This window comes from Anser brachyrhynchus (assembly GCF_964034855.1).
Source record: "Anser brachyrhynchus genome assembly, chromosome: 19".
Classification (NCBI taxonomy): domain Eukaryota; kingdom Metazoa; phylum Chordata; class Aves; order Anseriformes; family Anatidae; genus Anser; species Anser brachyrhynchus.
In genome coordinates this window covers 7,756,955-7,811,923 of record NC_137712.1, presented here as the reverse complement: position 1 = coordinate 7,811,923, position 54,969 = coordinate 7,756,955, and the positions used below count along the sequence as shown (strand labels likewise).

Sequence of the window (54,969 nt, the reverse complement as noted above, 5' to 3'; positions counted from 1 at the left end):
CTCCTACCCAGGAGTCTTCCATTTCATTAAAAGAATATTTCACTCTTCCATTTCAGTGTTTTCCAGTCATTCTGATTCCACCTGGAATCAGATGCAAATGTCCTGAAACACCAGCAAAGATACTTCTGACAGTATTCCTGAAGCTTAAGCAAGCAGAAAATGACAAAAGTGCCAGGAGTAAAAGCTGCTCTCCTGATATTGTCCATCCATTTTGGCAGATAAATAGGGGCTGGTAGTTTGAGAAAGCTTCAGGTACACACAGAAAGAGCTGAGTCCTGACCACAGCCTTTGTGTCAGTTTGATCCCAGTTTGCAAACATCACCTTGCAGTAGATCCTGAACTGTGTTTTGCCTTCATACTTGGGGATATCTGTGCAACGAAAAGCTAACATCCACATTGACAGACCACTCTAGAAGTTTGGAGGAGAAGATCCAATACTCCAATATTATTATTGGATCCAGTACTCCAATATTATAACAAATCATCCAATACTATTTGTTCAAAGAAAAAAATGTAAAGATAACATTTCCCTTTTGCCCCAGATAAGCTGCCTAAACCTGTCTAATTGATAGTTCTGTTGTTTTGAGCTTTTGCCACCTAATATATCTCTGGGTTTCGCCCTTCAGACTGATTTCCCTCAGGAAGGAGATGGATGAAGTCCCGGAGATGGTTGGCAGGGTTTTCACAAGTACATACCCAAGTTAGATGGACAAGGAAACAAATGGGCCCAAAGTGTTGCATTTCTCTAAGCACCCTTGTGAATCCTCCTAGGCTTTATTTGTTTTGCCACAATATTTTTGTAGAACTGACTCACTGTGCCATGACCTGGGTAACATCTGTAGCACACAGCAGTTCAGAATTAAACCCCAAGATACTCAGATCATCAAAAATATATCCTAAAATGCTTTCTACTGATATTTTTCCTGGTAACAACAAAGATACCAGACAAGGTTTTCACTGGATGGAAACTAGCTAGGATCAATCTTTCTGCTAGCAGTAGCAAACTCAGAAATCTCCCCCAAAAGCTAATGACAGGGGCAGCTTTCCTGTCTTTTTGGCAGGATTATTTCACGCTCTTCCACAGCCTTGACTGGTGGCATGTGTCCCCAGCATGGGAGTTAATTTTGACATTTCTGATTCTTGTCATGCTGTCTCCCGTACATAGCTTATCAGACAGATAAACCAATATTCCTTTCCAGTCATAAAGGCAGCCTGGGGAATCTTCATGTATTTCTCTCTATAAAGATCCCTGATATTTATATTTTTGTAGACTTTTGATAGATAGATATATGACTATGTACGTGTCTATATTAACATGCATGCAGAAGTACGTATACACTGATGGTGGTCTGTGTACATACTTCTTTGCAGAGGTGTGCTTTCCCACGTATGATGTCAGGGAATCTGCCCTGCTCCTTGATGAGGGATGCTCTGTGTGCTGCTGCAGCCTTATTGCACTCACAGACGCTCTGCAACATGGACGTGGCAGCACCTGGCTGTGGTGCTCGTGAGGAGAGCTGCTGAACTGGGTTTACAGCATTACCAGATGAAATAAAATGGCCCTTCTTCAGGCTTCTTCCCCTCAGGGGTTCCAGTTACAGAACGAGTGTGGAGACCTGGCAACTGTTTCCACAACAGAAAAGGAAGAAGGAGAAAGAAGGAACTTGATGACACTAAAATTTCCCCCAAGGCCATCATAAACTGCTCAGCTGATTTGATGAATGGGATAAGCCATGTTCCAGATGGGCGAGACTGGTGCTGAGCAGGGTGTTCGGGCTGCAGATCTTTGGATAGCAGAACATTTGGTGGTATTGAGATGGAACCTCTTCCACTCCTGAGCTACCAGTCACAGTGACCATAAGTCACTTAGAAATCATCAGGGATGAGTTCTCTTTTCTTCTTTTGATTTATTATTATTTCTTTTTAAGACAACATAGCATTTTAAGTCATGCTTAGGTTTCGTTGCTCATACATAGTGTTGAATATTGTTCTTCTATCTTGCAACACAGACCTGAAAAAACACTCAGGAAGCCACCATTGCCTGTCTGATTTGGAAAATTCAGAGCCCGAATGCAGCGCTGTTTCTTATGTCCTATACGATTTCTGCTTCGTGCTATCATTGTATGGGATTAACATAATGATAAAAAATGTCTTCCATTTCTGGAGTTTTGCTGTGATCTTACATTAAACATTTAGGTAATAGAGAGACTTGGTATTTAAGATGAGATAAGACCAAAACTCAGGATGTTCTTGGTGGAAAAACACTCCAAATCAGAGCTTAACTTTCACCAGTCTATCCAGATGAGGAAAAAATTACCCTGGAAATCTCACTCTATTCAGGCAAAATTTCTTTATGGGTTTTCCATATTTCTAGCTGTCAAATATATTTAAAACACGACATCAGACAGCCTCATCTCATAATACTCTGCCTCTTCTTTCTCTCAGTGGTGGAAGAATGAAAGAAGTTAGGGAAAAGCATTAATTGTAAATCAAAAATTACTAGTAGTAGTAATAATATTCCTGTTAATTATTGCAATATAACTCCATTTAGGAACCCTGCCAGGGACTTTGGTTTAGGTCCTGTTCAAGGTGAGGCAGCAGGTGGCAAAATCATTTTCTGTCTCAACAAATTTCCCCATTCCCTGCTTGTAGCACACATCAACCTGGCCCTTTGATCTGTTACATGATGCTCTTCTTCCCAGGAGAATTTGGGGCCAGATGCTCTAACACAAAGTAGCTCCATTAAATCTCTATTGCTTTCCACAGGGTATCACAAATTTAAATTGGCCAAAGACTTTGCTCCTGAGAGCCATTGGAGTGGACCGGGGAAAAGATACAAGTTTTATCAGCTTTTACAAAAAACTGTCAAAAGAGGAGCAGAAATAGCAATGGGTTTTCCCAGGAATGGAGACAGCCCTTCAGGCAGCCAGAAAAAAAAATGCTGAAGTTTGTGAGCAAACTCACAAAAGTTTAAATGTTTGGGAAAATGATTTCTATCAACAGGGTAATTAAAATGTCTGTTCTTGTCCTAAAGTGTGTCTTAAAATGAAAGCCAGGGATCGAGGCTTTCTACCTCACACTTAATGCTGCAGGACTGAAGATCCACTGTACCAGCATCTCCCCGAGATGCCACAGAGACTCCAAGGGAGAAAGGACAAAAGATTTCCCCTTTTGGGGTGTGAGGGACACTCCCCAGTGCCTACCATCCCCATACCCACTGGACCAGACAGGTGCACACTGGCAGCTGTGACTTGCTGCTGAGCATCTCAAGGCAGGGCATGGTATCTCAGACCGCTCCTCTTCTGTGATCTGCCACCCTCTCCTCTCCAGCCATATTCTGTCTTCATTTTTTCCTTAGTCCTGATCTCCCTAGATAGTGTTTGCAAAGGTCCATTTGACTTGGTTTGCCTGTGGCCTTGTGTATGATGTGTCCACACATGGAGCACATCTCTGTTAATGGAGACAGGTTCTGCACTCAGGCATGCAAAAGTCTTTCTGTACATCCTCACTGGGGCATCCACAAAGGACTGAGGATCTCTGCATGCTTCTGTGCGTAGGTACATGCCAGTATTCTGGGTTTTATACAGGTATTTGGGTAGCCTATATCCACGGGTTTGTGTGGCTCACTTCAATCTACATATCATAAATACATGCTCACCTTGGTTCTGTGTTCATGGGGATAGGTCTTCTCTTACATTGCATCAGCATACATTTGCATAGAAGCTTTGTTTCATAAGCCATTCTACTGAGGAGGAGATAATCTAACCTGGCTGGCTGGACAGACAGGCAGCACAGCATGTATTTGGGCACATATATATAATTTCATACAGCCTGTGTTTGACTGCTTACATATACATACTGTTACTGAGTGCGCCTGACTGCATTGCCATGGCTGCTCATGTTTAAAACCCATCTGTATGGATTACATCTGTGCATATAGCAGTTTGCGAAGTGCAGACAGGGCTGAAATGGCTTGGGGCCAGACGCTCCATATTCCTCCACCAATTCAAGCACAGCTCCACAGTGAGCGTGTGGCTGAATCCTTTCCCTGCAGAGCTCCAGTTTCACCCCTGTATGTTTATCCACCGAGGAGCAATTTGCCTACAGTGCCCGTGCAAGCGTGTTGATAGCGGCAAGGGATGGGCAGCCCATTGCCCTGCCCAGCTACCAGCAGCATTTTGGCAAAGACATCATGGTGGGTGGCCAGAGGCACCGGCAGCCTCTCTGTTGGGTCCAGCGCGGTCCTGGTGTGGGCAGGGAGCGGAGAGAGGCACTGCATGTGCATGGCTGTACGCTCACCCGTGTGCGTGTGAATGCACTTCCCTCTAGTGGGCAAAAGCACGGCAGAGCTTGGGATTTTCTTGCAGCTGCAGAATATTTTCTCTAGCTCGGGCAACAGAGCCTGGCGTTCCTAGTGCTGAAGGTCACAGGCTAGATCCCGGCTGAGGACAGCAGAGACTTTGCGGTGGATGTCTGGCGGCTGACTCGGCTTCATCGGCGTAAAGGCACATGTGAGGCTTCAGCACAAGCACTCAGTCGTGTCTCTGTGTGCAAGCCCGTGGTGCCACATCAGAGACAGCACTGGGGATGCTGTTGGGTGAGCTCTGCCTTCCCACCGCAACCCGCCGGGCTGGCAGCATCCGCATGGCTCACTGCTGGAGCCTTGACAAAGCAGAAATCTCCTTCCCTCCAATCAGCCCGGGAAGTGAATTCTCAGAGAAGGGTTTGGAGGGAGAATTCCAAGATATTTTTTTTTGATCGAGGAAGATCAAAACAAGCTTGTTGAAAAATTCCGTTTGATGATGTCAAAATGTTTCATTTTGAGAATGTCAAAACACTGCAAACTAAATGTTTAATCAAATGACACGTATGTGGGGATATATTGTTATTATTTCAATTATTTTTTTTCTAATATTTCCCTGAAACTGAAGCAAAATCAAATAAGAGGGCAAAAACAGTCAAATCAAAAGATTTTCTTTTGACTGCTAATTGTTTCAGTATTTTTCTACTGTAAGTGGCTCTATGCTTGAAAATATTTTCAAACACTATTTAATCAAACTAGCCTTTCAAAAGAAATTTTTATATCGTGTTACTGTACAGCTGTGCTCCTCTGTTCTTCTCAGCTGGTTCTTTGGGTTGTGCCTTTTTATCCGCGTTGAATTAAAAATCTCATGTTTCGCGGCTCACAAATTACTGGGCTTGATAGGCCATCATGTTTGGAAGATTTAATCAGAAGGCTGAGAGTCCTCCTTCACCCAGTTCCTCTGCCGCTTCTGATGGAGGGAGGTGGGAGTAATGAATGCTGATTGAACCTCGCGCTAGGAATGAGTGAAGAAAAAAAAAAAAAAGACCCATCACTCTTGTGTGATTCAATTACCTCCGAGAACTTTTATTCTCTTGGGGATTTATTCATACGTTCATGATGAATTCAATTTGTGAGGGATGTAAGGGACAGTGACGGTGCCTGCGCGATGCTGCCGTGACGTGAGGACACCGCGGTGGAAGGAAGCCAGGCAGCTGGAGGGAGTGGGAGAAAGCTCTTCTTGTCAAGGTGACACGAGGGACAGGAGTGGAGGGAAGGGACCGAAGATGCTCCTGGGCACAAGGAGGGAGAAGGCGGTGGAGAGCAGGGAGGTGCTGGGCTGTGGGAGGAGCAGGGAAGGAGAGAAGCTGGGGACTGCACCGCAACAGGCACTGCCATTCTCAGGTGCTCACTCTAATCTCCAGCACGCAAAGCCTGGTCAAAATATTGTCAGATTTGTGTCAAATTTTATTACAAATCAAAACATAATCCTGGCCTAGGGAAGAGGAGATGAGCAGAGAGACAGTTTCTAATACATTAATTTAACAAACAACATGGAGTTATTTAAAGGGAAAAATAGTATTTTTAAGAAAGCTGAGTTGTGGATGTTATGGATGTGAAGCTCTGCGCCTGCTATTCATTCAAATTTAAACAAAAAGAAATGGCTGAAAAAAATTTGTTGTTTCTTTTTTTTCTCTCAAAAGAGTTTTTTTTTTTTTTTCCTAAATAAAATTATTTAGGATTTCTAAAGCGTTTTTGTTTGTGTTAATATTTAATTATTTAATATCACAAATGAAAACTGCCAACCTTCTTTAGTTATAGCAAAATTTTTCCTCTTTTGCTAGACGGGTTGCAGAAGTGCTTCTCATCACAACTGCTGTCCAAACACAATCACTGAGTAATCCTTCATTCCCCTTGGTCAGAACAGATATAGCTAATTCCATGAAATTTTAACATTTGTTTTTGTTATACATCAAAATGCAAATGCAAAATTACCCTCAGCTCAAAAATGTCAAAATATTATTGGGAAGCATCATGATGCTTGATTTTTATGAACATCTTCTACTCCAACAATTTCAAGCTATTATAATGAAAAGCGAACATAACAGGAAACATCAAATAATATTTGTTCATTGTTTCAATATAAGCCATGTGTTTAAAGAGCATTGCTTCAACAGTGTCATCAGAATGAACATTTTAACTACAGCCAAAAGAAAAAGTCCCACTTCAACAAAATGAAAAAGAAACTGTGCTTATGTTTTCTTCTGCTGAAAATGTGATGGAAATTGAAGCATTACTGCGACATGCTTTTGTTTCAATACAGTTAGGCTTTTGTTACAGCAGAACAATGAAAAAAAAAGTAATTCTTTTTAATTACAGATCTATTCTCCCAAACCTCAAATAATTGTGCTGGAGATTATGCACAGGGGAAAGGGGAGGTGCGGGGGACCAGCAGCAGACAGCAGAGATCAGGTTGAACTCTGTGCTCAGCTTGTTCTTTATTCTCTGGAAACTTGAATGACTCCAATAGATGCTTAAAGACAGAAATGATAATATGGTGTCTAATCAGTTTTGCAGATCCTGCTCTTTTGAGTAATGGAACTCTAAAGGGGTCTACAAATGGGATGGAGAGGCTCCAGCAGCTGGCAAAGGCAGCTCTGGTGACAGCATTTGCTTGTTGTTCCCTAACTTGTCATCAAATTCAATCAACACAAAGGCTGACTTACAAAGATGGACAATAAAATATTTATAGGTTCCTCCTCTGGGAAACTGGCTGTCCCTGGGAACAGAGACCAAGGTGAGGAGCAGAACGGAAAAGAGAGTGAGGTGAGGACCACGATGAAACTGGCTTAATTTTCACATGAAAAATGAAAGAGAACAAAATTGACCTTAAAGTGACTCGTTTAAAAACATGATGCTTAGGCAGAGAAGAAGTAGGGCTTTAAGGATGGGGCAGGTATCAAAATGAAGGAACCACATTTGAGGGAGCAGAAGTTTTGTCCTCTCAAGGTGGCATAGAGAGATCTTAAGAGGCCGGTGGGGGATTTCTCGGTGATTGTGTTTGGACAGCAGTTGTGATGAGAAGCACTTGCACAGCCCATCTAGTAAAGGAGGACATTTTTTACTATAATTAAAGAGGGTTGGCAGTTTCCATTTGTGATATTAAAAAATTAATTATTAACCAAAATAAGCAGGTAGATTAGTTCTGCAAAGTCCATCTAGATTTTTTAACTTGACGTAGGGCCAAATGGCATGAAAATAACAAGTGTTTGCAAATTTGCCACAGAGGAAAAATATTAAAAATAATAATAATAGCACACCCAAGCAAATAACATATTTGAAGTTGGACGGACATCTTATTTCTGCAAAATATTTTACTTCAATTTGTCAGTAAGAAAAAAAAAACATGCATTAATAATACATTTCAAAGTGGAAAGGTTTTAAAAAACTCTGACAAAAATTGCTACAGTGAAAATGTTGAAAGAGACTTTTTGACATTGTTTAGTTTTTCTCATGCGAAGCTCTCTTTCCAAACTGAAATGTTAGCAGAGAAACATGACTACACAAAAGGTTTCAACTCAACCAAAGATGCAGGAAAAAAAATAAAAAAATAGAACAAGTTTTGAAAGGCGGATTGAAATGGGTGTGAAAGGTGGACAAGGCAGCAGCCTGCCCCAGCTGGCCTAGGGATGCTGCATGTGCTGGGGGACTGCTCCTGCAGCACCCAGAGCCCATCCTCGTGTCCCTCATGCTGCCACACAACACTTGCTCCCAGGTCTCTGAAAAGACAAACTTTGCCCTTCGTCAGCCTTTTTAATTCAGACAAAGGTGTTTGATACCAGTAAGGTCTTTCCATTTTCTTTTTTTCCTTTCAAACAGGGGGAATGTCTTTGAAAGACAAAACTTAAAAAAGGGACTCTTGCAGTCTTTATTTTGTTACTGCTCTTACTATTATTATTTTTCCAGAGGTTTTCTTAATTATTATGCACAAACAAAACTGCCAAGGGAGAATCTGAGCAATTCTCTCAGAACTGCAGATGAAAGTAATGGGCTTCTTAAAGACTTTATTTACATTATTGAACACAGGGAGAACAGAGAGAGCCAGACAGACATGCTCACATATTAAAAGGACAGCTTGCCTGCCCCTTCAATATTAGCCAGCAGACTGTCAGATCACTGTGGGTTTGTTCCTCACAGGTTTATTCCCCTGGTAGCTTTGGTTATGGAGCACTGGTGGGCCCCACCTGGGTCCCCAGGGCAGAAGCAGCTTCATCTGTTGTGCCCAGGGAGACCTCGTCTCTGAAAGTTTTGAGGACTGAGTTTCCAACCTGCATTGTTTTTGCTGGAGATCAGGAGAGGGAGAGAGGTTGGACATTGCTAGCTCTATTTTTCCTCCACCTTTCCAGCTCTTCCTCCGTCCTTTCCGAGCTATGCATCAGGGAGCTGGAAGTTGAAATTCCAAAAATGTGGTGGAATTTTCAGGCTCCAAATGACTGTCCAAAATATTGTTTTTTATATCACCCTGTACTGCTGCAACCCCCACAAATAAGACTTCATAAACTTCTCATCAAAACTTTTTGGAGTGTGATTTATCATAATCTGGAATTATGGCATTTTAATTTCATTTAAAGTGTTTTTAGCTAGCTCTGTGAACTCTATTTTGAATACCTGTGTAGAGCCTGAAATGGGAGATTTAAAAGCACTTCAGGAAAGTTAATGAATTATGCTTGCTGAGAACTACGTCAGGAAGCAAAGTGTTATAATTTATAGTCTTCAGATAAGGAAACCAAGACATGGTTTGGTTATAATTCTTCTTTAAAGCTATGCCTTGAAACTGTGTCAGAAGAAAGAATAGATCCATTTGGTCTGTCTTTTTTTTTTTTTCCTGATCCCGAATCAAAAGCTCTACTGGATATAGAAGATATTTTTTGTTGTAGCATTGTCAGCCCTTAAATTCTCCTGGATTATCCTCTAATTTTCACCTTGCTGCAAGCTGCTCTTCATGCAGACTTTACCATGAACACAACACTTGCAGCCATCACAGGATGTAAAAAAAAATAAACAAAATCAAAGACATCTCTTCTCTGATGTGCACTGAAACTCTCAGGTGATGTCCTAGCTTTTCACGATGTGGCTCACCGCCCTGAAAAGTCGCAAACTGGCTGAAGATTTAAGAAGAGCCAGTGTCCAACGGAGAGCCACCTGCCGACACCTGCCTTATGCTGCCACAAAAGCTGGATTTGGCTTCCTCCCACGCTGCTGCTGTTGCCAGCACCAGGGACAGTGGTGGGCAGATGGTTCGTCCCTGCCCGGGACCCGACGCCGGCACCACCGATGCAGCGCCGCACTCATGCTGGCACGGGGACGGGGAGTCAGGAAGGAGACGTATGCAAAGGGGGTGAGTGGTTGGATTGCTGTGACAGGCTTGAATCTCAGCCCTGGATTTATCTGCAAGATGGAAATGGGGTGGAGGGGCTGTGTGGTCTGTGCAGTTAGATATTGACCCCTGTGCACATTATGCATTACCACGTGTGATATATTTGCTCAATTTTGGTAGCACCAAAACGCTCCAAGCAGTAGTATGGCCTGGCTTCCTGACATGGTAAATAAATAAATAAACAAATAAATAAATAAAGCTAAAAAAACAATAAAACATGCTTTTTGTGCTCATGATTTAGTCTAAGAGCTGGGCTCGGCAGACATCAAGGAATTCATTTTATTTCGTGGAAATGTACCTGTCTTTTCTATCATGGAGAAGTTTTTTTTCTTTCTGTGTTTGTTTTCAGATGTTTCTAATAACACTTTCTGGTTGAAAAATAGCAAACTGACAAAAATGAAAATGTTTTCAGTAAAAAGACAGTTTCCATGACTTTTTTTACACGTTGCAAAAACATTATTCCTTTTAAGATTGCCAAAATTTCCATTTTCTTGCTTTGAAACAAAACCTTCCAGATTTCCCCTTAAAAATGACTTGTCTGTTACAAACTGAAGTAGTTTTTTTAGAAAATGCCCAAATCAAAGCAAAATATTTCAAAATTATTTAAATGATATTTTCCAGAGCTCGGTTTTGTGAACATTTTCAGCAGTTTGGCTTCCCGTGCTGCCTGAGGATGAGACGGGGCTTTCATAAAGAAAAATAAATAAATAAATGAAAAGGTTTACAAGGCAAGGAAACCATTTTCTCCCTATTTCACTGAAATGTTTTACTTTCTCTAACAGTAAATGACTGTTTTTTACTTCACGTGCAGGTCAGGAACAGCCTCCATGAGCTCCCAGGCTTTTAAGGTCAAATCCTACAGGCTTGGAGGCTGCGATGTGCAGCTGGTATCGCAGGGAGCTGGGCTGTCGCTCTCCATCTGCTCCCATGTGAAAACAGTAATAGGAACCAGCTCTTGCTGTAATTGTATGCCTTCAGTTAATTCTGTCCCATTAAGCTCAAAAAGCGCAATCACACCAAATCGTGGCTCTTCCTTCGGTGGCAGTGCTTAAGGATGCTGAAAGCTACGTCCGAGGAGGAGCACACACAATGGACACGGGTCCCTCTGGATGACAACGCCAAGGCTCTCCTGCCCTCCAGGACCAACCCTGTCAGCTGTTGGCTCCTTTTTTTTTCCCCCAGTGAAGATCTTCCTTCATTAACACTTGCCCTCGTTGTAGTTCTTTTGCCTTTTCAGCTTCTTCCTCAACCGCGGGGTATTTAACCCCTGTCTGCTGGAGGATATTGCCTTTTCAGCAAGAAGAGGTTATTGCAATCGAAACATGGGGTTTGTTAAACGGCGGAGATAACCCTGTAATTCATCCTTTGTCATTTCCCTGCGCTGGACACTGGGCAGATATCTGCGTGCTGCTTGCTCAACCCTTTCAAATGAACTGGCCATTTATTCCCAAAGTTTAACAGAAAACAATTTACGGAGCCTGCAACCCGCTACGCAGCTGAAATGTTCCAGACGGAGAATGTGTTAGTCACATCTCCGGCTGAGTTAATTTACAATTTAGGATCCTGGGAAGGACAGAGTGTTGAGCAGAGCAGTACCCTGTCAATCAGCCTCACAGAGCGAGCTCCCTCATAAGAGTGCCCTCAAGAGATGTTTTAAGTGCTTTCAATACCAATAGGTCATGTTCGCCTCTCACTTATGTCGGCCACTCCATTGGCATCAAAGGAATTGCTCTTGATTTACACCCATGTAAGTAAAATCAAGCTCTTCAAGCACACCACCATGTCCTGATAAAGGCACTATACACCTCCTAATGAGAGCTTTTCCTCCCCGGTCCTGCTCAGAAACCCGGAGAGGTAATGCCCAACATTTCCGCACCAGTTCAAGAGAGACTTGGCATTCTCCTCCCTGTGCTTGGCTGTGTTATCTCTTTACAAAATGGTGCCTAATTATCCACACACAAACCTGTTTAATACTAGCAGAAGCAGCTACAAATTCCATCCATGGGATGGGACAGGGGATAAATGTTCTGCTGCTAAATTTCACACATCCACCCCTTCTCATGCACAGGGCAGAGCCAGGCTTAGAGAACAGATCCGGAGCCCCCACTCCAGCGAATTGTGCTGCCTCTATGTCTGCTGCGAACTGTCAGATATTCTGCAGGCTCTCGCTCTGCTTTTGACTTGCTGTAAACCCAGGGAGAGAGGAAAGCAAAGCTTTCTAAAGATTTGCAAAAGCCTTTGCCCTGCTCCCACCTCCACCTCCAGCCCCACCAGAGAAAGAAGCATTGAGAGCCAGGAGCCACAGCCTTGCACTCTGAGATTGTTAATGAACACGTTTTCTGTAGATAATTATAGGGACTGGGATATTGAAAGCACTTAAAACATCTCATTCTTTTAATTCATTAATTATATTGCAATTACGCAATTCTCAGGCACTCGCTGGCACTTTGGAAATCAGCCATTCTTGGGAGACAGAGCAGGGATGGGAACTGGGGAGGGGGAGAGCAGAAAAGTGAGAGAAGGGATGATGGGCAAAGTCAGAGGGTCTGGCAAGGTAAAATGGGTCTGAAGAGCAGGTAACTAGAAACCAGTTCAGCTCGAACCCCTCATGAATTTTAGTGATGTCTGGTAGCCTTGCACCTAAGTGCTACTCCTGCAGTTATTGTTATTCTAGACATGCTGCTGCAGATATCTGCTTAGGATGGATTTATTTCCCCTTCTTACATCAAAGTTCCAGCAGCTCCACACCCCTGAGAGGCTGCTTTTTTTTTCTTTTCTTTTTTTTTTTTTTTTTTTTGGTACTAGTCAATAAGTCGATAATGTTATTGACTTGGCCTTACAGCGTACCCTATGGACTGGATGTCCTGGCATCTATGGGGGTCCTCAAAGGTCATTGCAAAAGGTCCGTGAAGATGTTCTCCTTAAGATTCCCTTTCTATTTAAAGTTTTCTGCTCCCCCTACTCGAGGGATGCAGCACAAGAAAAGGGTACTCCAGAGCAGAGCTGATGTTTCCCAGCTGACCGATAGCTTTCTAGGGGCCATTATTCACAGCAGTCATTGCCAGTTCCTCTGCAAAACTGGGAAAGGGCATGCAAAATGTTGAAAATCATCTTCTTTGCCACTACACAGACTGTCATCATTGTTTACATCCTCATAGGATGTAGCAAATATTAATATGTTAAGGAGAGCAGAGCGCTCCCTGGCCTGTCAGAGAAGCAGGGTCCCACTCACTCTGCCTGCACTAGCACTCTTCCTCCATCACATAGATGGGTTTCACTGTGCACATCACACCCACAATCCCCAAGATGTGTCCCGGCTCTGGATCAGGATTAAAAATTGGATCCAAAATCCCTGATTTCTGTTAATGTGTCCCAGCTCTGGATCAGGATTAAAAATTGGATCCAAAATCCCTGATTTCTGTTAATGCTCTCCAGCAGTGGGGAACAGTGTGAGCAGCGAGGAGAGCAGGGAGCCTCAAAAAGCACCGCACAGACCCAGCCTGGCTGTCCCCAGTGCCAAAACCCCAAAAGGGCCCTTTGGCCTGCAGGTGTTCCAGGGAAGGCAGCAGGAGCCCAACAGGGAATTTGCTTTCCCTGCAATTCTCATTTGTTTCAGGTGATTTTCAGAGAAAGGGAGAAATGCACTGTGGAGGCAAGAGAATGCAGTTGGCAAGGGCTGATCGTGCCTCTCTTTTTCTCTCTTGCCCTCTTGGGATGTTCGGCCTCTGTCTGAATTGGCTAATTTTGTATTCACCAGCCTCTCTGTTGACTGTAGGGAAAGAAAAATAGAATGGGAAGAAGGGAAAAAAGAAAAAAGAAAACCCAGATAGGGAAACCTGGGTGCAGCAAGCAAAGAAATTGGGAGGAAAATCGGTGCTTTTACATCATCATCCAGACAACAAGAGAGGAAAAAGTGCTGGGATTTACCAGCAATGAGGACTTGGATCTGCTGTGATTCAAAGGCAATATTTTTCCCCTGCACATCTCAACCCAGCCATGCCTAAGTACACAACAGAAAGGAGCAGATACAGGTGTGATGTGTGACATAGGAGTTCAGACTAGATGGCTCCTGCAGTTGAAGACAGATGAGAATAAATCTTAAGGACAAAAATATAGATGTGCATATTTCCCAGGAATTACAGCATTAGGACTCCTGTTAATTGCTATTTTGGTCTCATTAGAGAAAGAAACATTCACTAAGCGTATTCACGCTGCAAATGGGATTCATAACAATTTGTTTGAGTCTGAAACCACTTGTACCTCCTCCTGGAGCAGAGCCAATGCCTATATTTAAACCGAAAGGCTGAGGCGAGCTGACACGGAGGCTGGTGCCATGTTGGTGTGTTTATTTATAGGCAGCTGCATGTAGTTTGTGTGCAAGAGGAACACGAAGGCAGCGGGGAGTGCGTGCGGGTGGCTGCGGGTTTGCTATCCACTTGTGCCCAGAATTGATCCTTACCTGTGGAGCTGCAGACACGAGGGATGTGTAAAGCCATCCCGGGGAGAAACAGTCAGCTTTGGGGCTCTGCTTTCAGGAGCCAAAGCTGCCCCAGTGCAGCAAAATACCTGCAGTAGCAAAATACCTGTAGAACATCGCTGCTTGATTTGAGTTGCATTTGACCCTTGCAGCCTGTGTGCCTAATTCCAGCCACAATTCTCTATGGACTAGCCTGCTTTGCTATTTTCTTCTGTTATTCTTATTTTTTTGGCTTAATTTTCTTTTTCTCCAAGTCCTATCTGGGAGCTGGGGAGAGCCCGCAGGACAGCAGGGCAGGCACAAGGCTAAAGCCCTGACCGCTCACAAGCCGCTTCACTGCCAACGCACAGCAAGCTCAAAGGCTTCTCCTCTGCTCCTGCCTCTGATCGCTCCTGCAGAGGGACGCCTTCCCTCCAGCCCTTCCGGGGGTGGGTGAGCTCTGCTGGGGAACTCAGATGAAGGCATCAAAACAAGAAAGCTGCTCGAGGAAGTGGCAAGGCGAAGGAAGGGCATCAATCTGATAAAGCGCATCTGAACCCACGGGCGACCCAGGGTGACTTTCCAATGATTGCGGCTCGTAACATCCGTTACAAAGGATTGTCAAAGCTCGGCTGAGAAAGAGCATAAACTGAGATGGATTTGATCATATCAAACTGTCGGTCTCATATAATGCACTGCTCTTTCTGAGCGGAGGGTAAGGCATGAAGCAGGAGCTCCCAAATAATTGCAGTGGTGCAAGATGCTGCTGCGAAAGGGTCCAGACAGTGGCCTGCCTGCAGGAGCCTGTCAGCTGATCGCTGCTTGAAGGCCTTTAAAAACCAAGATGGTTTTCAGCTGGAAAGATTGGCTCTCTTTTTCAGAGACTGTTTTGTTCACTTAATGTTTTTAATTATTTCTTTTCCTCAGGCAACCAGAAAGCCCGAGGATCAACAAGTCTCTGTTCTCAGCAGTGCTCAGGCGAGCACTGGGAGAGTTTCCATTTGTCTTTTTCTTTTTCTTTTTTTTTTTTTTTTTCTTCTGTAGTCTCAAAACAGATGTATCTCTATCAAATTTGGTTAGGTTTTTCTAACATAAAAAAAATGTTGCTTTTATTCTTTTTTCCCTCTGGAAAGCGCGTAAGATTATTTTTCAATTTTGTTGAAATATTTCAGAAGAGAGAAAGAAAGAGAGAAAAGGAGTGGGGGGAAAAAAGCCACGTTGTTTTCCTATCGTATCAGTTAGTTGAAATCTTAACTGAAATCTGTCCTGAACAGAGTCTGGAGATTGTTAAATCTATGGCTACATCTGCCTCAATCAATCCTGCACTGTAGGTGGGATATAACCAGTTTTAGAAGGGAAGAGGTAGAAATGTCTGAAAAACTGAAAATTTAAAGAGATTTGCATTAAAAATTCAAATTTGGATGAATATATCCACTCCTATGAAAGATGTGAGAATCTTACCACTTCTTTGCCTCCAGCTCTACTTTTATTGCAATGGGTTTTACTCTTGTGCTGCACCACCGGGGCAGGGGCTGTCCCCAGGGTGGGACGCAGGACATCAGTGCAAGCCGAGGAGTTCATCCAGCAGCAAGGGGGGATACATGGGGGACTTCTGGTGCTTCATCAGAGGTGCTGGTGGAAGGGGAAGCTGGTGCCTGCAGAGGGTTCTCCATCCTGGTATCAGCTGCTGGGCCAGAAGTGTGTAAATGGAGGGTAAAAGCCCCGCTGGATGTATGGAGACAGACCGGACAGCAAGGATGAGTGTGGAGATTCATGGCCATTTCCCCCTCAGGAGGGGAAAATCACTCCCTTGCAGCTGGGGAATGCTCCTAGGGAATAACAACACGTGTCTGGGGACAACAGACACTGCAGGAAACTCATGGCCACCCGGCTCCTCTGATGCTGGCTGCCACGGCCCTGCCGCAGGGTGCGGGTGGCTACATCTTAAGGAGCTTACGTTTGGCCAAGGCTTGAGGCTTTTAGGCAGATCTTATTCCTGCTGGAATCAGCTGGAGAATTACTATGGAAGGATCTCAGTACCAACCTGAACAACACAAACTGTTTATATAATTTCTACCAGAAAGCCATTTTGCTTCCAGAAAGTCTTGACCAAGTCATGCTCCGTCCTGCACAGATCTGCCTTGTGATAGCATGACTCAAAAAATTGAAAACAGTGGAGCGCAGAGAAATTCCACCTGTGAATGTGCATTTAACGCTGTTAAGCTGTTTCAAAGAGCCTAGTCTCATGGACTGGTAACTCAGTTTCCCCATGCAGACGTGTGAAGGGAGCAAAAAGCTTTCAAGCACAGACAGCCTGGGGTGAAAAATAAACGCATGTCATACAGACATGGCCTGGGACGTGAGTGATTGTTATCATTGCAGATGCAGAGACGTGTCATTTCTTTAAATCATTTTTTTTTACATGCAACTAGCCTGTGGAAATGTACTACACTCACTAAAAGGAGGCAACGCTTCCAAAGGGGGTAATTCAACACCTCAAGTTATAATTGTTTCCTAATGCAACATCTTTATCCTATAACACAAATAAACACTTGCTGGTAATGGTGTGCTTTGTTAATTACAATGATTCTTAAAATCTGCCCTAAATATGCATTATATTACAGCGACAATATTATAAATGAGCATCGAGTGACATTCATATCACCTATTAATAGCTGGAGGGTTTTGGCAGGTAGGATTCTGGGATTTATGCAAATGAAGAATGTGTTCTTCTATTCTAATTTCAGTGGATCTCCTCTGTAAACTTCTGCTGTGCTGAATTAATGTCTACAGTGCATTTTGCTTTTTAAAAAAAATAAAAAAAGAAGCCACTTACATATATTATAGAGGGATAATGAATTATTATTCAAAATGTAGTTTTGTTGCACTCATTTGCATATAATGTTTAATTTTTACAGAATATTTCATTCTAATGCATGCAAAAATGATCAAAAAACTCTCGAAATATGCTAATGTAAATTCTATTGCAACTACACTTCAGCCTTTATTTCTGGGACTTTATTATAAAACATTAAAAAAAGAAAGCTCAACATTAGGATAATCTTTTAAAAATATGGCAATTGTTATGATTTAAGTGCAGGGTGAAACTCCCCACATGCCTCCAATTACTGAAAAGCCTTGGACAAAAATACCTTTGTTGGGGTATGATAGAAATCTCTCTCAACTCAAGGAAAAAAGCATCCAGGGATGTAGTTTTCTGGTAGTTTTGTTGCTTGTTTTGTTGTTTTTCTTAATTTTGCAGTGGGTGGTGTGTTTAAAGGCACTGATGAACAGCTCAGCTGGGTTCTGCTGGAGGCGTGGGAGTGCTCCAGCAAGGACCAGGAGCTGCCCTGCTCAGGACCTCGAGGCACAACACCAACCTGCCTCTGTGACAATCAGTTTTTCCAATCCGTGGCATGGGGATTTTATTATATATCTCAAGACAGGCAATTAGGATACATTCATTAGCTAAAGACACTTCTATCTGTTCTCGCCTCATCATCAAAAAGTCCTCACTGGTTCCCTGCTAGTCACTGCTTTACGTCCCTGATAACAGACCTACTGTAGCTGATGCCTTTAGGTCCCTGTCCACTATTGCTACTTCTGCCCTGCTAAGGACAAATATTATTAAAAGACCCCAGACAAGTGGTGGAACAGCCCTTGCCTGCTCTGCTCAGGGCCATATTCAGATGATGTAGAATTGGCTTTGGTCTTCTCTGGGCTCTGAGGGATTCCCATGCCAATTGCAGCTCATAGGTGAGAGCAACGAGTTCCAGATCTCGAGAGTGCATCATCTGTAGCCCCTTCTGCTCATATTATACCAAACCTTTTTTTTAAAAAAAATCTTTCTATCAATTACAATGATTCAATTAAGCACCATGATCTGGATTTACACACACACATGTACACACATTCTTCTAAGGAAAACCAAAATGATCCCTGTCAGTTCATATCTAAATGTCTCTCTCTCTCTTTTTTTTTTTTTCTCCATAAAGTTCACTGACTCGTCTGTGGTTTGAGTGCCTATCTTTAGACATCTGCTGCTGAAAACCTCCTTCCTATGTATATAATTAAGGACATTATTTTACAGCACTCACATTTTTACAGTCTGGCATCATTTCTGTACATAAAAGCTTTGGTACTTCCATCTCTCCCTTATTGCATTACACTTGTTTAAGTTCAGTAGTTCTTATTCTGGGAATAATACCGATGGCCATTCTGCAGCCACAATTATTAAGTCAGGGCCTATAAAAGGAGATGAGTTTTGGATTGCACCTATAAATGATGATATGTGGGTTTCTAATGCTTTTCTGTGACTAGAAGTCCTACATGAGATGGACTCCACGGAAAACTGCCTGCATCCGTACTCTGGGTTGTTTGTGAAGTCAGAAAAGTTTTCTCCTGGGCACTCCTGTAACAGAAAAGAGATGAGAGACTCCACAAGGAAGCAGCCCTACCTATTCCAGGTGTGATGACTGGTGAACAGCACGTGGAAATTAAACATGCCAGGTAGGTCTATCCAGGGAACAACACCCACGCTGGACTTGTAAGCAAAGGCGTTGGAGATGCTGTCATGCTATGCACGCATGTGGTGCCAGAATGATCATAAATGTCAAACAAATAATGAATTATAATAATATAAGAGTTCACAATATGGACTCCATTCATATCACAGCTGTCATGAACTTACATCTTCATTTATTTGGAAAGGGCATCTGCCTAAAGTATGCTAAATGTACATGGGAAAGGTAAATACATTGGCTAAATTATAAAGTGATGTTTTTTTCTGATGTTTTTACTATTCAACTTAGCAGAATATTTTACTGTAGATCATTTGTTCTAGAGTTAAGCATGCAGACCAACAGGTTTATTTGAAAGACACTAAAAAGGGAAAAAAAGAGCTGAAGCTGAACCGATTTCCAACTTCTTTTTAAGGGAGAGTTTCTCCTGCCGCCCCCTGAGCTCAGCCCTGCTGACCCAGCACTGGGGGAGGACAAAGCACCTGGAGAGCTGGGATGCTCACCGTCTGCAGGATTCCTCCACCCCAGCACTATTCCCTTCATAAATCATTCCTGGAGCTGAGCTCCGGATCAGGTTTCTCCCCAGCTGAAGTTGGGGGACAGCTGAACACAGCTCGCCGCCTGTCCCCATCCTTTGGTTTGAGAGCATCAGCACTCTCTGCTGCTTTGAACAGATAATCCTGTTTGCTTTAACCTTGCTGTTAGTACTCAGGAGCTGCCTTGTTTTTTTGTCCACGCTGACAGCTCCTGGTCTGGTATCCCAGCACTGTTATTCTCTCTGCGAACTCTGTTAGGGGGTAAACAGGCGCAGAAATCGGGGGAGAATCGGGGGTGCCTGGCTGACAGGTTGGGGGGGATGGCTACCAGCCTTGCCATGCCAGGGAGCATCAGTGTTAAAGTGATTAATTTCTCTTCTCCATTACTCTAAATTAGCTAAACAAATCCCTCGCTAGGGCTGTCATGCTGATGTTCAGCATGGAAATCGTTTCTAATGAGCAGGGCACTGTGGCTGGTGGCGAGCTCATAGATCTGTCAGTTCTGATGCTCGGTTCCTGCACCCAGAAGATGATATTAGTGATGAGGCATCAGCATGTAGTGAATGCTTGGAGAGGGAGACCTCGATTGGGAAAAGGAGGAAAAGTTCTGGAACAAAAGCATGAGAAGGGGGCAGAGCAGCCCCTATGCAACCCCTGGCCAAGCTCTGCTCAAAAACCTCACCTGCAAGGGAGAGAAGATGTCCCACAGTGAGTGCGATGGAGGAAACTTTCTGCAGAGAGAAGGACGGGGGTTGTTTTCTTCCAAATGGCAATGACTCAGCTGTGCTTTGCAAGCTAAACCCTAAGCACAGTGCCCTCACTTTCACCCTGACTGCAAAATCCTAGCAACAAAACCTCGCCAACCTTCTCCAGAAGTTTCAGTGGAAAGGGGTTTTCAGTGAATACAAATCACTTTTTCAGTTGAAGGTGTTTGCCTGTTTTCTACAGAAAAATATTGATTTCAATAGTAATCATTAATTTGCTCAAACCAAAAGCTTTTCAGCTAAAATGTGAAAAAAACTTGTTCCCAACTTTTTTGTTGTTCTTTGATTTTGTAACAAAATGTCATTACTTCCAATTGAAAAACAAGCAAATAAAACCTTTGCCTCCACCAGCTCTACTCCTCCCCTGATGTCCTGGAGGAGTCAATTCCTTAGCCCTCAACCCACTGAGAAACCCTGGAGGGATCACAGCAGCTTCTCTGCTTCTTTGCTCTTTTCTCCCCACACTGGGATCACAAACATGTCCTCAGCAGAACTCCCACCTCCAGCGGGATTTGAGCGTGTGCCTCAGGGTCAGGCATGTGCCTAAGCTTTTTGTTTCATAAGTAATGATTTCAGGAGATGCTTTCATGGCCTCATGCTGAGATCATTGGGTGGGGTTAAGGTTTTCAAAGGATGCAGATAAGTAGCATGCAGGAATTTCCGATGCACGAGAGCATCTGCCTGCGCTGCACCCTAGGCATTCTGCTGGCTTAAGCGCCATTGAAAGTCCTAGTGGGTGTCCACTGGCATTTTTTGGCACTTACTGCTTTTGAACATCTACCTGAGAAAATTAAAATCCTCTACTGGATGAACAGTGATTCTTAAAGTCATATTATTATTTTTTAATGAGTATCCAGGCAGCAACAGAGAATTTATAAAAATGTTTGCAAATTTTTCATGTTTCACCCACTTCAGCACAAAGATTCAAACCAGGAAGTATGTTATTCATTATTCATTAATCCTTTTCCTCCCCCACCTCCCTTTCCTGTTCACAAGCATCATGTGTTACTCTTGACCAATCATAATGAATAATGAATTACTGGCAAACAGTCTAAAGCAAACAGTAAAAGCCGATAGGTTGAAAAATTATTTGTTCATCCTATTTGGTGAATACTTACAAATAATAAACCCCTTTCATATAAATCAGGATCAGTTCATGACAAGTTTGCTAACTGGACTAAGGCTCTGGTTCAACAATACATTAAGCACATGCTGAAGTCAACAGGATTTTTTCATTTGTGCATATGATTAAGTAGTTGAAGAGGTAAGCAACTTGTTGATTCAGAGCTTGGCTTCTTAACACACTTCTCACAACAAACAGCTCGCTCCATACATCTTAATGAGCCCAAACCCCAGTGTTCATTCTTTGGGAGAATGGTAAGAAAAAAAATGCAGCCCCCCCCCCCCCCCCAAATCCCTCCTCCAAAAATCTGCTGAAACATTTCTGTATTTGTTTCTCATATAACTCAAAGGCTTGCCCACTTCAGTGCAGCACTCGGGCTCTGTGCTGACAACAGGGGCAGCCAAGATCACGTTTCCTTCTCAGCATGTTTGTGATGCTGGCTGAAACTCATGAAATGTCTCTTTGGACTGGTAAAACACAAATTTGAGCTTGTTTAGCCCTGGGGCGCTGAAGCCAAGTTTCTGGTAACAGTAATTCCTGGTTCTTCAGCTACACAGGCAGCTTGTCCTGGAAAAAGAGGCTGGAAGGCTCTGTTATGAGAAGTCAACACACGAATCCAGCAGCCCTGGGGGAGTGGGTGCTTCTGAGGAAATGCCCCAGGTGCTTTGTCCAGCATGTCCAGTTTAGGATTTGATCTGAGGCCCGCAGAGTTTTCTGACCCTTGAGAATATCTTTAAGTCAGAGCCTTGTAATGAACTTCTATTTTGCAGTCTTTCCTAAGACAGATTTTTGGCTATTTTGAAATTCTGACAATGTAGTTTTAAAGGAGAGAGAGGGAGAAAGAGAGAGAGAAGGAGAGAGAGAAGGAGAGAAAGAAAGCGAGAAAGAAAGCGAGAAAGAAAGAGAAAAAGGAGGGAGGGAGGGAGGGAGGGAGGGAGGGAAGGAAGGAAGGAAGGAAGGAAGGAAGGAAGGAAGGAAGGAAGGAAGGAAGAAAGGAAGGAAGGAAGGAAGGAAGGAAGAAAAAGAGAAAGAAAAAGAAAGAGAAAGAAAGAAAGAAAGAAAGAAAGAAAGAAAGAAAGAAAGAAAGAAAGAAAGAAAGAAAGAAAGAAAGAAAGAAAGAAAGAAAGAAAGAAAGAAAGAAAGAAAGAAAGAAAGAAAGAAAGAAAGAAAGAAAGAAAGAAAAAACCTACTTTGGTTAAGATACTTTTAAGACACTTCAAGCAGTCAGCAACTTTTTTTTTTGTTTTGTTTTTAAATAATCTTTCCCAAATAAATTGCTTTTTTAAAAAAGATGAATACCAACTTTTTTTTTAAGAGACAAGTTATGATCAGCATGATTTATGAACTGATGTACCTGTTCCAGTATGATCTTTTTACCATGCATACAGGTGTTGTATTTAGTAATCCATCTGTCAGAAATGGTTATGTCAGCAAAGACAATGCAGACTCCATTGGTGATAGCCATCATACAAAGGTTTGAATTGATCTATCCATATTTTAGAGGAAATAAGCAATCTTCTGAAGCAAATATCATAATCATAAGCTTTTCATTTGTTAGAAGCACTTCACAGAAAGACCTGACTGCCTTCTGTGGATGTTTGGACATGACATTCTTTTGCATCCAGGGAATCCATACAGCTTTCCCTGAAGTTCAGAAGAAAATTCATATTTTATTAATCTTTTGATCCAATAAGAAATATTCATTACAAAACATTATTATAAAGCCTCTGGGAATATAAATCAATATATATATATTGCCCTCCCTTCCCCCCCCCCGACACACACACACACACACATCCACAGTTTTTATTTTGTGTACCTGAAGACCCTTCTGGAAGTTAGTAAGAGCTGCGAAGACTGGATAAAGCAAGAGTCCGAATCAAGAGACATGCCCGAAGTCTGTTCCCGAGCCAGGATCTGCCACTGTAGCCCAGGGATGAATTCAAAGAGAAATTCATGTCCTTGTGAAGCTGTGATTAAATAGTCAACATCACCAATGAGGGGAGGGAGAGCAAAAAACTTCATTTCTTTTCTGTTTCTGTTCAAATACAGAAACCTTTGGTGTCCAGGTAGAACTTTTCTTGGGGATTTTTTAGAAATGTTCTTCTTATATGAGACCCAAGAAGAAAGATTATGTCTGCTGTAAAGTAATGGCTTTACAATTGGTTATCACCCACCAGGTTCCTGAGGATCCCACCAAAGCAAGAAGGTGGAGGACAACGGATGGCATTTGTAGAGCTCCTCTGCAAAAGTCACAGTGCAAATGCCATTGCCTCTGCCAGCTGGCAGCCAGGCATTAGAGACAGACAATTAGCAGAGATCCCCACGCCTGAGCCACTGGCTGGGTCTGCAAGGTAGGAGATAAGTACATGATGATGAAGGAACATTTGTACAAAGTCCTTCATGGGCCACCTGCAATCTCTTTACAAAAGGAACTTCAAGATGCTTGAAGAGGTCGGTGCAACTGGGCAAAAACTGCTGGTCATTCAAAGCAGGCAGATTGTTTAATCCCTGGTTTTTCAATGAAATATGTAATTTAGCAGAAGTTTTTGTGCAAGGTGGAATTTCTTATCACAAACTGTTGCTGATTCCCAGAAATGGTGATGATAGAAAGGTAGGAGACACAGTTTCAAATCCCCACTCCAAAACAGAGCTTTAATTTGGTTGTTCTTCCCAATAGCCTCAACAGTCTGTTGACTATTAATGGCTATTTCTGCAGACTGTTAGTCCTTTCACCAGAAAGAAATCTGTTTACAGTGGCAACACAGCAGAAAGACCTGCAGCTTTGGAGGGCTCAGCACAATACCAGCACTTCCATCACTTTGGGCACTTATGTTCCTTTAGAGATCTCTTTCTACTGCAGCAACACAGAACAAATGTTCCCCAAATTAACTCTTGAAAGACCTTTTTCCTGGCAACAACTCTGAGGCGGAGCCCCTGGAAAGGCATGGATATGAACTGGCCAATGGAGTGAATACCTAAGCAGCCATGATTTCTCTGGTATTAGAGATGATGTGACACCAATTTCTGGACTGTCTTCAGAAAGAAAGAGCAGGTCATTGAGCCTCACAACACGATGCGAACAATTGTGGCTGAGAACTGCTAGCTCTCGGGCATAAGAGAAGCCCTTACTATCTTTGTGCATCACGAAGCACAAAATGGAGCCTGCTCTCAGTTGGGTCCTTTAGCTGCCACAGTAAAATAATATTATTCAGACAGAGAGCTCAGAGCAGAACTGAGCTCAGTTTCTCTCATATGCACTGATGGGAAAGAAAGAAAGGAAAAAAAAAAAAACACACCTGGAAAGAGGCAGTTTGGGACTTGGCTATGGGTCTTAGCAGGTGTCACAGCTTCAAGTCTTCCACCTGGTGCCCATGGGGAGGGAACTTGCTGTGGTGGACTCTTTGCTGAAGGACTTCACTTAAGGACTGATCACATGAAAAAAGATACATATGCATACAGTCTATAAATACATTGCTGTCCAAACTGCAAAGAAAACAGAGTTTGAATTAGGCTTATTATGGAAATTGAGAGGGGAAAATTCCTTGCAGTGACTGCAGTAAATTTGGCATACAGAGAGTTAATGGAGTCAAGAAAGGTCTGGTGAGTTTGAGATCTCTGATAACGAGCTGCTAAAACGGGCTGGGGTAAGAACTGGGAGAACTGAGAGGAGAGTGGTCACCGTATAATGGACTTTCTTTGCGGTGGGAGGAAAGCAAGGCAGGCTTTTGTCTCAGGAACCTTATCAGACTGTGAATCAGTAGTATCTAAACAGGGCAATCATCTAAAGAAAAAGAAAGCTTTTCTAAATGCTGCTAGTCATTGAGTTAAGAGATCTGCAGGAAGGATTAGAAAAGATGAGGGATTATCCATGAAGGCAACTGAGCTTGTTTCTCCCAATCAGGGACTGAAAGGCTGTGTTTTGGGGGTGTAAAATAGCTCTCTGATTCATTTGGGAGTGAAAACTGTTCCCTCATTGGGGTGCTTTGCCTATAAATCGTGAAGTGTGCTCTGTCAGTATGTGTAGAGCATCTGGCTGAGTGAGCTCTGTAGTGTGCTTGGGAAGGTTACAGTAATGAAAATGTATTTTCCATTATCTTTTATTTAGAAGTTTTTTGTGTTTTCTTTCCTTTTTTCTTTTTTCTTCTTCTTTTAACAAATACAAAGATCAATTATATTAAATATAAGTGGAAGAGATCTAGATCTGACCCCTCTCTACTGCAGTAGAGAAGTGGTTAATCCATTGGAGTCAAAGGCAACAACCTTGTGAAGTAAATGGGCTCAGAATATGACCTGCTGTTAGCGTGCCGGGGGTTGGGATTGTTCTGGAATGACATCAGCGGACTAAAGAAAACAGTGCCAATTAAGTGCTCTGAATCAATTTACATGCCCATAGTGTTACCTTTGACACATGCTTTCAGCAGTACCCTTGAAATGACTGTTTTCCCTTGTGATGGACATTTTCCAAGCATATTTATTTAGATATGACAAACTTGAATATCATGAGGAGGTGGAGCAGCTGTCTGCACTTCTACTCTTTCCAGCCAACAAGTTTCAAGTTTTTCTCTCCCTCTGGCTTTCTTTCTTGCAGCCACAGCAAGTGCGATTTCTTGCATGGCCATTACAATGCAAATTTAAGACATGAGCCATTGAATGTGATAACGATTTTAAAGTGTGGCCTTTCTGCAAAATGGCAGCCCCCACGAGTGCACAACCACCCATCCGGATTTACACTTGAGCACACTGCCATCAGGAGCACAACACTCCAGCAGCACTAACCCATTTCAGCACGAATGGAGTCTGGTAGATACCTTCAGAAATTGTCATTTGTTCTTGTATGGCAGCGTACCACTTGTGATAGAAGATTCAGCTTTAAGGAGACCTAGAGATGACTTGAAGACCAAGCTGCTGCAGCAGGAGCGACGTATCATGCTCTTAATAAGGTAAGTGACATATCACTGTTTTGTTGTCCCTTTGGTGAACACCTAACTTAGGGCCCTTGCTTCTGTGTAAGAGGGAGAGTTGCAAGTTCTTGAAGATCAGGTGAGCAGAATGTGAAAGGGAGTTAGAGCTGTAGCACAGGAAGAAAAGGAAACCCAAAGACGGGGTGAAGTCAAAGCCAGGTGATGTTGTGGGGTCTTCACTCCTACCCCATTCGGTGCCAGGTTTGTATGGGTGGTCAGTGCTGGTGTGGGGGGATAGATATGGACCTGAAATGGGGAAAGAGAGCAGGGAAGGCGGAACTTCAGCACTTTGGTGTGCTCTCCTGGGAAATGCTTGTGTCCTCATTGGGAAGAGTGCAGAAAAGAAAGGATGTCCCAGGTGAGGTGCAAAGTTATGAGGCTCCCTCTCGCCATCCCTATTCCAAGCCCCCCAGGAGAGTCATTACCTCCAATTTAGTTCCCTGAATGTCAGCGGAAAGGCTGTAATCATTTGTTTGGCAGAGGCAGGGCAGGCCCGGACGTCGGCGGGACCTGTCAGGGTGTCACTTCATCTCTCGCACACTTTGTTAGAGGCTGACAGCCAGCTTGGCATTACCACTGCAGGGCCAATTATCTCTGCACTGCAGGAACATGCCCCACTTGTCACCCCCCCTTCCTCTCCCACTTGCCCTTCCGCTGTGGATCATTAAAATGATTTTGCACACACAAAACACGCACACACGTGCAGCTGCTCAGCTCAGTGGATTAAACCAGTCCCAGCCGTGGGTTCCTCAAACCTGTCACCACGGGCAGGAGTGCTGTGGAGTGGAGGGGAAAGATGTATTTAGTTTTTTTTTTAGTATTTCAGAAATCATGAGACATTAAAGGCTTGTGTTTCCCCCTGGGTTTAATTACACTGAATGTATTTAAACCGCTCTAATAAGTAGTAAATCTCTGAAAAGCTGCAGAATACAAGAGGGTTTGTCACCTTCACACAAGGCAGGGGGAAAGTAGTTCTTCATCCTAGAGGGATTTCTCTGGTATATAGAGAGGGAGATTCTGCCAACCTCTGGGGCTTGGTCTTCTTCATTCTTTACCGGAATGCTGGAAGAGGTTTGAAGTTCCCTGTCACTGACCACACACAGCTTCACCTCTTTGGACACTTGCAGAGGTATTCAGGAAGCCAGGGCTCTCCTGTTCACACCCAAAGCACAGTGCCTTCCCATGGGCAGCTGTATCAGGAGCCCCCTACCCCTTATATCAGCCCATCAGCACTAGGGATGGGCTGTGCTCCTGGGCCTCCAGTTGCTTTCCTTCCTCCAAGCCTCATTTCCAGTGTCCTGAGTATGCACAGCTGACATCAGCCTGCTCGGAGCTGAGATTGCTATTCAGGACAAACCTTTCTCCACTTATTCGTAAACTCCCTGGCCTCTGGAGATCTTAGCCAGACTATCTTCTCCTTCACCCTATCCAACCGTGCCATCTTTCCATTTTTTTTTCCTTCTCTCTCTTTTTTATTTTTTTTTCATTGCCACTTTTGTAAAACAACTTAAATGTCATCTTCCTGCAATTACCCACAGAAGAGACAAATGAATAGGAACATTCCCACAGGGGTCCCTGTCTTAAATGAGGCTTTTGTTGTTATAAATTGTTACTCAAAGCAGTACAAGCCTCTGGAACCACTCACGTGTTCCTGGTAACTTGATGCATGGGGCTTTGAATTCAGAGAGCTTGTTTGGAATCTGCCAGCCTTTCTGGAGGTACGAAATCTGAATGCGTAAGTCATAGCAATAGCAGGAAGTCCTTTTGCTTGAGGCTTGCTGCCACTTCACCAGGCAGAGGTGACTTTGAGTGGTCCCTACGACAGGATCCTTGTTCCCAGGCACCTGCTGGCCCTCGGTGCCTTTCTTGCATCTGCCTTGGAGGGACCGAACAGGGAGAACACGAGGTAGTGTGGCTTCAAAATTTTCCTTACCACCCTGAACCCCAACCACCCTGCTTCAGAATAGATGTCTGATGCCCTGTCTCAACCGCAAAAGATGCAATATTACCTAGTGGTTATAATGTCTAAGTTTGAAGAAGGCCCAAGAGTCCCTTTGCTTCTCTGCTGGTACCTGGGGCTCCTTTGGGTGAAGGATTGTACCACCCCTTCCCACATCTCTGCGTCCCCATCCGTGAAGTATGAAGGCAGTGGACAGCCTTCCCAGAGCATGTGGGGAATTGCTGGGAGGTTTAACATGAAATGATTTAAATCCCTCTCCTGAAGGCTGGGAGAAATCTAAGCGTTGGCTGAGCTCCACAGTGAGCTGCCATCCTTGCCTGCAGCACCTGAACAGAAAATGTCATGGGAGTGCTAAGCCTTGTGATTACATGGTAGAGAAAAGGAGCTTCTTGTTTTAGTTTTCCCCCTTTCTGCAGGATTTAGGTCTGGGAACATAAACTCCAAGCTTTGAGCAGGGTTATGGAAAGAAACCTCAACAGTTGTACAAAGCTGAGCTGCTGCACTCCTGCGTGAGCTCAGGATGTTCAAGATGGAAAGCCAAGACCCACCAACCATGTAACCCCACAGCAGGGCACAGAGGGTCCTCTGGGAACTCAGGTAGCAATGTCAGACTACTTCTACCAGGCCAGTCCATATATATTTTTTCTGCTCTGTGAGAAGGAACTGGATGGGGCATGGATGCAGAGCACTGATATGGCCAGAGCTGCAATGCCAAGTTAAGCTGCCAGCCTGAAATTAAACTGTGTAATGAGGGTGTCACTCAATTCTGTAAGGCTTAGGGAGGTGAGAGGGAAGGGAGACAGCCTGGCTCTGCCATGCAACACGTACAGGCACACACCTTTCTCCATCCCCTGCCTGTACCTCTCCCCACCGCAGAAAGAATGAAACAAAACCTACCGCATCTTCCCAAACAGATCACAAAATCAGCGTCCTTTGAAAAGAGGCTAAAAAAAGATATTAAACTTTAAATACCATTTCTTTCCATGCTGCTAAGCAGCTTATTTATCACAGCATGAGCCCACCTTAAGAGCTGTGACGACAGAAAGCTCCGCTGGTAATTACTGCAGAGAGCCAGCAGGCATGAATGAGTCACCACAATGCCAGTGTGCAGCAGACAAGGTAAGGGGAGACAGACAGACAGGAAACAAGGGCCAGCCAAGCATGGGGCCTTGAAACCCTCTTGGGAAGGTATGCCGGTACATCTTCTTTGCCCCTTGCCAGGAACCAGCTCTCCAAGCAGAGAGATGCTGCTGGAGCTTGCTCAGAGGAACATCCTCAGGTCTGTGTCCCCTCTTTGGGTATGTGGTCCTGATGTGCCAGAGGAAAATGAAGTTTTCTTGTGCAAAAGATCCTCAGCTGGGTTGGTCTGTGCATGCATCCAAGCTGTGCCCTTCAGAAATGGTGCTGAGCAAAGATACCCTTGGTTTATTGCTGGCTGTCCTTCCTGCTACCAGACATGCTGGCTTCATCAGCAAGCTCTGTCCTCCCAGCCCTGCGAACTGGGGGGGAATTGAACCACTTCAGTTAAATGAGTGACATCACAGTGAATCTAAGGCGACAAGCTGAGCCTGCTGGGAAGGGCAGGCAGCTCAGCACCAAGAAACCTTGGCAACTCCTGCCTAGCCATTAGAATATGTCCCTTCCTCCTGTGCAGTGTTGGAGCTGACAGCAGGGTCAGCCCATGCCTTGCAGCAGAAACAGCAGCTCTGGGAGAAAGGGAGATCATCTCCCCTCGCATCCTGGGAGATGACAGTAGGTGCCATCCTCCTGCCATCCTCCTCTGAGAGAATCGATGGCAGATGTCATCCCTCTTTTTCCTGTAATTGGATGCTGCTCTCAGAGCAACTTACTTCCAAGGTGTTTTAGGAGGACTTTACCATTGCAGAAAAAGCAGTTCAAACATTATCAGAGCCTGGTGATGGATGCTGAACAAACACATGCAGCACTAAAATTTCCTGTGCCAAAGAGCTGACCGAAATAACCAAGTCCCTTTGCAGAGGGGAGAAGGGCTGCCCACATTCACCTCCTAGTCCAGTGGCTGAGCTGGGAGCAGGACTCAGATCTCCCGTTTCTTGTCCACCAGGTTTCTTGTAAAAGGGCCCAACCTGTTCTTCAAGATGGTAATTAAATGGGACACCAGCCCTGAGCAGTGTCTGATTTAGCCTCACACCTGGTGGGCTTAGTCACCAGCACACAGCCTCATCTCCATAAGAACAGTGCCTGTTACCTGGGCTCTGACACATCAAATGTGGTCTTAAAATAGCACTGGGTTTCTGACTGAGCTCCTCTGGGATTTCTCCAGATCTGCCTTTCTTGCTAGTCACACTTAACTAGTGGTGTGGTGTTCTCTAAGGGATGAAAACTTTGTGGTCTTTCACTCCCCCTTGCAAGGGAGCTCATTGCTCCTCTCGTCCCCACCAGTTCAGGTTCCTCTCACAGCCTTTTGCAGGGCCTGGTGGCATCCGTCTGCTGTGGCTACTCCCAGGAGCAGGTCTTTTGGCTGTAGAGATGCAGAAGTAGTCTTTGGCAGCCAACCCAGCAGTAGCAGATGGAAGTGTGAAGTGCTGGAAGAAAGCTACAAATAGCCGAACAAGAAAAACCTGACACGTCCTGGGCTTGCACATCATGAACCCTTTCAAGCTGTGGGATAGCACTGACTTCTGAAAAGGGCTATTTTAGGCAACATCTCATGGAGTTTGGCTCTCTTCACACACTGGCCTTCATCCACACGTGGAGAAGACAGTTCCTACCACAGCAGCTTCTTCACTACTCGTTTGGTTCCCTCCAGTGACGAGCTAACACAGCACCATGCGAAGCATCACCCTGAGCAGCAGGGAGAGCCCCAGTGGTCTTCTGCCTGCATCCCTTCCAGGTAACGATCCAAAGTAGCTTTCTAGTGCATAAAAAGTCTGAGGTTTACAGGTTTCTCCCTGTCCTTCTGCAGAGCTGTGACCTTCAGGAGGGTCAGAGAAGTGCAGAGCCATGTGGCTGCTCAGCTGACTTGTTAATGGCTGCCCTGCTTCCAACAGAGAGGCCTGAGGGGAAGATGGCTTTGACTCCAGAAGGGAAACGGCTATTTCCATGGACACTTATCAAGATGGTGGCTCCGTGCCATCATCTCAATCTGAAGTCCTGACTGGAAACTTCCAGCAGCCCCAGCAGGAACAACTTGGGTCTGGCCGTGCCAGTAATGAGGCCCAGCTGGCACCTTGGCCAGCAGCTCTCTGATGCTATGAGCAATAACCATGCCAAGAGCTGGCTGGGGTTGTATGGCAGCAAGGATGAGGAGGACAGGAGTTGGGGAGGCATGAGTGTAGCACCCACCAGCCTTGGAGCTGCTCTGTTGCTGCTGTGAGACATCCCTGTGTCATGGGGATGAGGAAAACCTCCCCCCAGAAGGTCTGGGAAGCAAATTTAACTTCCCCCCATGGCCTTCAGAGCTCCCCTGGGCTGATCTCTGTGACCATGATTTAGTCCTTTCCCAGCTAAGCATCTGTGGAAGCTGCCACGTCCTGATCCTGAGGGGCATCTCCATAATTTCTGCTGCCTTTCCGATCCCGCAAGAGCATCTCATATTGTCCATCTCCCTTCCCCTCTACTGGCCATGACAGGCCGGAGCAGATGGGTGAGACAGAGGCACGTTGAGTGTTTACAGTGCTTGTACCTAACCAGCACATACCAGCAGCCAAAGACTGCACAGAACAGAGGAACATTTACTTTTCGGAGGGAAGAGACAGCTACGGAAGCTGCACGGGCTGGAGGAAAGGGGGATTTTCCCCTCTGATGTCCCTGTAACCCTGCAGCAAGAGCTGAGGCTGCATTTTTCCCATGCGGCCACCGGAGGGCAGCCCGAGGGAGGGAGCCGACCCCAAACCTTCCCCAAAAACCGGGGCTGGAGGAAGCAGGGGGAGGCAGCAACAGGGGTGCTGGGGCCCAGCAGTGGGGCAGGCTGCGCGGTGCAGCCCCAGAGGGGAGCAGGCAGTGGGGAGTTGCTGTAACTGCTGGTGGAAGTTTAACAGGCTGAATTAGTTCAGCTCTCTGTTAGGGAGAGGAATTTTATGCCTGTGCGATGAGGAAACCAATTAAAGGCGTAATTCAATCAGTGTGGTTTAGTGGCAGCATTAAGGGACCTGGATGGGGCATCAGCGAGGAGCTGCCAACACACGGTGGTGGTGTCCAAAGAGGTATAGCCCCTTCCTAAATGGAGCCTTGCCAAGGGATATTTGTAGCCTCCAGCCAGGTCAGGGCTGAAGTTGTGACAGGGCAAGTTGTAGCTACTGCTGACACGAGCTGGGTTTAGAAATAAATCAGGTGGATCTGACAGATCCCTCTGGACACCATGGTAAATCCTTCCCCATTGAAGTTGGCAGGGCCAAGGGATGTCATGTTAGTGACTGCGGGGCCTGCCTTTCTGTGCTTGAAAGCTGCTTTGATAAAAGCATGTAGGCCAAAATATTCATCTGTGGTTCATGATCATAACCGCCTTTGCCCTTAGCATCACTGCAGCACCCGGCAGGAGTAGGCCAAGCCGCTGTGCAAGCACAGGGCAGTCACCAGGAGGGTTTGACCTCAAAAAATTCATAATTGAGTGCTTTGGATTGACCCCCAATGGAGCCATAGGCATGTCTGTCCTCTTCTGAAATACAGAGGATGGTGTGGCAGGACAGTGTGGCAGAAACCATGTCTTGGAGACATTCGAGACATGGATTTTGAGCAAGGTATAATATAGTCCCAAGCTGCTTACTTGAAATGCAGATTTCTGTGCTGTATTATTCCCAGGGGAAAAGCAGTGAGGGTCTCTGTTGAACTGATTTTCCCTGCTTTGATTCTGCAATTTCACTCGTTCCTCCTATTGCATCTCAAAAGTCCCAGTGGTTTAGGTGCAAATGTCTTGCTTTTCCATGCAGCGGAGACTGCATTTCAGTGGTAGGTGAAACAATGCCTTATACAGATATCTGCAAAGTGCTTAAGGACCCAGCAGCAGGAAAGGTGCTGCACGAAAGTAAAATATTATGGCATCATTAAAAAAAAAAATAAGGACTTTGCCATTTGGACAGAAGTCAGAGTGGCCTTTCTTTTCCCTAGGAGACACCAAGTCCCAGCTTCGTGTCAGGAAAGTGAGTGTTGTGTCTCTGACAGCATTCAGAACCAAAGAACATTTACTGTCTGTGAACTCACTTTAGCCTAAAAATATAAGGGTACCTAGGGAAAGAAGACTAAAAGGGACATAAATGATGAGGCAAATGATTTAAAACTATTTGGCTGAGGTCACAGTCTGTAGAAAATGCTACTTCTGTGAGCAAAGACTCAGATTTTGTTCTGTCACCAGTACGTACATCATACACAGCCATGAGTATCTTACCATCACTAAAATGGGCATCATCTCACTTTTTTCAGGAGTCTGTAGGAAATAAATACTTTGCAAGCCATGACGGACTCACATGCTACAACAATATGAACTACGTAAATACCTAAAATAGATCCATTCCTGTCAGCAAATATCCAGACATTCTGAAATCATTCTCATCAGCTCAATTTCCAAAGATAGATGGTTCCAGACTAGCCTCATTTCTCCAAGGATTTTTTTTTTCTTTTTTGAGTCAGAGAGGGAAAGAGAGAGAGAGAAAGGAACACTAATGTATTTAACCAATCTTGATTTCAGTGTAGTATTTCAACTAAACCATATTAGTTTCATTAGTTTTGCTGAGAATTAACATCAGACTTGTAAACTAGTCTCTGCTAACGGTTAAAGGGCAGATGAGAACAAATTAAGCTGAAAGGGGAGTGGGTTTTCCAAGTCAATGAAGGTTTATTCATAAATGACCTTGGACTTTAATTTTTCAGCTGTGGTCAAGTATTTGCTAATTGGGATTTGGGAGGCAAGGTTTCACAGAAGCAGGCAGGTATTGCACAGAGGAGGATTTGGATGATCTCAAAAGCTGGGGTAAGGGCCTGGCATGCGACGCTATAATTCACAGTTACATGTGCTGGGACTGGGAACACATCCTCTGCAAATGTCACAAGAGCAGAAACATCAGGGTGTACAAGCTGATCAAAGGAGGACTGTGAATCACCAATGAGTTTTGTCCATGAAAATGTCAAACGATATCCTAGGATGTATGAGGCAAAGAATTCCCCAAAGAGATAGGGAGATATTAATGCCATTATGCAAAGTCCTAATGCTCTTTTATCAGGAATATGGCATGACAGCTTTGGTCACCCAGGGTCAGAAAAGATAAATTCAATGTGGATGGATGCAGGGAGACCATTTGAAAGGCTCTCCTTCCCTTCACTCAGTTTCAGAAACGTGACTAGAAGAATTTCGTTTGGGATATAGTGGCTGAGAGAAGGTGATCCCTCTCTGTAGGGCAAGGGAGGTAAAGACCCAAAAAACAGTGCAGTGTTGAAACTAGAGAAAACTATCAGCATGAAATCTAGTGGGCATGCACAGACCTGGTAAAGTAAGGCAACTAGAGTAAGGTGCCTGATATCTAGATCAGTGGGATTAAAAGCAGCAAGCATCCTTGAACCACCTTCATCAGCCTGTGCATGAAGTGCTGCTAAGGGGCAGCGAGAAGAAGGGAGCTGGTAGTTTTGGAGGCCTTGATGGTGTCTTTTCCACTAACTTGGTGGTGAGAGTCATAGCTGCGTTGTGCCCATGGTAATATGAGGATGCAAAACAGAGGGTGTCAGGGTGCCCATCTCTAGGCCAGGCAATAGGTCTGAGAAACACCAAGCAGGCTTCTGGACACATAAAACATAAAGAAGCCATCATCCAAAATATACTGTGCTAAGTATGGAGGTATTGCCTTCTCCTCACTAGAGAAATCTGTCTTTTGGCCTAATGGTTGTATCTCTGCTTTTCTACTTACTCTAAACAAAGGCTTCTTTTCCAGCCTATCTTCTTAGACAACTGAGGTTTCCCCTTCACCTACATATTCTTCCATGCTCTCTCCAAAGAGAAAAGGAAAACTGGGCTGCTGGCAGCCTGTGCCAGTACTCCCTAGGAACTGAAGCAATTCTGAATGTACTTGAACAACTCTCTTTCCTTTATTTTTCAACAAGCAGGGCAAGACTGGTCTCCTCTGGTTTCCGTGTATCCAAATAAGCAACCTCTCTATAAATCCATCCATAAACATGTAATCTGTACTGCATCAAAGTCTCCTTTGGTATAATCCCTAAAAGAGGCTTTCACATGAGAAAAATATGGTCCATTCTCTTGACATTCGGTGCTGCATGGTTAGTCATCTCAATCTCACTAATGCCCAATAAGTAAAGGATATTTTTGACAAGTCCTGACTAGTATGAGATACACAGAAAAGTAATAAAACATATTTCAAAAAGAGATCTGTTATATTTTCAGATCACAGTAAATCTGAACATAAGCCATGTACAATACCGAGCAGCTCTTTCCCTCTATGCCATACAAATGCAGGCAAGCTTCATCTCCTTCCCAGCAGGTCCCAGACAAGCTGCACCCGAGAAGTGCTGGAAGAAATCTCTCTCTGTTCAGCCTTTTGGAAAGGAACAGAAAAAAGGGCCGTGGAGTTGCAGTCTGTGGCTTGGGAAAATGAAAGCTCTGCAAAGCAGAGTTTTAACTCCCAGAAAGAGTCCAGACCCATAGCAGTGTCCTGGAGGAAGACATTGATAACAAGGCAGCCCATGGTTCCCAAGCCAAAGGAAACCTCTAATTAACATGGGCTAATTATTTGTCTGCCGCTTGGAAGAAGATGACTTGGGCAGTGGGTGAGCACAAGTTCCCTGGAGGCTGGTGTTACCGCAGGAGGGGATTTCACCTGTGTCTTCCATGAAGTTGGAGCAGGATGGGTGCCTATTGCTTTTCCACTGCTGATTCAGCATCCCCAGCTTTGCCAAGCATTCAGGCTTTCAAGCCATTTACATCCAAAAGCAATTGGAGAAATTGTTTGACAAGCTCCATCCCAAAATGCTGGCAGATAACCAAGACCAACTTTGTTACTCAAAGATTATCTTTGCAGTGAAATGATTTAGGGATTGAGGGATTATCCAACATGGGCCCACAGCCCAACACCACCATAAGTACCAAACACCTCATGATTCCTGACAGTGGGAAACAATCTCCAGGAGCTGAGATTATTTTTATTTATTTATTTATATTATTATTTTTTTTCCTGGGATAAACAAAACCATTCTGTTCAAACAGTGCTGTCTACAAATCATTAATAAAGGCAACGGGCTGATTTACATCTGGCATTACAGAGGTCAGAACAATAAAACATGGCTTTATTTTTCAGCGAACACACACTCTCTGCTATCCTTTATGAAAGCTGTCAGAAGCCAGTGCACAAGAGGGAAGTGAGGTGGGATGCTGCATGGAGCTAGATGGGGAGGACTGGGAATTATTTGTGTCAGGGGGATATTGCAGGAGAAGTGCATTTCTAACAGGGTGGAAGGGGGTTTTGGTTGTTTGAAAATTTTATGACAAAAAGTACTTTTAAAATTTTTATTTTATTTTATTTTATTTTATTTTATTTTATTTTATTTTATTTTATTTTATTTATTTATTTTTAATTTTTTTGAGATGACCACTGTGTTACTCCCATCAGGGAGCAGATTTTTGCTTGGCTTTTTGAAGATGGATATGTTGTGGCCCCATGGCTACTTCCCACTGGAAACCCCAGCCCAATCAGGGAAATCTGCTATAAAACGTTTTTAGATCAACGTTTACAGTAACTGGAGATTTTTTTTAATTAAAAGTATTTAGCAGCACATTTTGAAACAGTACAGGGCCTTATGGCTTTGGCATCCTTGGCTCCCCTGTGCTCAGAAACCAAGAAGACAGTGGGTTTTTATGCATCTCTCCTAAGATATTTTTATTATTTTTATTGGGGTTTTAAAAATCCGACCTTAAATAAATTTACTGGGGCCAAGAGATGCCGAGGACAGAGCCTGACAGTTAACTAAGGTCCAGGTCCTACAGGCTGCTGCTCACAGCTGCACTCAGCTGGCTGCGAGAAGCAGCAGACAGCCCCATACAGTTTGTTTGTTCGGATTATTAGACAGCATAATTAGTGGCTAGTGCTGATCTTGAGCTGCTTCCTCATTTTAGGAAATCACAGTTAACAAATTGCTGTATCACTCACGGCTCATATATTTTTCAGAAATACCACACTGAATATTGCCTTTTCTACATACAAAGACCTCCCCCCCTCCACAAAAGTAGAAAAATATCTGGAAACTAAGCTCACAAAAAATAAAAAATAAGCATTTTCTCTGGAAAAAAAAAACAACAACAAAAAAAAAACTTCGTCTTCTCTGTATCATTCTGATCAAAACCTTGGTTAAATGCCAGACAGCAGGTCACAGCCATTTTCTTAAACTCTAGGGGCATCAAATTTTCCTGTCCATCCCTCAGCCTTTCAGGCTGCTTCCCTTAATGATGATATTGATTTTGATTTTAGTTTCATCTAGTTTTAGTCTATTCCAGTGATGGACTCCCACTGCTCCCAACAGGAGATTATTCTATGCTCTGCCAGACCTCACTGATAGGAATCTTTCCCTGACATCCAACTTAAATTTTCTTTTTTTTGTTTTGTTTAAACTTTTTATGCTTTGATTGGGTGAAGTACTTAAAGCCAGGAGTTAGGGGTTAGAGAGAGAGGAGAGGGAAGGGGAGGGGAGGCCAGATGAGATAAATTGGCAACCAACTACAGAAATGTGCAGAAGTTTCCTCCCGAGGCCTGACTTTCTGTTGCAGCCATAGGTTCTATAGAAAATGTATTTGCCCAGAATCCTCTGTAAGGGAAAGAAAGGAAAAGAATCATTATTTAGAGGAACCTGAGCCCTACAGGAAACACATCAAATACTTTCTGGATTAGAAAAAGGACTGTCATTAAGACGTGAGTTTCAGGTTAGATTTATATATATGTTTTATAGAGACTTTTAAAATCATCTAGAATTGACTCTGATTTTCTCTGTGGATCATTTTGCTACTGCACCCTCAAATATTCCTATACTGCTGTAAATGCCACATCAGTCAGATGAGAAGACCATCTAGGCCACTATCCTGTCTCTAAAAGTTATTAATAATAGATGCCAGGGAAGAGCATAGGAACCATCACTGCTCCCCACGGACCATCCTAAGCAATTCTTCTTTCTTCTTTTCGTACATGCATTTCCCAGACTGGGAGTCTTTGTAATCCCCTTTCATTCCTCTGATTAGAGTGGGGTAGGATCAGTCATAGGCACGTTGGAAGATCAGGAGATGAACAGCTCAGAAATCTCCTGCATTCCTCTATCTGCTGCCTGGAGTTGCAGTGTTTGAGCCCAAAGGGATATAATGGGAGTTATTTTGTGAACCCAGACAGTTACAAACTCTCATCAAAAGAAGTCAGACATAAAGATCTCCATGCAGTAATCTACTGAACTGTGAACTACTGAAAAATCTACAAAGAAAATTGCTTGGGAGGAGCAAAGGAAACGTAAGACATAGAAGGAGCAGAGGAGGAAAAGTAAGATAAAGTTGGGCAGGAGGAAGTCTGTGAAAATCCTTGAAATTGAACTTGAATTCCACTTAGGACAGAAGTCATGTACCTTTTTAAGGCCAAAGGAGGCCATTAGGATGATTGCAGCCTGACACTGCAAAACACAACCGGCAGGAGCTCACCCAGTAATTCTCTCATCAAGCCCAAGAACTTGTGATTTTAATTCAAAAGTACAGCCTTTGGAAAAGTTAGTCAGCTTCACAAAAGAGGCTGACTCACTATACCTCTTAGGAACCTGCTCTGATGACTAATTGCTCTTATTGTTAAAAATGAGCCTCTAATTTGCGACATCAACACTGACAACCTCAAATTCCAGCCGCCTGATCTTGGTCTTTTATCTGCTAGAAGTAACTGAAGAAGTGGGTGTGTGCTAAAGAAAGAGATGCCAAGTCTTGACATAAAATGTTTTCCCTGTAAACTGCAGGCTGAGGGAGAGGCAAGCCATTGAGCCAGGAAAGAAATGCAATAATGCGACATGATGACCAGGGCAGGCATGTTATTAGGGCACTGCTGACAGAGAAGGGCAGAGATTTAGATTAGGAACTTTTGGATTTAATGAACCTTTTGATCTTTTGGGGGGATGGGAAATCAAAACCAATTTCTTCCTTGCTTACTTCAGGGAACTGGGATTGGAAGTAACAGAGTGATGATGAGAAAGAGACACTGAGGTGCAGAAAAAGCACAAACAAGAAAGTGAGTTTTTGCAAGAGCAGCAGAAAAATCAAGGGAAGATGCACCACAAAATGGACTCAGGTGCAAAACTGGGTGCATAGAGAGGTTCAGAATGAAGAGGTAGATCAAACATGGGAGCAAATCAGGAGTGGACTGGGGAAGGAGATGCAAGAGCAGACAAGGAGCCAGAAAAGACTAGATACATCACATCGTGTCTTCTGTTTCTAATTCTGTGCTAATAGGTCTAAGCCCTGATTGTTCAACTTGAAAGCCACCAACTTCAGTGATGTTTTGCATGACAGCAGAGAAATATGTATCAGGTGTACATGGCTGTCGTAAAAATTAACAAGTAATTCCCAATTTAAAATGCAGAACTTAACCAAGATACTGTAAAGCAAGATTTTTTTCCCCTTCTGAGCAGTTTATTACTCAGCTGTATAAAAATACTGCTACTAGTGAAAGACAAATTGCCCATATATTCTGATTTTTGCATGATGAATTCTAAGGTCACAAAGAGTCTGTTAAACACAAAACGAAGGAACAGAAATTGTAACAGGGGAGTTCTGGCAAGACAGATGTTAAATCTGCACAATTTGACAAACTTGCTTCCCTTGCCAAGCATTTTCTGTAGCCAGCCATGACCGTGTCCCTTCTAAAAGCCCGTTAATAAGACCAGCATATAATTGTGGTGTCCTGTATGTATCAACAGCCAGTAAGATCAGAACTCCTTGTTGACCGGTGGGAGTCAAAGTTTGTGCCCTGTGTCACTGAAAGGTGATTTCCTTTAGCTCTGCAATAAACTCTCTGCATTGACCTAAGACCTCCAACATTACGAGTGGTTAACAGCATCCATAAAAATAAAATGTGGATACAAAATATCTGAATTTAAGTAGATTTGCTGGAATTTTATTAATTTATAGAAGTTGAAGGTTATGCCATATGTCACTAGAAAGTAATTTTCTCTGGATGTGCAATAAGGGCTTAGATTTGATTTATGACCTAAATATTGCAAGATATTAATACATCTCCATGCCAGATGGTAATGTACATGTGAGGAAATGTACCTTTTCTATTCTAAAATTACAAGAATTTTCTTTAATTTACTAGGATAAACTCTATCAACGGCATTCATTAATTTTTGAATGCTCAGTACTTACGGGGAATGTCCCCATCTCTCAAACAGATAGCTGCGTTATTCCTCTATGAAATATATTCAAAATGTTTCCAAAAACTGCTTCAGAAACTATATATGTGGTACCCCCATGTATATCTGCTAGAGTTGTCCAGACTTGACATGCTTCTTGAAACAGACAATGTTTTGGACTCCTGGGATCCAATTTAGATACTGTTGGGGATTACAGCTGCAAACAAATAAGTGGGAAATATGTATTCAGAATCTAGTTACAGAAGCTAACAAAAACATCAGGCGGGTTGGAAGGCAGGGCTCCTTTACAACTCCAGGGCAAAAATTCATGAGAAAGCTGAAAAGCTGTTTTAAAATTTACCGTGTGTGTTCTTGTGAAATGCAAAGATATCCCAAACTTTGTTTTCTAGGGACAAGAGCTGGCTCACTATTTTCCGCTGTTTGCTTACAACTGCATTACGTCCAGTGATTTCCTGGAGAGATGTTAATATCTTATTTATATACTAGGTAAACAAGATGCACTATTCTACCATCAGAATAAAAGCTATGCACCAGGACTTCTCATATTCCCTGGCTATCAGTGCATAAAATCAACCGTTATGCCAGTTCCTTTTGGAACTACAAGTCCAGACTAAATAATAAAGCTTTGCTTCAAAGAAGGATTTTCATCTCTTAGGAAACCCCGGTCTCTCAAAAAGTAGTTACCTCGTGAATGAGGAGATATTTTATGACAGTCATCTGCCCCACGGGAGGACCACAGTGTGTGATGGGAACTGAAGTCCAGCTGAGGAATCCAAAGCACAGGCAAGAAGAGAGAGGCAAAGCACACATGAACTGTTCCCAAATCCTCTTGCAAAGTCCATTTTAATGTTGTTCTGGTACAAAACACAGCAATTTTGATTTTGCAGGTGGACGCTTTCATTTCAGATTCACTTCACCTCTGCTCACTGCCATGAACTCACCTTAAAAGTGACTTTAGCTCAAATGGAAAATGTGGTGGAGGTGTGATTTTGATGAGGGAAATGATATCATTTCCAAGGCTAAGTAGGCATTATTCAAATGCATAGTGCTGTGTGTTTAGAGTTTTGCTTCATACTTTATTCATGCCCTTGGGTCACTTTTCTGCTCTTAGCGTGGAGCCAGAGTCAGATCCACGCTCGCATTTCCTTGGCAGCCACTCTTGTTCCTGGTCTGGGCTTTCAGCAGGTCTGATGTTTGCCTCGGCTCTGCCTGTTGCCTTTTTTCCTGCATCCTCGTAGGGAGCCATCTAAAGGGCCTCCAGGCTCTGGGAGTTCAGGGAATGGTTTACACAGGTTCCGTTTACAGTGAAAGACTGGACCAAAGGCTTTAAGTGCCTTGTGATTGCCTGCCGGGAAGCTGATGGACATGCGAACAGCAGGGGTCCCATCAAATGACGGAGGAGAAGGGTTATTATTTCCCCTACCCTTCCCTGACATCCCAGACCTGTTATTTCAGGGCAGAGCAGCGAGCAGAGGAAACAGAGCCTGACTCCCTGGCTGGGTTAGCATTTCAGATGCAAGACACCAGGTGGCTGGAGTGACAAGAGGCTGTCACAGGCTGAAACGTTTGCTGCCTTGAATGAGAAATAGCACTCCGGGAAAAGTCTCCCCCTTGCAAAGGTCCAACACAAACGGGTCAGGGGTGGAGGGGAGCTTTGCAGGTCCGCAGCTGAATTCACAGCGATAACCCGTTTTCTGGTTTTGCTACAGACAAAGGCATACGGGGCTGGGAAGCGCAGGACGAGGTGTTGTAGTTACTGCGGCATCCAGAAAAAGCATTAGCAGGAAAAGTGAGTGACTGATGGCTGATTTGTCCTGAGCGCATGTCGAAAGAACAAGCTTCCTCCTGCAAATTGTTTTCTCCCTGCCTCAACCAAGAGACGGCTGCTATTCTGGTGAAGTGACAGATGCTGCTACCAGTCATATGACTAGGCAAAAACGCTCTCATTGTTAGGAATATGGGATGATGTGTTCTAGTATCCAAGGGTAATTTCTTACTATTTATTCTTGCTTGCCCCTGACACATCCCCTGCCATCTATTTCTAGATTTTTCCTCTTGCGTAGCAGACTTAAGTCTGTACTTTTTCTTACAAGCCATAAACAGGAAAGAACAGTGTTTCTGCAAAAATTCACACAGATACAGAGATACTTATGCAATACTGCATGTCCCAGTACCATCCCAGAGCCATTGGTGAGGACTGGAGGATCTCTGTCTTGGATGTTATATAGGTGCAATTGTGACCGTGAAGTGAAGGCAAATGAGAATCCAATTTCACAGAAATTTAAAGTAGTATTTTTCCACTTAGGAAAAGTGACACACAATTACCTTGTGTCATTTCTGTGTCACTACTCATCTTAAGCTGGGACTGAGTTGTGTATATGTTAGTTGTTGTACACAAAGAATGAAAATCAGACATGGTTTCAAAGAGCTTTCTGTCTAGGTATAAAGCACGAAATGCATAAGACAGATGGGAATGTAGGGAAGTAAAGAGATGAAGTGGGTCAGAGTGAGAGACCAGAGCCAGCACGGTAACTGCCAGGTTTTTTGCAGACATCATGATGATGAGTTTGATTTAGGATGGGATTTGGGGAGGTGTGACAAGATAGCCTCGGAGATGTTAAAGAGAGCATGAGGAGCAGTATGGGATAAACACAAGGATAACGCGTTTGAAGATGGAAGCAGTGGGCGAGGGAAGGCTGGCACCGGGGGCCAGTTGGAGGTGAGAAGCACCCTTTCCAAGCTGAGTGACAGATGAGGCAGAGGGTGGGTGAAGATGGACTGAGATAGCAAGTGTGTGCAACATATGTTTGAAGTGATAGGGAAAAGGTGCCACCGGAGGAGAGGATGCGGAAGGATGACACACTGACAGCAGTGGGCTGGGGAAGGGATCTCTGCACCCGTATCCTGCAAAGATGTGGGAGCGGAGCCAGGCTGTATTTATTAATTCCAGGGCAGTCCCTGCAGTCGTTACAAGACGTGAAGTGAGAGGCTGGACGAAAGCTTTGGCTGCAAGACAGGAGAGGAAAGGTCACATCTATTTAGAGATGTTACAAGGGAAAAGGCTTCTAGAGGCATAGCCTGGGTGTGAGGCTTTGGACGGTGACCTAGGCTGATGCCCAGGCTGTGGGGCTGAGTGACAGCCAGCACAGGGGTACACACGCTGCTGGAGCTAAGTGGCAGCAGGAAAACACTGGGGTGAAAAGTAAGGTCTTTGCGCTAGCCATTATGACCCCAAACCGATGGCTAGACAGCCCCAAGGAGATGTCAAAGATTTCCTAGTAAAGTGGTAGAAATAGAGAAGCCATTGTTATCCTGAAGTAATAATACAGGTGGTGTTTATCCAGTGCAGAAATGACAGCCTGACGTCTTAGTAGAAATTGCATGGCACTGATTTGTCTTTGGATAATTGTTCATCTTATGTGTTGCAAGCTACTTGTTGGCTAACACCCAGAACTCCTCAGACTAGCTTTGGCATCCTTCATCTAAGCTGTGATCATTTTCATATTTCACATGTCTTGGCTTTCACGTAGGCACATGGCAAGTATAGGGATTTCTTCTGTGAGTGGCAGGTACATCTAAAGCAGGGATGCCTCAACAATATTACTAAGAGGTGGGGTTCTGCCCCAGGTCCCCATGAGCCAACCTAGACCTGGCTGGGGCCACAGGGATGGGTTTCACTCTCTGCAGATGCTCGTAGCTGTCACCATAATGCTCGATAAACTGTGCTTTTAATTCCTCTGTTTTTCATTATTCAGTATTTGTCTCTAATAGGAACACATTTATTTACATATTTTCCTGCAGGCAGAGGAAGGGATTTCCATAGTGTGGAGTACAACATCTCTGTAAAAGCAGGGGAAGGACAGCCAGTTTGATTCTCTTCTAGCCCTGGGTACAAACCCTACCACCACGCTTTTCCCAAGGGACCAAGACTTCCGTGTGGCAAGGGCCCCACAGTCTGCCCTATTGACAGCTGATCTCTCGGTGCCCCCCGATCAGATCTGTCCCAGCCATGTTCCCTGAGCACATCAAGAGGCGGGTGGGAGCCACAGCCTCCACCCTGCCACGCCGCCTTCCAGAGCCTCCAGCAAGTAACAGCGAGCAGGAATTTAGAAGCAGCTTTTCCTGACAACGAAAGTCGTATTTTGTTTTGAAAACATCCCCGTGCTTGGGGGAAAAGCTAAAATAAAAACTCTGTGCCCACAATGTCTATCTATCTTTTGCATTTGCTTTGTCTCGGTGTCACCTGCCCTCCTGGGGAACCATTATGGCACGCTTGCTGCAGCCCCCGGCTTTATGTCAGCCTCCTGACGGCTTTGTCCTCTCCTTCTTTGTGGGTCCAGTCCTTTAGCAGATCAGTGTCTTTTGATCTCACTTCTCTCAGCGTTGTCAAAACAGCCCTGTCAAAACAAACCTGTCACTGGGATTGGGAATGAGGAGTCCTTCACAGCTATAAACCTCCCTGTTATATCTGGGAGCATACAACTTATCCAGGCCACTCTTTTTTAGCTGCTGTCTTTTTCTCTCAGCTCCTCGTGCTGGAGTGATGAATTTCAGCAGGGTGACTTTACACAGGTGCGCTGAGGGGTATGTGGTATTAATGAGTCGTATGGCAAATATTTCCTTGCTTTCCTTAAATTTTATCACTGCAGTGCCTGGCCACCTCATGACACCAAAGTGTGACAGGGAAGTGGGAAATCTAAGGCATGTGGAAACTGCATTTTTTGTTAAATGTCAGAGGGGATGTCTGTGAAACTTGAACGGTAGTTTTGTTGGTCCTGGGCTAGTGTTCCAGCAATCTCAAAGGGGGTTAATTAAAGTTTATGCTAAAAGCATTCTGTTTTCATGTAGCTAAAATAACTGGGATAAGGTACCACTACCCATGGGTATATAATGACTCCCTCTTAGGCAAGGGGCACGTAGAGAAAGTGTAAAGGGAGGAAGATGATTAAAGAATTCAACCTCAGTGGGCAGGGTTTTGGAGGAAAGGCTTTGGGATTTAGCCGCTTATCTCCAGTTTTCCACTTTCACCAAGACTCAAGAGAGATAGGAGAACTAATTTCTTCTCTCTTTCCATTATAAGGAGCACATTTTTCCAATGTAACCCCTGGAAAAGGTATCATCAATCACTGTTCTTTTAATCTGGGAGTTGTGACTTCCAAGAGTTTGATGAATAGGTCCAGAAGTTCCTGTAGTTTGTGACCTTCCTTTCTGGAGAGATGGAAGGAGAAATTCTGAATTTCTTATACTTTATACTTCTTTGACTTTGATTAGGAGTCACAATGTAGAGAAGATTTAGTAAAAACCTGGCTGGATATTGGCATAGAGGGGAAGAATGCTTGGCTGAAAATTGTAGCATTTGTCACACACACAAAAATAGTAATAATAACAACTCCATGGGAGGAAAAACAATTTTTTGGTGTTATTTGCCCAAAACCAACCAACCAAACAAACAAACAAAAAACTCTATGATGCTTTATTTGTGACTTACAGGTAACTGATAGGAAAGATCTTAAAAAAACGAATTTGAACCACTGTATATGGAATTTTATATAAAATTATGTTTGATGTCTGGAAACAGAGATGTTCAGTATTTTAATAGCTGATGATAACAAACAGTAAGGTAGTTAGACTCCCTGATTGCACAAGTCCTGTGAGATCCCTTAGTCCATCTGCACAGGGTACCTGGTATATCTGCAGCTCTGCAGAGCTGCTCTTTCTGGTGTGTGAACAGTGGAGACCCAGGAGATGCAACCAGCAAAAGCAAGGTGTATGTTATAGTTTTAACATCAATGGATTTCAAAGTCCTCAGACATGGCTGAACAGCTGCTTTATTTTGGGGATAATAGGAGGTATTAGTAAGGGTAAAATCTTCCAGCATCCCAGGCTTCAGAGTTGATGTTTCTGATCGGAGAAGATGCCTCTGACCTGCGATTACTGAATTGTGCAAGTGTGATCCTGCTGTAATTCTGGCTTGAATCAATCATGCCAGCAAAATCAGTGCCTCTTTGATCAGAACAGCTCCCTGTCCCGCATGGCTGAAGGTATAAAAACACCAGTCTTCCTGTTCTAAATAGAACGGGCATTCATAAATCAGGTTGGCAGACCATAAATTCATTTACCCAACAGTGACATGGTCAAAAGCAATTTGGTGGGCTATTAAAAGCCTATGGGCAATACTGGAACAAACAATGGATGGAAGAGGTGTGAGAAGAAGAAAGAGGCATCATTATCCTCTGCTGGGTGAGGTACCACTGACCTGAGGCAGCTACGTGGATCTGAGGGCTGGGGCAGCTGTCCTGGAGCTGTGGCACATCCATCCCCCTTGCTGCCAAAGCAAAGGTGGGAGGAAGAGGTTGGCTCAAGTCTCAGCCCAGTCCATAAAAACAGAGGCACATAAGAAGCCTGCACGCAGTCATGCAAAACTCATCAAATGAAACCCTCCCAGTTCATTGGGACAGACCTGAGACATGGTGTTTCCATGGCTGCCTCCCCTTTCCTGGTATCCGATTTCATCTTGTTTGAGATATATATGTATTATATATTATACATATATATATATATTTAAAGAAAATTACAGCAACTCTGCCAGTTGCTTCAAATAAAATAGCTCTGTTGAAATAACGCCATGTCTGAGAGATTGGGTGTAATATGGTTAAATGCTTTTACAATCCCCATTAAAGTAAGTGGATAGAAATTCATAAAATATTTATAGCATTTGAAAAGTGTTCATTCACAGATCCATCCAGAATGCGAAACAGGCCCAGAGCAGTGCTCGCTGAAGACAGATGTTGATACCATGATGTTCCTCCTGCACGGGGACAGAAAATGGACTTCGGTTAAATCACACAGCTGAAAAGTAAGGAGCCTGAGTTCAAATCCTGTGCTGCAGTTTGTTTTAATCCAGTTACTAAACCAAGCAGTGCTCCATTTTCCTGCTGAGTATAACGGAAATAACAATCCCAAGCTGGCAAGGATACTGCATTACCACTATTCCTACCAAGTGGCCGGGGGCATTAATGAGACCTCGGAGTGGGAGAGGAGCTGTGATTTAAATCGAAGTGATGAGAGAGGGGTCGGTTGCTTTTGAGTCAGCGCGGAGATGACCTGATCTCTCTCAAAAGGCAGCCGGCTGCATGGCTTCCTGCCTGTGGCAAAGGTAATAGCAAAGCTGGCTGCATCCCCCTCTTTGTCAATTATACGTGAGTCCCCTGGGTGTTAAAATCAGCTGACGCTCCTCTGAAGGAGGAAGGTTTTTAAAAGAGGAAGAAAAAGTTGTGTCTCTGGAGTTGGCCGGCGTGTAAAGTGCGTGTCTGTCTTCTTGCCTCGAGTCCTGTGTCTGCAGCTACGAACTGCTCAGTGCAACCTCTGGGGAAAGAGAAAAAAGGCCTGGCAAGCTGAAGGGCTGGAAAAATAACAGCAGGATTAGGAGAAGTCGCTATGGAGAGAGGGACCAGGAGGAAGTGCCTGGGCAGGATTAAGTCAAGATCTGGTGTTAATGCAGCAGTTTCATGTTGGGAGCAGCTTTGAACTCTCTGGCCAAGCTGCGGACAAGGTTTTGACCAAAGGAATCAACAGCAGCTGAGGAACAGCAAGGGGAAGGAGGAAACCTGCTGCTGGTGGGGAAGGAGTGGGAAATGACCAATGCAGAACGATCTGCCTGTGTCTGAGGGTGTCACACCAGAGGGGACTTGTGCACATCACACAGGGAATGGTCCCAGACTTATCTCTGTCATAAGTTTTAGAGAAATCCTTCTGCATGGAAGCACATAGGAGAAATCAGGACACCTGTGTGTCCCAAGGGATATTATCCCAGGGATGAATTCTTGCAGTAAATATCACCTTCTGTTGTTTCCAGGACAAATCTGTGAAAAAAACTCAGGACACAATGCTCTCCATCCTCTTGTGTCAGTCTCTTTTGAGCGGTCATCACCTTGTCATCTCCTGTGAGGATAAGAAAGCTCCTAGTGGTTCCTCTTCATTAGAGATCTCAGTTTTCATTCACGCCAGCTTTACCTTCATGTCACTCAGTCGACTCGATAACAATGGAGTGGAGGACCTGGGTTCCTATTTCTTCATTTTGCAAAACAGCTAAATTAGCCCTGAGGTCAAAGCCAAACACCAGCCCCTCCGAACTCCTCTAACATTCAGTGGCTACAAGGCAGTTTTGCTGTAAGCATACCCAAGCTCACTTTAAACTAGCAGAACACTGCTCAGAGTGGGCAAATGTATTCTACTTTTTTTTTTTTTTTTTTAGGGGCTTTGTAGTCCTCATCGACCTCCAACCTGCTGTTGTGTAACTTAGAAAGCTTATGTATCCCCCGTATACAGACCTTTAATACAGACATCCTCTCAGCTGGATACTGCGGGTAGGACTTTCCTCACAATAAATTAAGAATATTTTTTGCCCAAGCTGAGGACTTTGTCCAAGTTTCACTGGAAATAAAAATAAAAAAGTATTTTACTTCCTGCACTCGGCTGCGGTGCTGCCATTCCAGTTACACAATTACTGTATCTCATCTCAGAGGCTGCTGCACATCAGAACCAAATCTCTCACCAGTGTGCAAATTAGAGTAAAACAGAGCTTTGGGATCCATTAGGAAGAAAGTGTCAATCTAAGGTTATTTTTTACTGAGGTTAACTTCCAATTCTCTTCGCCTTGTTTTATCCTCCAGCATGGCAGCAAGTTGTGTATGTTTATTAAATGCATTAAATATTCCCCTATAAATATGTATTTATTTCATTTAATAAATATATATTTACAAAGACATATTTATACATATGTTTATAAATATTAGTATAAATATGTATCTATTTATACATTAGCATACTACAGAAATACAGTTAGCGAATGCATTAAATATAATGAAGAGCTTGCTATCTTCCATCACACTGGAAGCTGATCTGTCTTTCTTCTGCTTGTTCTGAACCGCTATCCAGACTTGCCTGTGTGTTAAACCTTCATATCCTCCACACTTTGGGGGCTTTCTCTCATGTTGTACAACAGTGTATCTGTCTGAGAAGGAGCAGGAAATTTGGTCTCCTGATTTATTGCTGATGGGGAGCCATAAATTTTCCTTAGGGGAAACACGAGGATGTAGATCATAGATGTGGGAACTCTGGATCAATATAATTTTTTTCTTATATAGGGTGTAAGTAGCTGATGATCCGCTCTCACTGGAGCAAGCAAAGTGATTCACTTCTCAGTGTTATCTTCCTCCTGTCTGTACTACTACATGAGACAAGTCCAAAAAGCCTGAAGATTTTTTTCCTAACCTTTGCAGTGATTTTTTTAGCCCATACTTCTCAGGCCCACTAAATGCTTAGTAAATATGACCTCTTTGTACAGCAAACCATCCCCATGGCTTCTATAGCTGCTTCTCCCACCTAATGTGAAGGACAACATTATAATCACTCTATATTCTTCTCTTCAAAGACAGAGATGAAACAGTGTATTCCCGGCAGTGGAAAGAGATGATCTAGTTAAAACCTGAGCATATGAACTTGGGAGGAGTGGGAATCCCCTGCAGGCTTCCCCAATGAGACACACTCCCCAAAAGTCCTTGCTGCGGAATAATAAGTACTTGGAACCCTAGGCCAAGTGATGGACTCTTTGCAATAATACATTATAGTGATAAGATACAATTTCATTTAATTCATACATTTTTATTCAAGACTACTGTTTACCATAGTCTTCAGCATTAGTAGACCTCTGAAGGATTAGATGAGTGATAACAGAGATAACAGAGATAACATACCACGAACCTTTCATTTAGATCAGCTGTGATCATGCTTTTTAGATCCTGGACATCTCCTGTCCAAGGATTTAAGTCCTCTTACCAATGTTTATTATCTAGTAAAGAACATGTGCTTGTGTTATAACCATCACAATCCTCTTGCTTGGCTAAAATCACCTATTAAACCCATGTCTGAGCCTAGAATTAGAACCTGCAACAAAGATACCTCCTGCTTCCTGTATCTCAAATCTCCTTATCTGTAACCCATGTTCTCCACTTGTCTGCCCTATAATGCAAGAAAACATTGCTCATGGAAGGCATTCTCTTGGAAATTTGCCCTAGCACTGCAGTAAAACCACACAGGGGCACGTGGTCTCCTGCTACCTGCCCTCAAGGGCAGATTTGCCTGGCCAAGACGAGTAGTTCTGCTTTCTTGTATTAATGGATGGGATAGATTTGAAAGCCCATGCACACTTTTCCTACAGAGCAAATGCTGAATAACCTCTTTTTCTTCCTCCTTCTCCTCCTTTTCTCACTTACAGTTGCTAGCTGCACAGCTGGTAAAATAGATAGGTCTTTCTAACCCTTTCATGCATGCTCTGTGAGTCCAGGTAGCTTTATGAATATGGTAATGGTTTCCAAAGCATGTCTGGACTGGAAATAAGACAGAAAGCCACAGAGGCTGGACTTGGAGAGATAACTGCAGAAACAGCTCCGCTGCAGGAGAGACTAAATCCTCACTCCAGGTCAAATTAACTGCCTCCCCCCATAGTACGAGGAAAGCTCCTGTGCTCACCTGTTTGCTGATTACATCCATGAAGAAAGCTGCAGCTCTTGTTTAGTTTATTACCAGAAGGCCCAAGCTTGTGGTAAAACACATTGATTTGTACAATGGGGGATCCTGCCTGGCACTTCAATGCAGTTGTCCTGCTGAGAAAATTACAGATAAACTCTTAATTTATTCTCCCTTTAAGGTAGAGAGGAAAAAAAAAAAGAGAGAAAAAGAAAGAAAGAAAGAAAACAGAAACAAAACAAACAAAAAGTCATCAACAACCTTTTGGTAGTGCTCATGAAAATTATTTTTACCAGTCTGCTTCTGAAGGTTGATCCCCCAGAGATAGCACCCTGGGTTCTCTCCCAGCAGGGACCATGCATTACGGTCCCTCCAGCTCTGCTTCTTCCCCCAGAGGCTGACTCCAGGTGGTATCTCACACATGGTGTGAGATGCTGACACCAGCTCCTGTGCTCCTGGTGGTGAGGAGGTAGCTGCCTCTGCAATAGTCAGCACCCAAGCATTTCCAGGACTCTGAAAAAGTCATCTCCTACTCTATGGCAGAGGATGATCAATAGTGACTGATGGTTTAGCCAAGGGGGGAGGCAAACAGGAGAGCTCTGATTTCTGGGGCAGGCTAGAGGCATTTTAGACAACGGAAGCAGGAGAGAAAAAAAAAAGGTAGAAAAAGGGAGTGGCAAGAGGAAGGAGATGGATCTCAGCTTCACAAGTGATGCCTTTGACAAATGTTTGAGATCTAACCTTGCTTTAAAAAATTAATATTGCCCAGAGCCCAGAATTAAAATGAAGCAGTACATCTAACCTGCCAAGAGCGCAGCGTTGGCATCGTGCATGCTTCTGCCCCTGTAGGTGCTTGTTTTTGCTGGGATTTAGGGGATGACTGATAACATAAATGATTGCTAAGGAAAGAAGCTACTGCTCCACATCTTTGGCTTCCCTTGGAGATTCTCAAAGCACTGAAGCCTTATAATAGGTGATGGGTTTAGAGAGGGGAGGGATGCTGTCCTGGGAGGGAAGAGATGTTCAAAAACATCTAGTGGAACAATAATCTAAAATCCAGGTCCCATGGGTCCCAAGCATTTGGGAAGTCCAATGTCCTGGAAGGATCTTCATAACTGAAATGAAATCATGGTTTAGCAAGCAAGCTCAAGGTGAAGCCACCTCTCCCACACGAACACTTAAAGATACTAATAGTGTGTCTACTCTGCCTCTTTATTTCCTTGCCTGATCTGCCCATGTCCTCCTTTCTTCCAGGTAGACCTCATTTCTTTCACATTTTGAGAAAGCTGAGCTCTCCAATTGCTGATGTCATGCTCTTCACACTTTGTTGCGTGGTCTTGCTCTTTCTAATATTCTTTATAAAATAAGGTGACCAAAATATGTACATTGTCCCTGTTCTGGCAACCAAGCAAAAGCTTTCTGTGTTTGGGCACCTGCCTGAAAACACCGAGCAGCCCTCCTGGCCAGCTCACAGGGGCCTGGAGTTTGCAGCTGTTAAGAAAATTCCTTTAAGAGCCTTTTCAAATTTTAATGGCCTGGTATGATATCTTTCAGGAATTTTGGTTCTGTTTGTACAGCAAATACATAGAAAAAATGTTCCCTAGATCCTCACCACACATGCAAATATCTAGGGGTGGCAAAGAAAAAGAAGAAAGAGAGAAAGAGAGAGAGAGAGAGAGAGAGAGAGGGAAAGAAAGGAAGAAAGGAAGAAGACAAAATTATAGCAGACAAAGAAAGAACTCATCCTTTCCTGGGATTTTCCCGGGTAATATATGTGTATAGTACATAACTTCTTCAGCTTTTAGATTTATTTTCTAAGGTTGGAAGAAATAGCTTGAAGCCCTACTCCATGGAGCATTACTCTGACCTCTCCTTTGTTTCTGACATTGATGGATTTTACCTTCTGCACTTAAAAAATCTTGCCCTCAGACGTGCCTTCCCTGGACAGCAAGAGAAAAAACAACCAGATGTCATCTTTCCATCCCCAGCCCACAGTGGGCCCATGCTCAGTGTACCTCTGAGCTTGATGGCTGCAGAACTGCTCCAGTGCCAACAGCCCTTCTCCCATACAGGTGCTGTCAGGAGGAAACTAGTGCTGGGCTCTGGTTAAACTTTTCCATTTTCTCTCTGCATGGGGAGCTGACATGGGTTCCCTGCCCACCTTGTGTCTGCCAGCGCTTGCCCAGACTTTGCATTCACACGTAAGCTGGTGTCTCGTTCCAGTTGTGTTCCCTGCACAGATATGCCACCATTTTCCATCCCAATGGTTGGGACAACACACTCAGCAGAGGGATCTTGATACCTATTCACAGCTTTCCTCCTGCCAAAGTTAACAGCATTCTCCTCTTTGGTCTTGGCATCTTTTCTTTTCGTGTGCTCCTTCAAATGGTTTTTAGGCTTGTTTTTCTTTTCTTTTTTTTTTTTGCTTTCTGAATCCCTGGCAGCTATCTTTAATTAAATCGCAGTTCCCTAGGTGGCTTCCCTCTTCTGTTGCTGATTAGCGGAGCCAGCATCTATAACCCCCCGCTGCTGGAACCACGACTTACAGGTCTCACGCTTCCCAAATCTCCTCTCCATCTCCCTCTAAATACAAGTGTTCCCATTAACAATGATAAAAACATCTCACGGAGCTTCTCATTCCTTCGGGGCCCAAAGGTGCTTTACAGGCCCTGGAGGGAGATAGATAGGCTGGGGAAGATGCCCAGCACCTTCCAAAAAGCTGCTGTATGTGCGGAGAAGTGCAGCACGTGTCCCGTGGTGGGAGCACTGCGCGGCAGAGATGGCTCCTGGCCCAGGAGCTGAGGGATGCTCACGCTCTGGCCCCCTGGCAAGCACTCCAAGTCAGCTTGTGCTGACTTGGGCTGAGGCTTGTGGCAGGTGTCTGAATCAAAACACAAAAAGCAGGGATGTCGTGCTTGCTCACACAAGCTGCTTTTGTACCAAGGAAGAGGGGATTACCCCAAAGGTTCAGCAGAGCAGCCCTGGCTAATAAAACACAGCCCCTCTCCAGGTGAACCAGGTGCCCTGTCTCGACTGAATGTAGCTTTTTGCCACACTTTTTCTTCTGAAAAGCAGGTCCTTTCCCTGTTCAGCCTGTCTCTGCCTCGTACCCTGCTGCAACTGTTTGCTTAATGCTGCATCTGAAGGAAAAGCATCAATTACTGAATCACTCTCCTCGCCTCCCGCAGCACCGCGGCTTTGTGCCGGCCCCCAGCCCTCCGTCAGCTGTGCCTGATGCTAATTAGGTTATAACAGGACTGTGGCTTGGGGCATTATGAAGGACATTATCACTGTATTTTAACCCCATTGGTATTTCTCCTGATATTTTTCTTTCCCTCTTCCACTCCTTTCCTTGTGTTCTTTCCTTTGACATCTTAATTCTAGGGCTCCACAGGACTGGTTTTTAGAAGGTTTTTCTTTGCCTCTGCAGATACATATTGCTTTGTCACAGTCTGTTTTACTTTAGATTTTTTTTCCTTCTTATATTATTTTTTTTCCCTTTCAAAAGATATAACTGCCAAAACGGAATCAAATTTGATGCAATTTCTATTTAAAAGACTTTGATTGCAGGGGGAGGAGGAGGTTAAATGTCAATGAATATATTGCTCAAGCTTTTCTCTGAAGAATTTCCATTAATTGTTGCATATATGCATATTTTTAATATAAAAAAAATTATCAGCCCCCAGCGTGCTCACAAATTTCTGTGAGAAACCTGACAAGGAGTGAGAGGCAGAAAAGACTACTTTTCATTTCTAGATGGGATCTGAGGACTGCATGTGCAATTCCGTGCCTGTTGTCTATTTGTGCAGCCATACAGAGTCAGGGAAAGGACAAAATCTGCCCTGGGCAGGGGCTGGAGCTGGCATGGAGCAAGGCAGGAGGCAGCAGCCCTGCCTGCATCCCCTGCCAGCAGCTGAGGAGCAGCACTGCAGCTTGTGCCCTGTGCTGTGAAGCAAAGGGGAAGGTGCAGACTCAGCCTGGTTCCCCGGAGTCATTGCTTTGCCTTCAACCACACTCTC

The 54,969-nt window shown here is 43.9% G+C and overlaps 1 long non-coding RNA gene across 1 annotated transcript; it reads left to right on the top strand.

Moving 5' to 3' along the window:
• Positions 1-24,674: 24,674 nt before the first annotated feature.
• On the top strand, positions 24,675-46,211 carry LOC308180320. Its single transcript, XR_013940887.1, has 3 exons — positions 24,675-24,742; positions 25,731-26,082; positions 44,225-46,211. It is a non-coding gene; the product is annotated as an uncharacterized lncRNA (long non-coding RNA).
• Positions 46,212-54,969: the final 8,758 nt, after the last annotated feature.